We start from the raw sequence: 72,089 nt of genomic DNA, 5'->3' as shown, positions 1-72,089 counted from the left end.
CTGGTCTAGGGGCAGGGGCTGGTCTATGGGCAGGGGCTGGTCTATGGGCAGGGGCTGGTCTAGGGGCAGGGGCTGGTCTTTCTGGGGCTGGTCTATGGGCAGGGGCTGGTCTAGGGGCAGGGGCTGGGGCTGGTCTAGGGGCAGGGGCTGGTCTAGGGGCAGGGGCTGGTCTAGGGGCAGGGGCTGGTCTAGGGGCAGGGGCTGGTCTAGGAGCAGGGCCTGGTCTATGGGCAGGGGCTGGTCTTTCTGGGGCTGGTCTATGGGCAGGGGCTGGTCTAGGGGCAGGGGCACATCTGTTGTGAAGTTAGCAAAAATATAAATTCAGTACACATTGTCAAAGAAATCAACGACAAACACTAATGATCTATACATAAAACTTATCTTACCATTCAGTTTGATTACGAAGTCATATGCCCTCTTCATGCTGGTTAAGAAACGTGTGTTGTTTTGCGTTGGTGGCAGATGCGTGACTACATCTGCCATCAACTTGTGCCCTTGTGCCTCTGGCTGATAAATAATATGGGCATATAGCCCAAGGCAGAAAGTTTTTGGACCTGAAATGAGACAAAGAAATTAACACATTTCCAATATATTATATTGCTACATTACTACATATATGGCAGTCCATCTACTATTTAAAGACCTAATCTTGCAAAAAATATTTGTTAACGCTTTCAACAAGTATTAAGTATGTGATGATTAAAGACATATTGTAAAATTAATACATAGAAATATTCATTCATGAGTATTTCTTAAATTGCAACTGTCAGTGCTCGATTTTGTTTGAAAATAATTAATCAGATGTTATTACAGTAATGAAGATGGCGTCTACTCCACACTGACTTTGAATCAGAAACAGAGGGCAGTTTACTTGGTTTATAAACTAGGTAGTATTTGATTCATAGTTCATCCCTATCCCTAGTCCCTACCATCAGTTACACAGGTATTTTAAAGATAAGTGTAGTTTAGAATATTGCCTACTTATGTACATACACCAATGTATTTGCGAGATTTTTTTTCACAACAGAAGTACACCTGCATAAAATTTCATACTGACAAGATGTGCCAACTTCCAACATCCAGGCAGGAATGTGAATTCTGGTACACAGCACACAGCATGGCCACTCAATTAATGAAGCATAAGCATTTTTACTTACAGCTATTTTGGGCAGAGGCCACCACCCGAGATGCATTTTTGTTTTTGATGACCCTCTGGCCCCAGTCATCATTAATTTTTGCAGTTTTTAATAACCGCTTGCTTGGGAGTGTGGCAAAACAAGCACTGCAGGTTTTGCGGTTGGCCTGCTGACAGACCTGGCAGCTTGGGCAAGGCCTGAATTTTGGCTTTGTCATTCTGAAATGTACACACATACAAAAAATATAAATATTAAATATCATACAGGGATCCAAACACACACAAGTACAAGAAAGACAGAGCTAGTCAGTCTATTAGCATGTGTCATACAGCAGTAGGCTATGATTAACGTATAACTTTTCTAACATTATCAAAGATAATACTAGATCTGGATGTTTGCAAGCTGGCAAATTATTTAAGTGCAGAAAAGGTGTGAAAAAAAGTCGCCAAGCGATAAAAAACCATTTTTGAATACTGACATTCCTCACAAAACTTAAGTTTGATTTACTTAAACTTCATGCCAGCAGCAATCTTTATCTTATAGGTTGGCCTATATTGTGTTTCATTTGGTGCAATAACCAGGTATTATGCCAGTCTCTAATCATTAAATTGGTAAATTATGTATACTTAAAACAACACCAACAAATGAATGTATATTCTCTGATCCCGACCTTTACACTTTCAGTTGATTACAGTGAGTGAAGAAGAGGCAGCAACCCAGGTCCTCCGTCCCTCTAAAAAGCTACCACCACTCAGATGGTAGGGGAGAGAGAGAGAGAGAGAGAGAGAGAGAGAGAGAGAGAGAGAGAGAGAGAGAGAAAAGGCTCGGAGGGCTTTCTATGCTATAAAGTCACGATGTGGACACTTAAAATTACCCATTAAAACCTGGATAAAATTATATAATTCAATAATAAAACCAATAATTTTATATGGATGTGAAATTTGGGGACCAGTACTAAATTGTAAAAATTGGGATAAAACATCAGTAGAAAAATTACAATTGGAAATTGGCAAAAATATTCTCGGGGTTCACAGAAACACGTCCACTGCCGCCTGTAGGGCTGAGCTGGGCCTGTACCCGCTGAACATCCAGATCCAGAAGAGATGTGTTCAGTTCTGGCATCACCTCCATCAGTCTGATCCAGAGTCAGTGCAATATAAAGCCCTCCTCGCCAATGAAACCTCAGCAGAACCTCATCCTCTGAACACACTCGCTCTCCAACTCGTCCATCAGACTATACTCCCCATCAACCCCAAACCTATCATTAACCAAATCCACAAACATCTAAAAGACACTCATGATGAAACACTAAAAGCACATTTTGCCCTCCAAAATAAACTCCAATGTTACTCGACCCTCAATAGAACCACTAAATTGGCCAGTTATCTATTTATTAAACATTTTAAAGAAAGACAAATCCTCTCCAAATACAGATTAAGTGACCATGATCTAGAGATAGAGAGAGGAAGACGTAGACTAACATGGACAGAGAGAGAGCAGAGGATCTGTAGACACTGTGACCTACAGCACATCGAGGATGAGGAACACTTTCTGCTCTTCTGCTCCAGATACTCCAGTATAAGAGAAACCTTTCTGCCCAGATTTGAAATCTTGATTCCATCGTTCTCTGAACTGAGTGACGCTGAGAAAATGTTCTTCTTACTGGGAGAAGATGATAGTACAGCTGCACTAGCGGCTAAATATGTGTTAGCTATTCACAACGCCAGAGTCAGCTAATTCTCTAGAGAGACCCACTGTATTTATTCATTTATTAGGATAAATTGTGTTTATTTATCTGTTTATTTATATTTACTATATGACATGATCTATACATATATGTTTTGTTTGTTTGTTTTATTATTTATATATAATATGTTGATGCTTTGGCAACATTGTGTTACACAGTCATGCTAATAAAGCTCATTTGAATTGAATTGAATTGAGAGAGAGAGAGAGAGAGAGAGAGAGAGAGAGAGAGAGAGAATAAACAATACAAATAAGACAATAAACAAGACAAATATGGCTCTTAAAAGTGCCTTTTTTTCGATGTAATGAGGTGCTGTTTTTTTTTTAAAGGACAGGGATTAAGGAACCTGCAGAGAAAGAGAAGAACAAATAAAAAAAATCGAAATAGATCACCAAACTACATATTACAATATGAATAACTACTAGACTAAGAAGTTAAGTCAATGATGCTCTTGTTCATTCATGCAATCAAAATATCATAAAGTCATTGTGTGAGCTAAGGTTCATGATATTTTGAACACATCCTTGTTCTGCCTTAATTCTATATTATATATATCCCCAATAACCATTCCCCCAATAATCCCTCAATAAGCATTTACACGTCAAAAATAAAATTATGAGTTTATTTCCACACAAAAACACATGTTGTGTATATGTATAGCCTATGTATAGCATATATATATATATATGTATATATTAGGGCTGGGGGAATTAACGCGTTAATCTTTGCGATTAATTTGAAATGTTTAACGCGTTAAAAAAAAATAACGCAATTGACGCAGCAATTTTTTTTTTTTTTTTTTTGCCTCGTTTTAATGATTTCCTGTTGCGTCTGCTATTAAAAAGGCTGAAATATGCCGTCCCGCCCCTCCATGTTCGGCGATCAGGTTTCATTCTCGGGCAGCTTTCATGAGCGGGTCTTTTCCGCTCGGTATGTGCGTCGCGCTCTGTGCTCCGCGCGCACGCGCGCGCGTGTGTGTGTGTGTGTCTGTGTGTGTCGGCGCGCTCAGTATGAGGTGTGATTTGTGCATTTACTTTGCAAACTAAGCAATCATCGTGTCAATTGTCGCGTGCCTTGCCGTGACCAATGACGTATGATATCGTGCGTGAGAATGAACGTCTGGATAAACGTGTGGATGAACGCCTGGATAACGTACGTGTGGATAAACGTCTGGATTAATTCTTAGGCTATATTCTATTATCTTTACTATTGTACCTTTTTAATTTTGGATATGATCATAACACACACGTTTTCATGTTTTTGTGGGTTGGGCAACAGTGTAGACTATTAGTAATCAGTATAATAATAATTAGGCTAGTATAATTATATTTACCCAAGATTTAATATAGTAGGACTGCAACAAGTGTTAGCTATATTACTTAAGGCGGCCAGTTAGAAAAAGGTAAATCAATTAATTAAATCTTGCAGTTGGTATTTGACCGATTTTACTGCCTACAGCAATTTTATAAAACTAAACATTTAGTAAACATGTCTAAATGAAATGCCTAGGTTAAAAAAGGTGTTAAAAATGACCCAGAAACTAACCCAGTGATGTGTTAATATCACTGAACTATTGCTATGTTGTGTTAGTATAGTTTTGACCAATAAATTTAACACAAATATAAATCGTTGGATTATTTGGCTAAAATTTTGCATTAACCAGTATGTTATTGTTGTTGTTGTTGTTGTTGTTGTTATTATTATAGTCGTGTAAATACTTTTTCAAGTTCAGTGCACTGACAATATTTACATTCAGTTAGAAGTAGCAAACCATTTTTTTTTTTTTTTTAAATGTATTGGTTGCAATTGTACAAACCAAGCAATGAAGACACAAAAAGAAACACGCTGAATTCAAGTAAATGTAATTACAAACTCTCATAAGCTGACAGTGTGTTGAGGATACACCTCCAGGAACAAACAAACACAGGATGAACGCCCAAAATGTAACAAGGCAAAAGAACAGGTAGCAGTCTTTAATTGGGCTTGTTAGTACGGTGACGCATTGCTGCCACATATATAATTTGTTTTCCTCTCAATTATGTCGTAATAACGAGATCTAATGTCGTTTTATCTTTTCTCGTAATAACGAGATGCTATGTCGTTAAAACGACATATTTTCTTGGCCTTATAAGGACATGTGTAGTCATGTACAAAATATGCCTTTATCCACATAAAATTTATAGCCAATCATTTTTTATCACTTCAACGTTCAAAAATCTGAAGCAATAGCAGCCCCCAATGGACATTCATGTTAAAATATCAAATTCTGCACACACCTTATTAATAAACCATACTATCCTACAGAAAACCAGATGAGCCCAGAATATGAACGCAACGCATTTAATTACACGTTAAGCGTTTTCCTCCCATAGAAACCCTTTATTATAAAGAAAATAAAGGTGTCTCTTAACGTGTCTTTCGAAGCCGGTGCACAGCAAATCCTTTAAATGGTATTCAATGTAAAAGAAAAATGAAAAACATAAGTAGGCAATAAAATAAACAAATTATTGTGGCATTTATTAGCCCTTAAACAATATTTATTTTAAAGCCTAAACGAATTTGTTTAAAGAAAAGGCTAAGTGTTTCAGCCACCCTTTTCAAACTGGCGCAAGAAAATGCAACATAATTTGATTTGTTAAACATGAAGAGGATTATCCGTCTGGCATGGCTGCTCGCTCTAACGTTAACCTAGATAAATGTTCGCTATTATTAAGCGCATATCCAGTGTTTGTGCGGAGTGTGGAGCGCGCGCTGAATGACAGAGGCGCCGGTGCCATCACTCGCATTTTCCTATCAACAGTGGAAACAACTTAAAATACTCCATCATTTCTGGTCATACAGAAAATAATAATACATCAGTCGCAACTACTTTTATTTGTGTAAACTCACAACAAGAAGAAAACGTTGTGCTTTTGTAAAATAAAATAAAACGAACAGGGCGCGCTTTCATGATCTCCGTGAATTGGAGCGCGTCTCAAAAATAAACTGAAAAACAGTGTATAGACAAGCCTCACAGACATGAGAAATATAGCTATCTATATAAAGCTTATAAAAAATGTCCACCAACGAAAAACATACGGTAGGCTACCATCTGATTATGTAATGCTGTCCGTATGAAAGGCGCATCTAGGCTACATTACAGCGGAGATGTATGGAGATATGTTTGCTGGCAGCCTACACTGATTTAGAAAAGGCTAGTTTATTAATAAACAGTTAAAATGCTTCGTTATTTTTTTCAGACACATTTATTATCATTAGCCTACTTTTGCGGCAAGTTTTATGCATGCGCTTGAACGCATATATATATATAATAAAAAAAATAAAAAAATTACAAAACATTTTCAACCCTAAAACTTCAAGAAAATCAATGTTAAATATCTGGACAAGTTCTGGGCCAGATTTTAGGTTGATGTCTCAACAAATGAGCTTTAGGAAAGATTGTATTGTGCGCACTCGCAGTACCAAAATTTTCCACTAGATGACATCCAGACTCCACCGATGAGATCTTCGACTTCCATGTATGGTTTTTAGTGATCTGGGGTCTCATTTATAAAGCGTGCGTACGCACAAAAAGGGGCTGGAAACGTACGTACGCCAGTTCCCACGCAAAGGTTGTGATCTATAAAAAACAAACTTGACGGGAGAATGTGCGCACCTTTAAGCAAACTTTGAGCCGTGCGTACGCACAGTCTGGAGACAAAGGGAATTGGCGACACTGATGGTGAGCTGGAGTTAAGTGTCTTTTTGGTCACTTTTAGACAGAAAATCTAAAGAAATTAAACATATACAGAAAGATAATACAAATATAATTTCACTCACCAAGCCTGTCACTTGAAGCAAATATCCATCCCTTCTTAAATGTCCGCGCCAGCGAGCGCGTTGGGCCGTTTGGTGAAACTGACGCAAATAACAGTTTAAATAAATCAAATAATGATTTAAACTATGTTTTACTTATGATATAAACATTTAGATTAAATATGCCATTCAAAATAATGGAGTTAAGCACTTAAACATGAAATCATTACTGAGAAGTTACAACATTTTTATATTCAAATTAAGTCAATAGAAATATTTGTTGTGGATGCGATGTTTTTGAACACTTTTCCTCTGGCATGCTGTGTTTTAATGTTTTAACCACAGAGATAATTGCTTATCATGATAATACCAGATTGTCTGAGAAAATAGTTTCGTGCAAATAATGCCCAAGGCCTATCTGTTTCCATTAAAAATATAAATCAATTAAAAATACAATTCGGCCAGTGGAAAAGATTGAGAAAAACTTTCTCTGGAATGTATTTTACACTATTTGATTTATGTATTCAAAAACAAGGCAAGGATAGGCAACTACTTGATTTTTATCAATGTAGCCAAATGTGTCTTGTACCGTTAAACGTTATCACGTGGATGAATAATCATATGCAAATGATGATCTGCATAGTAAAACTAGGCGTTGTAAGCTCCATATATGGTTAATTCGGGGAGGAGACGCATGTGCGCACAATCTTCCGCTGACTGGGACTTATAAAGTGAATTCTGCGCAGGTTCTGGCGTACGCACGCTTTTATAAATCTGAATATTTTTTTGCGTACGCCATTTTTGGCTTTCGGGCGCACGTACACTTTTAGTAAGGTTCCTACGCACAGTTTTATAAATGAGACCCCTGAACCTTATATTTTCATACTATTCCAAATATGTATGAAGTAGACATCCTATTCAGAAATAGTTAGGGCAGTAATGTTAATATTTGATTTGAATTCAATCTCTAAAACACATAAAAATGTACGGAAAGAATCAAAGCCCGAGTTATAGTTTGCCTCCACATCACAAATGAAGAATCTATTGGTATTTATCTACTGCTGTCATTTCTTTTGATAATTACTTGTTTGGGGTGCTCCATTTTTAATTTAATTTAATTTTAATTCTGTAATGGTACAGTATGTCATATTACACCTCTTTAGATGCTATCTTCAGTCTAAAAATATATTTAATCAAGTAAGAATATTAAAATATACAGAAATACAATCCAGATATACATCAAAATAACTTGAAGGTTGCAAAAAGGAATGCAAGAATGATTTAATGTAATTTCATAACCGTTCTGAGATAGTATTTTTCATGTCGTGTATGTTGACATTTAGTAGGCTACACTATGATTGCCCAAAGAATTCACATTTAACTTTTTAATGTTAACAAATGTATAGGTAATGCAGAGGAGTACTGTGTGCTTTGCAGCATGCTGCAGACGAACCCAACGAATTGAAATGGTATACAACTTACAATACACACACCCAAAAATCATTAGTTTAACTTTATGTGCCATGTTTTTAGGGCCCAAGCCCTGAAAGGGCGAAGGCCCTATTGTTTTCCTTAGGATTATTTATTATTATTATTATTATTATTTTTCTTACGACTATTCAGGCACTTTTGGGGCCCTTAACATGCTCGAAAACTCTTGAAACTTTGCACACGGGTCAGAACCCGCGGCCATCAGGGCCGGGCTGAAGCTGGTACCCGGGCGTGGCAGGGGGGCTCGACAGCGGCCCCTGGAACGGGGTCCGAAAATTTGGTCCATAAATCAAACATGCTTGCATGTAATCATCAGTTTGAACGGGTCACAAATGAGACAAATGAGCTAATTTTCTGTAAAAAACAAGACATAATAACAGAGCCAGTGTTACTTAATGGTCAAGTTGAAACAGTGGGAACTTTTAAGTACTTAGGTACGGTTCTTGATAATCACCTGAGTTTTATAGAAAATACAGATTTTATTTACAAGAAAAGCACACAACGTCTAAGTCTGCTCAGAAAATTGAACTGTTTGGGTGTCAGTACTAAGATTATTGAGCTTGTGTATATCACACACATTGAAAGTGTTTTAACTTTTCATCTTTCTGCTTGGTTTGGCCATTTAAACTGTAAGCTTAAGAAAAAGCTTAACAGGATAGTGTTAATGGCTAGTAAGATAGTAGGAAAACCACAAAAACAATTGACTCAAATATACATTGACAGAATGAGTAAAAAAGCAAGAAAGATCACAATAGATCGTACTCACCCCCTCTCTAGTGAGTTTGAACTACTGAAGTCCGGGAGGCGCTTCAGAGTGCATCTGGCTAAAAGTACTTTTAAAAAATCCTTTATTCCGAATGCCATTAGTATCCTTAATCAAATTAAGTGACAACAACAAAGGAGTTAACTTTATGTATTTAAGTATATTTATCTTCATCATGATTTTTTATATTGTATCTTTTATTTTTTAGAAATATTCTCTCTTGTACGAGTTGTTGTTTGCATGTCTCTTGTATTTGTCTTTTCAGTCTGGTGAGCCAAAGAAAAATTTCCACTTCAGTGGACAATAAAGATTTATTCTATTCTATTCTATTCTATTCTATCATATGAAACTCGGTACACATACAGATCTCATCGGGCCGAACAACTTACAACTTAACAACCTATGTTATTAGCTCCGCCCAACAGGAAGTCGGCTATTTAGGGTTGTTTGGAAAACACATACAGTGGAATGTGAAAGACTCAAGACATTGAGGATGAATTATTGACAGCGGATTTTTGATATCTTGAACGGGTTGGCCGTGGCGAGGAAACAAATTTATTGCGAATAATGGGACACAGGAAGTGTGTTATAACTTCTGCACACATTAACTTATCTTGATGAAACTTCACCTTCACCAAAGGCACCAGGGTGGCTGTGCCCCCGGCTTGGGCCCGCAATCGCTGCCTGCAGCTATATTTAATATATATATATAAAAAATATACACAAAATATACACAATCTATATACAAAAATATATACACAAAAATATAGCTGCAAGCAGCGATTGCGGGCCCAAGCCGGGGGCACAGCCACCCTGGTGCCTTTAGTTACACTAAAGGCACCAGGCTGGCGGTGCCACCGGCTTGGGCCCGCAATCGCTGCTTGCAGCTATATTTTGCAGCTATATAAACTGGTGATAATTTAGAGTCAATGATTAAATACATTCAATGACTGCATGAATTAACATTATATTCTTTTGTAACGTTAAAGGAATTTGTCCTGTAGGTAAAGTGAGTGGTCTCTGTGATCCAACGACCATATTTCCCCTCTGGTTAATACATTCGAGGTGTCTATTTGGACCACTGCAAATAGCCTACTTGTTGGCAGAACTAACTACACTAGGCCAGTCTACCCTATATGTGGAAAAAGTCACCTCTTTAGTCAGCGGTTTCTGTGGCGTAACGTGTAAAGGGAGACCGGGGTTCTATTCCCACTGACAGCGCTTTTTTTTTTTATAACTTTGCAGTTATTAAATGCATTTGTTTTCAATAAAAATGATTTGACTTAAAATTCATTTTAATTTGTTTTATAAATCTAATGATCTACTGTCAGTTATATTGCAGGATGTTTAATGCACAACAATACTGATGAGCAAATAGTAACGTTATCTGTCACTATTTATAAGTAAATAGCATCTAAATGTCTACTGAATCCACAACTGTTGCTATTTACACTTGGACTTGGACTGGCTGCCCCACAGTTTACGTGGTCCGCCTGCTGTAGTGATTCTGTAATGTTTATGTGTCGTATGATTGTGTCTGTGTTTAAATGTTGAATAAAGATTTGTAAATTGTCATAGGCTACTGGTGCTTTGTTTTCTGCTTTTGTATTTGCCTTATTGTTATAATATAATTGTTAAATTTGTGATTGTTACAATATATTGTTGTTATTAAATTATTTTTATCTGACATATGTACACATATGTGTATTAATTATTTCCAGTCAAACTGACATCCCGACTTCAAGGAGCATTCCAGAGTCTCTCATACCAGATTGATGCTGGCCCACTCGGAGATTACTCCAGTCATTTTGAAAAAAAAAAACAAAAAAAAACAATAGCCACAGTATTTAGTATTTAGCCTTTGCTAACTTTATTATTCATTGTATTTATTAAAGTTGAATGATGTATGGCATTTATTGGCACTATTATGTATAATTATTGACACCCCACCGTGGACCTCACTAATTATTAAACCCTGGCTATGGCCGTATCCAGTGTTGTATGTACATATGTTAACATATGCTATACATGTGTATATAGCCTGTTATAAGAGGATGCCAACTGAACGCAGTCTGTAAAAGTTCTTTGAAAGTTTAATAAAAAAATTCTAAGAGCCATCGTAGAGAGCAATCCACTTTTCCACGTTACCGGAGACAAAAAAACCTGCATGAGTAAACGGGATGAGATGACACAGCATGACACATCACTGACATCACAACCAACGTATAAATGCATCATTGACTCTAAAGTTTTACGCTTACCTATGTACATGCCAACGTAAAATTACGATCTCATTCACGAACGTTACGTGTGACGTTTGCATAGGTATTTGCTTACCTAACAGCACATCATCCCTCACGGAAAGAAATGTCGTCTGATGTTTATATATGTATACAGCAACGTGCCATCGCATCACAAATGCAAATGAAATCCTAAATAGAGCAACGCTATTGGCTGTTGTGCGGTCTGACGCGACACCCGAACATATACTTCGTATTTACGCGTACAAACTGTGCGTGTTAATGCGTCCAAATTTCACGCGTTGCATATAATAAGTATTGTCCCCAACAATTGGAAACGAAGAATGATTTCTGAAGGATCATAAGACACCAAAGACTGGAGTACTTGCTGATGAAAATTCAGCTTTGCATCACAAAAATAAATTACATTTTAAAATATATTAAAAAAGAGAACCATTATTTAAAATTGTAATAATATTTCATAATATTACTGTTTTTTTTTTTTTTTTTTTTTTTTTAACTGCAGGCTTGATGAGCATAAGAGACTTCTTTCAAAAACATTAAAAATAGTAATGTTTCCAAACTTTTGACTGGTACTGTATATATATATATATATATATATATATATATATATATATATATATATATATATATATAAAATGATTATAAAATGTATCACTATTGCGAGCAGGGTGCCATCAAGATCCTTGGACCAAATTACAGAAACATCCGATAGTTCACTCAAAATTCAAAACATTCTGTCTACATTTATTCACCCTCACGTTATTTCAAACATGCACAAGTCATCCTAATTTTTAAGATTTAACATATGCTTTTTATTTCTTTTCTTAAATGTGAGCAATGGTAACAGAACTAATTTACATCCTGGGATCAATCAATTATATTTTTTATCCAATTTATTTTCTACAAATGTGATGCATCTTACCAGGTTTCAAATATAAATAAATACTGTAGGCTTATGTTATGAAGTCTTCACCTCAATTAGGACCAAATAAAACCAGTCAACCCATTAACATGGATAATCCATCTCTACATCTCCAGATAGATGGATAGTCATCTACATCTAGATCGATAGATAGGTTCCCTAGGAGGAGTCTTTCATATTCCACGGTATGTGTTTTCCAAACAACCCTAAATAGCTGACTTCCTGTTGGGCGGAGCTAATAAGAGTGCGTAAGTTGTTCGGCCTGATGAGATCTGTATGTGTACTGAGTTTCATATGATTACATGCAAGCATGTTTGATTTATGGACCAAGTTTTCGGACCCCGTTCCAGGGGGCGCTGTCGAGCCCCCCTGCCACGCCCAGGTACCAGCATCAGCTCCACCCTGATGGCCGCGGGTTCTGACCTGTGTGCAAAGTTTCAAGAGTTTTTGAGCATGTTAAGGGCCCCAAAAGTGCCTGAATAGTCGTAAGAAAAATAATAATAATAATAATAATAAATAATCCTAAGGAAAACAATAGGGCCTTCGCCCTTTCAGGGCTTGGGCCCTAAAAACATGGCACATAAAGTTAAACTAATGATTTTTGGGTGTGTGTATTGTAAGTTGTATACCATTTCAATTCGTTGGGTTCGTCTGCAGCATGCTGCAAAGCACACAGTACTCCTCTGCATTACCTATACATTTGTTAACATTAAAAAGTTAAATGTGAATTCTTTGGGCAATCATAGTGTAGCCTACTAAATGTCAACATACACGACATGAAAAATACTATCTCAGAACGGTTCTGAAATTACATTAAATCATTATTGCATTCCTTTTTGCAACCTTCAAGTTATTTTGATGTATATCTGGATTGTATTTCTGTATATTTGAATATTCTTACTTGATTAAATACATTTTTAGACTGAAGATAGCATCTAAAGAGGTGTAATATGACATACTGAACATTAAAATACTGTACATACATTACCATTACAGAATTAAAATTAAATTAAATTAAAAATGGAGCACCCCAAACAAGTAATTATCAAAAGAAATGACAGCAGTAGATAAATACCAATAGATTCTTCATTTGTGATGTGGAGGCAAACTATAACTCGGGCTTTGATTCTTTCCGTACATTTTTATATGTGTTTTAGAGATTGAATTCAAATCAAATATTAAGATTACTGCCCTAACTATTTCTGAATAGGATGTCTACTTCATACATATTTAGAATAGTATGGAAATATAAGATTCAGATCACTAAAAACCATACATGGAAGTCGAAGATCTCATCGGTGGAGTCTGGATGTCATCTAGTGGAAAATTTTGGTACTGCGCACAATACAATCTTTCCTAAAGCTCATTTATTGAGACATCAACCTAAAATCTGGCCCAGAACTTGTCCAGATATTTAACATTGATTTTCTTGAAGTTTTAGGGTTGAAAATGTTTTGTAAAAAAAAAAAAAAAAAAAAAAAAATTATATATATATATATATACAACATTATGTATTGTATACATTTAAAATGTTCATAAACTTAAACTACTTTAACAACTTTGTTTTACTTTACTAATCTGAGAAGTGTACCCTTTTAGTACCCTGTTAGTTCGCAGTGCATTAAGTAATGTTAACAACAACTTTTGATTTTAATAAATATTAGTAAAGGTTGAAATTAATTTTTTTTAAATTAATTTAATGTTAATTTTTAAATTAACATGTAGAAGTGCAGTTCATAATTAATTCATGTGAACTAATGTACTTATATAATGTCTGAAACCTTTTTGTAAAATGTTACCAAAATTACAATTGGAAAAAAAAAAACTGTGTTTTTTCTCTCTTTCTTTTTTTAACTTAAATGATAACTATTGGATTATAATAACTCACCAATTATAATCCCCTCCTATGTAAAATTTGCCATCGATAATTCCATGCTGTTTTGCTTGGGTTTAATGATAATACAAGAGACCTAAACCACATAGGGACAAAGGCATGAGCGAAGAAAAACAAGGCAATTTTATTTGTATCTAAATTTTGATAAAACTGCCATTTAAAAATATTATTTCTATAAGTTCTACAAAAAAGGACAAAATAGATAGGCTGAATAACCTGATCTATGGCATGTTAAATGGTGGTAGCCCAGTCTATGAACAGTAGCTAAACCCCCCTAAGCCCACAGAAATGGTTAGACCCAAGCCTTCAGCAGCCAATGACACTCACCCGTTCAAACTGATTTTAACTCGTATTTCACGCGTCCTTTTCGCCTGGTTGGAAACTTCACACACGTTTGTACTGCCTGTTTGGGTTAACTGTTTACACGGCAAAAGCGTGCGTTTTGTCCTAGTCAAAACACACGTTTTCAACGCCCATTTTTGTTATTATAAACGCGCGTCAAAAACGCGCGTTTTCGGTTACCCCAAAGCGCACGTTGCAAACGTGCGTTTTAAATAGCAGATCACGCGTCGAGGACGCGCGTTTTGATGCAAAAACCGCGCGTTTGTGACGCGCGTTTTCAGTGACCACAAAGCGCACGTTAAGAACGCGCGCTTTTATGGCAAATCGCGCGTCAGGGACGCGCGTTTGTCTGTCAAAACGCACGCTTTTGACGTGTCAGTGTGCAATCAGACGCCTGACCAGGCGTTTATGAATACTTTGGCTTGCCATACTTGCCATAGTGCTCCGCGCGCGCGCGTGCGTGTGTGTGTGTGTGTGTGTGTGTCGGTTCGCTCTGTCGTTAACGGCCCAGCAGCGGCGCGCTCTCCGTTCCGTGTGTGTGTGTGTGTGTGTGTGTGTGTGTCGGCGGCTCTGTCGTTAACGGCCCAAAGGCTTCAATCATGTACTAAGCACTGGAAAAGTAAAGTCCACTCAAGTAACGTGAAATTTCTCTGTTGACTTCTGTTTGCTGAGCTGGTATAGTCATGCTGGGCAACAATGGTAAAATGACCTGCTCTGATCACATGCTCTGGTAATAATAGCTTTGTAGGACTATATTTTGTTTTAATAATTAATAAAATAATAATAATAATAATAATCTGTTAAATTGATTATGTTGATTGATTATTGAAAAATAATAATATATTGATATATTGATGTTTAATATTTTAATATAGGGCTATTTTCTGTTCCTTTTTTTCCCCTGTGTTGTTTAATTAGGTGATTCTAAGTTTAAATATTGATGATTACAAGATTGGGGGAAGCGCAATTAATTGCAATTAATTACAGAAATTGTGCAATTAATTAGTTAATTTTTTTTTAATCGATTCCCAGCCCTAGTATATATATGAAGAGTTCAGATGCAAAAGCCTCTAAGTGCCATCTGAAAATTTCTCCTAGAATGATAATTTTTTTAAAGCTTGTATATTTAAGTTCAGTAATTTCACTTAAATGGCAATTAATAGGTAATGTGCATTGCATTTAAGTGAAATTCTTAAACTTAAATATACGAACTTGATAAAAATGACCATTCTAGAAAAAAAATTCAGATGGCACTTAGAGGCTTTTGCATCTGAACTCATATTATATGTAATATTAATAAAATTATGAGTTTATAAAAAAAAACATGTTGTAGGCCTATATATATATATATATATATAGGCCTACAACATGTTTTTTTTAATAAACTCGCAATTTTATTAATTTTGGACGTGTAAATGCTTATTTATTTCTCTTGCTTATGAGACTTGTGTTGTAAGCGACTTACCGTGGTGGAATCGCGCTGGGCAATGGTTTCTGCGATGGTCATTGGTCGCACACAGCGACGTGTTGCACAAAATTGCGCCAAAATATCAATCATAATTAAAAAGTACAGTCTTAATTTTTTTTTATAATATTTTTTAATATAATTTTAAAGGGGTCAGCATAAATGTCTAAGTGAAGGAAACACATATATGTAGCCATTAAACACACCACTTCCCAGAATGCATCCATCTCTTTGCCAAAGGATATGTCCATATTAAGCAATATAAACATTTCTGCAGTAGGCTATTAATTTATTACAATTTCATAATCAGCGTTGAGATGAAAGTTCTATAGGCTTTTTTTTTTTTTGTCGCAAAAAAATCAAAGTTGTAGGCTCACTATAAGCAATTGCAAATTGAAATACCATCGACAAAATATCCCACCTAATTTAAGGCATGTTTTAAGCCTACAGCAAATATGCAGCCCTGCTATTATGTCGTTTTAATGAAGCTCAAAATTATATAAAAATCAAAAAAAGAGAGAGAAAAAAGTCGTGATACCGATTTAGACAATTAAGGGTTTCTGCCCCACGAAAATGTATGGTCACCGCGCCAATGATTGTAACAGTATACGCGCCGCACGATACTGTAAAATACACATTTGCAGCATAATTAATCGCCTGAAACCATACTTTCCAGCTGGATGGATAACCCCCATTTCGTCAAAATCCAAAGATGAGGGATTTGCATTTAAATATCAGACGACCCTCTCCGTTGTCAAGCGACGAATAGGGGCTACCCTCAACGTCGGCTTATGGACGTGAGGGGAAAATGATCAAACTATGTGATCGAAAATGATAAAATATCCCACCTAAATTAAGGCATATTTTAAGCATACAGCAAATATAAAGTCCTGTAAGTATGTAATTTTAATGTAGCTCAAAATTAAATAAAAAAGAGAAAGGAAAAAGTCGTGATACCGATTCAGACAAGGGTTTCTGCCCCACAAAAATGTATGCTCACCGCACCAATGAATGATTGTAACAGTATATGTGCCGCGTGCTACTGCAAAATACACATTTGCAGCATAAAATCAATCGCCTAAAACCATACTTTCCAGCGCAGGCAAACCGCTGGATGGATAACCCCTTTTCGTCAAAATTCAAAGATGAGGGATTTGCACTCAAATCTATCGGACGACCCTCTCCGTTATCAAGCGACGAATAGCGGGTACCCTCAACGTCGGCCTTTGGACATGAGGGGGAAATAATAATAATAATAATAATTTGTTACATTTATATAGCGCTTTTTCTGAGACCTCAAAGCGCTTTACATAGATGAGGGAATCTCCTCAACCACCACCAATGTGCAGCATCCACTTGGATGATGCGACGGCAGCCATATTGCGCCAGAACACCCACCACACACCAGCTTACTGGTGAAGAGGAGACAGTGATGAAGCCAATCAGTATATGGGGATGATTAGGAGGCCATGATGGACAGAGGCCAAGGGGCAAATTTGGCCAGGATGCCGGGGTTACACCCCTACTCTTTTTCGAAGGACATCCTGGGATTTTTAATGACCACAGAGAGTCAGGACCTCGGTTTAACGTCTCATCCGAAGGACGGTGCTCTTTTGGCAGTATAGTGTCCCCGTCACTATACTGGGGCATTAGGACCCACACAGACAACAGGGTGAGCACCCCCTGCTGGCCTCACTAACACCTCTACCAGCAGCAACCTGGTTTTTCTCAGGAGGTCTCCCATCCAGGTACTAACCAGGCTCAGCCCTGCTTAGCTTCAGTGGGCAACCAGTCTTGGACTACAGGGTGATATGGCTGCTGGATATGACCAAACGGCAGTATGTGACGAATAGGGGTGAGACCGTGTTGCTTTGTTATATGCTGATGACACTGTTATTTTTCTGTCTAGTCAAAACATTGACACAATTAATTACAAACGTAATGCAAATCTGCAGCATTTACATAATTGGCTGCAAGATAACCATTTAACACTTAATATCAAGAAAACAGAATGTATGTATTTTTACTCATCTAGGAGACAGCTATCCATATCCAATCCCATCACCTTTTCTAATCAAAAGCTCTCAATTGTATCCACGTATAAGTATTTGGGAGTCTCTCTTGACTCACATCTTACTTATCGTGAGCATGTCCAAACCCTAACCAGGAAGTTAAACCAAAAGTTATTTGTTTATAGTAAAATTAGACCATATTTGTTGCTTTCTGTTTCTAAAACATATCTTCATGCCATCATGTCCACTTTGTCGTATTGTTTACCTGTTTGGTCACTTACAACAAATGAGATCCTTGAACCAGTAACAAGACTCTATAATAGAGCCTATAAGATCCACAATAGGCTCCCAGGTTGGACTCACCACTGTATTGTACTATCTTTGTGTAATGCCTTGACATTTCAGAACTATAAAATAAGTCATGGGATAAACTTGTATTATCAAATCTTAAATGGACACACTTCAGCAGCACTGACTGCATTGGTTCCAAAACTCAGCTCAAGGTCCGAGCGCACTACGAGATCTGTTACAAATGGACTTCTGCCTTTGCCGGCTTTTAGGAACTGCTATGGACAGAGATCTTTTTTTTTTTTTTTTATGTGATCACTAAAGCCTGGAATGAGATTCCACAGCACATCAGATCTATAACATCAATAAGACTATTTAAAATTACATTTGCTTGCCATCTAATGGACAGGTATGTCTGTGACCATTGAGATGGCTTCATGGCCTCCCCCTGGTGCTCATTCTCTTGGTTTGTGTGTTTGTTGCTGTCTTGTCTAGGAGTTTTGTTGTGTATGTGGTATTTATGTTCTGCAGAACAGGAACCTGCTGAAAATCAGTTCCCTTTCGTAGTCACTCCGAGTTACGTCGGATGACGACGAATGGGGTTTCGCTTAGAAAGCCTATCATCTTCGAGTATATAAAACGAGCCAATGGCAATGAAATGCCATGGGTCTGCGGAATTTGCATAGCGTAACTCCGCCCTACCCTGGGGGTATATAAGGAAGTGCGCTAGCAACATGCAGATATGTCTTCGCTGAGGAGCCGAGACTGAACTCAGGCGTTCCAGCGGTACAGCGGAAGTGGCAGGGAGACGTAACGTCTCCGTTCCCTACTCAGGGAACGAGGGTTACATACGTAACCGAGACGTTCCCTTTCGTGGTCACTCCGAGTTACGTCGGATGACGACGAATGGGGTTCCCAGTGTAATCACGCCACTTCTCGACTGTCTTCCAGTGCCCTGCGTAAGTCTGAGCTCCCTGTCGTGAGTTTAGCACGGACGAAGGACTCCTACTTATCACAGGAATACCAAGGTACACTGGGAAGCATATATCAGTGGAAATATGCAATCATGCCCTGCCCGAAGGGGGGGACTTAAGAATACACATATGACCCGAAGGAACTGCATATGGAGAAACACTGGGGTGTCCAGCCGCAGGTGGAATATTTCAACCCCAGGGGTGGCAAGGTTGCTTGCCGAGGGAAAGACACATGCTCAGAGAGGCTTACAGTGGAAATACACATGTGGGGGTCGCCCGGAGGGGGAACCATGCACATGGAGGCACCTAGCCAAGCGCGAAAGCTGCCGGTGGCATAACTCTGGCGTTGGCGTCAGCAGTGCTGGAGGAGACTCAGGGCTTATTAGGCTCACCTGAGGAAATATCGCACGTATCCCGTCCGTGGAGAGGAATGGCGAGCAAGCGAAGACACCTGAGCAGAATCTAGTACCGGCTGGTTGAAGCGAGTACATGGGTAGAAACTGGCTCCACTCTGAGGTTATAGAACCTGGCGAATGTGTTAAGTGTCGCCCAGCCTGCAGCTCTGCAGATGTCTGTTAGCGAGGCGCCATGCGCTAGAGCCCAAGAGGATGCCACACTCCGAGTGGAGTGGGCCGTCACACCAAGGGGGCACGGTCGGTAAGCCAAAGCAATGGCGTCCACTATCCAGTGGGACAACCTTTGCTTTGAGAGAGCCTCCAAAACTCACTCAGACCAACAAAACACTTCATATATGTCTAAAAATAAGCTCGTTCCACCAAAACACTGGCAATATACATAACACACTGATCTAGAAAAACACAACAGGCAGAAATGCATAAATGATTAACTTATTGTAGCAGTATGAGTTAACTCATAACAAGCTGGCGTTCTTTTGGCCAATCACTGCCACAGGCTCCCCCCATAAATACAGGTAGTAGTCCTTCTGACTGCCCTCTTGCTCGCTGGTGACGGAAGTGCGTCATACTTCCGGGTCACTCACTCCGTGCGTTGCTCTGCTGTGCTACAGGTAAAGTAGCGGCTTTGTTGTCTTTGCCCTTATTCCATTGGTATCGGCTTCCGTTATGTTTACTATGCATTGAACACTTATAGATCTCCGGTTGGCGGGCCAGTCCTTTACTCCGTCGTTCAAAGCATTTAAAAGCGGATGTTACTGAAAGCTGCCTGTACTGTTTGTACCCTTTGAGCTGCCTCCTCCTGGGTGATACAAAACGCTGCTTGATCGGTATGTAGGATACATGGTGTAGTATTTATTTGTTTGATTTGGGGTTAATTCACTTTTTTTTTATAAATAACAGGAACCGGGCTGGTTCAACTGGAGATTGACGTCAGCCACAGAGCATTTATTCACTAGCTGCTGTTTTGCCTGGATTGCTGTTTGTTTAACGCACATTTTGAATATTGTACAATCAACCTTAACGTCATCTGATTTCTGCACGTCCGTCCTGGAGTGTTGCTTGCTTAACGTGTATATTTTGAACATTGTATCATCAACTCTACTCGATCGCTGCATGCCTGCCCTGGACAGCTGTTAATGTGTACGCTTTGAACATTCATACCAGCACTTTTACTCGATCGCGCTACCTGCTCGTCCTGGACAGCTGTTTCCTTGTGTGTTTTGAACATTACGTACCAGCAACTCTAACGTCACTCGATCACTGTACAGCTGTTTTTTTAATGCAGATTTTGAACATTGCATCATCAACTCTACTCGATCGCTGCCCGCCCGTTCTGCCTTCACGGCCACTGGGCAATCACGGCCACTGGACACTCACGGCCGTACGTTTGACTGTGCGAGCCTCTAGTTTGACGTGGGCCAGTGTTTTAACTGTTTGGATGCAGTTGAAGGGGTTGGCTCTTTACAGTTATAATTTGAGTTAAGTGTTTATATTTCTTTTCTATTACTTTGTTTTCAATTTAGTTAATTTGTGCTTCTAGTTTGTTTCTTTATCAGTGATTTTGTTTCTTTATCAGTGATTCTAGTTGATCTCGTTAGATAAACTAATCCAGTTAATAGATTTATTTATATTTTGTTTTCTTCTGTCTTATTACTGAATTCGTTTTCCTTGGCCAAGGTTTCATTGTACTTTAATCCATGTTTATTTTGTCTTTCTTTGTTTGAGAAGTGTCTTAGAATTGATATCCTATTTTTTTTTGTGGACTGCCTTCTGGAACCATTGTTGGTTCTGGCAGTTTGGCTATTTTGTGATTAAGATTATTTCATTTTGTTTTTTTTATTTAAATATTATATTGACTTTTCTTTTTTTCTGTTGAGTGAATCCCCCTTGATCGTGTGTGTCTGTTTCAGTTGCTGAGAGCCGAAGGTGGTGGTGTTGGTGTCTGGGTGGTGGTATCCCCCTCCTGCGTGCTGTGTTGTCTACCCCATTTTCTTTGCTATGTTCACTGTTTTTCAGTGTTTGTGTGTGTTCACGTGGTGACCTTTCCTGGGATTCCTTCATGCCTTGTGACTCCTTTCTCCTCCACTGGTAAGCCTCAGCAGCAAGTATGAATGTGTTCTGAATTGTTTTAAATTATTGAATAAAATTTGTTATCTCTTTTAAAAATTGAACCTCGTCTCTGGCTGAATTGTTTACTTACCTGTGTGTCCTTAAGTGAATCAATAGTATTGTAATTAGGAAATAAAGAATCATTCTCTGGGTGAAATTCCCAGGGTGGCGTAGTCGGTGCTTTTGGGGCAGGTTCCACTTAGACTATAACCTCCTCAGTACTGTTTGGCTCTCTGTATCGCCACATTATCTTTCAAGTTTGAATGGTTTCTCACATGAATCAGTATTTATTTTGTTATGTCCATGTCAGAATGCAGCTGTGTTGGTTCTGTTGTTGTTTCTGCAGTCTCCTCTTCCTCCTTTAGGATTGGTCCTGGACGTAATGCAAGGCTGTTGGTTGTTGGACTAGAGAAGAGACCCGGACTGTAAATTCCTCTGGATGAAGCTCTCTGTCTCTTTCATTGCTCTTGACTGACTGTTGCTGTGCTGTGTGATAGATGGTGATTTCTGTGCTCTTCTTTGTGTTTAACTGAGTGCTGTTGCACACTTTTGACACAGTTTGCCCATTATGTGAAAACATCAGTGTCCCGTTGATCATATCTGTGTTCCTTCTTAATTATTTGAGAAGCCGAGTGGGGAGAAGCTTTTGTAGGCCTTAAGTCCATCACTTTGTCTCCTGTTTATTGGTTAAATAAGGAGATATGTCATTGTATGTTGTTTCTTTTATTTGGTTTGTAGGGAAGTTAGTTTTTTGTGTGTGAAAGTTAGTTTCTGTTTGTTTATTGTTTTGGCATTAGCTCACCCCTGAAAATTTTGCTGCCAAATATTTTTTTGTTGTCGTTTCTTTTCTTTTTTTCCTTTTTTTTTTGTTAAAATTGAAAGAATATTGCTATGAAAATAAACCAAAGAACACGAAAAGAAAAATAGGTAACTATTGTTTTGTCATTTATGTTACAGCCTGACCTAGACCAGGGACCGCGACACATTTTAGGATAATAAAAAATTAGATCTTTCATTTTACTGACTGTATTACAGCATAAAGAAAGATTTTTTTTTTCCAATATCTTTACAAATAGGAATTTGTGTGTCAAAAATAAAAAGACAACCATTCCTGAAGAAATAATAATTACAACAAAAAAGCATCAGCAAAATTTACATTTATGCATTTGGCAGACGCTTTTATCCAAAGTGACTTACATTGCATTCAAGGTACACATTTTTACATTTTGTCAATTCTTGCTTTCCCTGGGAATCGAACCCATGACCTTGGCGTTGCTAGCGCCAATGCTCTACTGTTTGAGCTACAAGAAAGCACAAGATCCAATGAGCCAAATGTCAGGAGTGTTTCTGTGTAGAGTTTGTATGTTTTCTCCGTGTTGACGCTGGTTTCCTCTGGGTTTACCTCACAATCTAGAGACATACAGGACAGGTGAATTGGAGATTTTAGGTGTGAGCGTGTCATCCCTGTGTTGGACCGGCCATTTGTCCAGGGTCTTTTACTGCCTTTGACCCGAGACGCTGGTGTAAGACTGTAACCCTAACTCTCTCTTGCAAAATGAGCATCCCCACCCAAAACGCAATAACACTGAGTCAATCACCTCAGTATCGTTTTAATATACATCTCCTTCCCTTCACCTCCTCTTCCCCCATCTCTTCTCTCTCTCATTCGGAGATCACCTGAAATTTACCCAAAACTCTTGATGTCAACAATTATCATTCAACACTATACATGTTTAGTATAATTCAAAATGGTTCTTGCTGAAGCTCAAATATGCTGTGTAACACACAAGAATGAGCCTTAATGGTCCTGGAGAAAGCTCAGACGTTCCGCGTAACACAAGAATCAGGGCTGGACTAGGACAAAAAAAATCTAAACTGGCCCACAACATATAATCGTAAACACCACCCATCTTTGCACGCCCTTGAATATGTATACCAGATGGCCAGTCTGCCCCTGAAAAGAAATGAAGTTCATTGGTTCTTGAGAAAGCTCAGACTTGCTGCGTAACACGAGAGTGAACCTCATTGGTTCTTGAGAAAGCTCAGAATTGCTGAGTAACAAGAGAATGAACATCATTGGTTCTTGAGAAAGCTCAGACTTGATGCGTAACACGAGAATGAACATCATTGGTTCTTGAGAAAGCTCGGACTTGTTGCGTAACACGAGAATGAACATCATTGGTTCTTGAGAAAGCTCAGACTTGTTGCGTAACACGAGAATGAACATCATTGGTTCTTGAGAAAGCTCGGACTTGTTGTGTAACATGAGAATGAACATCATTGGTTCTTGAGAAAGCTCGGACTTGATGCGTAACACGAGAATGAACCTCATTGGTTCTTGAGAAAGCTCAGACTTGATGCGTAACACGAGAATGAACATCATTGGTTCTTGAGAAAGCTCAGACTTGATGCGTAACACGAGAATGAACATCATTGGTTCTTGAGAAAGCTCAGACTTGTTGCGTAACACGAGAATGAACATCATTGGTTCTTGAGAAAGCTCGGACTTGATGCGTAACACGAGAATGAACATCATTGGTTCTTGAGAAAGCTCAGACTTGTTGCGTAACACGAGAATGAACATCATTGGTTCTTGAGAAAGCTCGGACTTGATGCGTAACACGAGAATGAACCTCATTGGTTCTTGAGAAAGCTCGGACTTGATGCGTAACACGAGAATGAACATCATTGGTTCTTGAGAAAGCTCAGACTTGATGCGTAACACGAGAATGAACATCATTGGTTCTTGAGAAAGCTCAGACTTGATGCGTAACACACAAGAATGAACCTCATTGGTTCTTGAGAAAGCTCGGACTTGTTGCGTAACACGAGAATGAACCTCATTGGTTCTTGAGAAAGCTCGGACTTGATGCGTAACACGAGAATGAACCTCATTGGTTCTTGAGAAAGCTCGGACTTGATGCGTAACACGAGAATGAACCTCATTGGTTCTTGAGAAAGCTCAGACTTGATGCGTAACACGAGAATGAACCTCATTGGTTCTTGAGAAAGCTCAGACTTGATGCGTAACACGAGAATGAACATCATTGGTTCTTGAGAAAGCTCGGACTTGTTGCGTAACACGAGAATGAACATCATTGGTTCTTGAGAAAGCTCGGACTTGTTGCGTAACACGAGAATGAACATCATTGGTTCTTGAGAAAGCTCGGACTTGTTGCGTAACACGAGAATGAACCTCATTGGTTCTTGAGAAAGCTCAGACTTGATGCGTAACACGAGAATGAACATCATTGGTTCTTGAGAAAGCTCAGACGTTCCGCGTAACACAAGAATCAGGGCTGGACTAGGACAAAAAAAATCTAAACTGGCCCACAACATATAATCGTAAACACCACCCATCTTTGCACGCCCTTGAATATGTATACCAGATGGCCAGTCTGCCCCTGAAAAGAAATGAAGTTCATTGGTTCTTGAGAAAGCTCAGACTTGCTGCGTAACACGAGAGTGAACCTCATTGGTTCTTGAGAAAGCTCAGAATTGCTGAGTAACAAGAGAATGAACATCATTGGTTCTTGAGAAAGCTCAGACTTGATGCGTAACACGAGAATGAACATCATTGGTTCTTGAGAAAGCTCAGACTTGTTGCGTAACACGAGAATGAACATCATTGGTTCTTGAGAAAGTTCAGACTTGTTGCGTAACATGAGAATGAACATCATTGGTTCTTGAGAAAGCTCAGACTTGATGCGTAACACGAGAATGAACATCATTGGTTCTTGAGAAAGCTCGGACTTGTTGCGTAACACGAGAATGAACATCATTGGTTCTTGAGAAAGCTCAGACTTGTTGCGTAACACGAGAATGAACATCATTGGTTCTTGAGAAAGCTCAGACTTGATGCGTAACACACAAGAATGAACCTCATTGGTTCTTGAGAAAGCTCAGACTTATTGCGTAACACGAGAATGAACCTCATTGGTTCTTGAGAAAGCTCGGACTTGATGCGTAACACGAGAATGAACCTCATTGGTTCTTGCGAAAGCTCGGACTTGTTGCGTAACATGAGAATGAACATCATTGGTTCTTGAGAAAGCTCAGACTTGATGCGTAACACGAGAAGGAACCTCATTGGTTCTTGAGAAAGCTCGGACTTGATGCGTAACACGAGAATGAACATCATTGGTTCTTGAGAAAGCTCAGACTTGATGCGTAACACGAGAATGAACATCATTGGTTCTTGAGAAAGCTCAGACTTGATGCGTAACACACAAGAATGAACCTCATTGGTTCTTGAGAAAGCTCGGACTTGTTGCGTAACACGAGAATGAACCTCATTGGTTCTTGAGAAAGCTCGGACTTGATGCGTAACACGAGAATGAACCTCATTGGTTCTTGAGAAAGCTCGGACTTGATGCGTAACACGAGAATGAACCTCATTGGTTCTTGAGAAAGCTCAGACTTGATGCGTAACACGAGAATGAACATCATTGGTTCTTGAGAAAGCTCAGACTTGATGCGTAACACGAGAATGAACCTCATTGGTTCTTGAGAAAGCTCAGACTTGATGCGTAACACGAGAATGAACATCATTGGTTCTTGAGAAAGCTCGGACTTGTTGCGTAACACGAGAATGAACATCACTGGTTCTTGAGAAAGCTCGGACTTGTTGCGTAACACGAGAATGAACATCATTGGTTCTTGAGAAAGCTCAGACTTGATGCGTAACACGAGAATGAACATCATTGGTTCTTGAGAAAGCTCGGACTTGTTGCGTAACACGAGAATGAACATCATTGGTTCTTGAGAAAGCTCGGACTTGTTGCGTAACACGAGAATGAACCTCATTGGTTCTTGAGAAAGCTCAGACTTGATGCGTAACACGAGAATGAACATCATTGGTTCTTGAGAAAGCTCAGACTTGATGCGTAACACGAGAATGAACATCATTGGTTCTTGAGAAAGCTCGGACTTGATGCGTAACACGAGAATGAACATCATTGGTTCTTGAGAAAGCTCGGACTTGTTGCGTAACACGAGAATGAACATCATTGGTTCTTGAGAAAGCTCGGACTTGTTGCGTAACACGAGAATGAACATCATTGGTTCTTGAGAAAGCTCGGACTTGTTGCGTAACACGAGAATGAACATCATTGGTTCTTGAGAAAGCTCGGACTTGTTGCGTAACACGAAAATGAACATCATTGGTTCTTGAGAAAGCTCGGACTTGTTGCGTAACACGAGAATGAACATCATTGGTTCTTGAGAAAGCTCGGACTTGTTGCGTAACACGAGAATGAACATCATTGGTTCTTGAGAAAGCTGAACTCCGCTCAAGTAGCAGTGCTTCGCCTTCTGAGAATATAGTTCCCAGTATGTATACAGTTTGAAGATGGTTGTGTCTCATGTGACATTTTTATTTGTACACGCTGTGACTATACAAATCACAACATGTAAATAGGAAAATGTTGGCGTTATTTTGTCACTTATTGGGAGCCGTATGCTAGCTGGAGCCATTTACCTCCAGTCTTTGTGCTAGGCTAGCGGTGGGTGCGTCAGACAGAGTTACGGCACGCATGGAGATGAAAAGGGTGTGTGTGGACGTATCTAACTCTGGGGGATACGGTGAATAAGCTAACGTCCCAAAAAGTTGGATTGTATCTTTAATGTCATTATCAAATACAAATCTGGTTTGCCTGATCTCTCTTGTCAACAGTAGCGCTACACTCTTAAAAATAAAGGTTATATATTGACATTGATGGAAACCTTCTATTCCTAAACAGGCATAGTGGAAAACATTTTATACTGGAAAAAAAAATTCTTTAGAATTTTAAAATGTTCTTCAACCTGAGAAAAAGGCTCCTTTAAGAACTGTTGACTGAAAGGGTAGAATAAATAATTCATCAAAAAATTAAACAAACAACACAGTATTATCAGTGTGAATCATGGACGGTAACGCACGCAGCATTCATAGAGATAAAATAAAAACATTATGTTATATGTATTTGTAATAATACACACAACAGATATGATTATTTTGTAGTAATTTCCAGACCATTCTGAAACCTTTGATTCCCACTCTTATAAGCTCTTATGTCCTTATGTGGCCTCGCCACTGGTTGACACACAACTAATCAAACATGTATACCATATATGGCATAGTAAGAAATATAGTAACAAGTAAGAGAGTCAGATATGCTTGAGTATAAGTGTGTCCAAGGCCTTGTTCTTGTTTTGTCTAGGTGTGTCTATGATGTGCAGATAACATAACGGAAAGAAGTTACACAATTGCAGTCTTACACAAGAACAGTCAAAAGTTTGAGAAACAAGAAAATAATAAGACACCCTGTGTGAGTGGACGGCTACTTGTCAATGGCTAACGTCAACTGTTCGATTACAGACGTTCTTCAAAATATATTCTTTTGTGTTCGGCAAAAGAAAGAAACTTGGTATAACTTTATTTTAAGGTGACATAGTTACGTGTTTACATTTATATTTACTACTTTCCTGTAGCTCAAACAGTAGAGTGTTGGCCTAAAAAAGTGTCATGGGTTCGATTCCCAGGGAAAGCAAGAACTGACAAAATGTAAAAAAATGTGTTCCTTGAATGCAATGTAAGTTGCTTTGGATAAAAGCGTCTGCCAAATCCATAAATGTACTACAATAATAACAGTAAATTATACATAATTACAAGTAACTAACCCCAAAAGCAAACCCTACCTGTAACTCTATAGTAATAAGTACAGGTTAATTAATTAAAACCTTTTAAATATGGAAATGAGATATGTGACAGCAGAGGGAGAGAATAGTACGGAGCGTATTGAATTTGGAGGCAAGGAGCCACAGGATATTTAACCCCTGTCAGACGGGCATAAGTACCAGTTACATTTGGCAATCGCGAATAGGATTAATTTTTGCCTGTTATGTAAGTAATTGGGGACTAAGTACTTTGAAAAATGGAAGATTTACAGAAAGAAGTGGATTTACTTAACAAAAAATGGCAAGAACAAGGTGAAGCTTTGCTACTAGCCAGAGAAGGTCAACGTGAGGCCTTGGCATTAGCAAAAGCTGCCACAGAAAAGTAACCCCAGCCATTTATATCCCTCGAGAGAAAGCTTTCTGATTTCAGTTGTATATCAGGGGAACAAGATGTGGAGAAATGGATTGATCAAGTGAGATCCACCTTCCTATTGTCCCGCATACCCGAGGATGATCAAGTTGAACTTCTTAAACAGCACCTTAAAGGGGAAGCTAACTGTAAAGTTGATACTGGGTGAAACGGAAAATGATCCAGAAATCATATTTGAGGTGCTCCTTGGCACGTATGGCGACAGAACACCAGTTGGTACTCTACTGAGGGAGTTTTACGAAACCACTCAGAGACCAGGAGAGACTGTTAAGGCATATACTTATGCTCTTCTGGAAAAGTTGGAGAGGGTTTTGAGAAGGGACCGCAATTGTGTACCTCAACCAGAAGTTGTTCTGGAGGAACTGGTTTTTAGTTTGTTTGAAAAGGACCATTAAGGAACAGAGGGGTATATCTTTCAAGGATGTGACTGAAGCGGTGATTACCTGGTCAGAGGAAGGTGAAAAGAATGTGCCAGCCTTAGCTTCAAGTAGTGGGGCTATTCAAAAACTAGCGGCCCATCAAGAAGAGTTGTTTAACCCTCTCGGCTCTAAGGGTATTTTGGGGCCCTGAATATGTTTTGACATACCCTGACATTTGTGCTTTTTCAGTTGCTTAAAAACATATTAATGGCTAAAGTCTGATTAGACTGCACAAACAGGGCTACAGTAATATATGAGCAACATATACATCAAAATTTGTGGTTTTGAGAAAATAATGTTTATGCATGGTTTAAAAAAAAAAGTAAGTCACTGAAATTAGGCCATATAACACATAGTAGCCTAAACATTTGTTCACAAGGCTTTTCAAAACTGGATCTTGTTGCCTAGAGTTTTTTCTTCAAAACAATGTGAAAACCATCCTGACACCGTGTCCTAACCAGACGCGATGCGATAAGATTCCAGCGACAAATAATTTGTCTGTCCACACTAGATGCGAGGCGACTGCAAGATGCGTAAAAATCAATCAAAACCCAGTTTTAAAACATTATTAAAAATACATATGCTACTGAGTTACTAAAACAATCTGTCAAATAATACACTTGTTTGTTCACAGTTTGAAGAACGTTCTTGTTTCCAATTTCAAGATCTGAGGTGAATTATCCATTGTTGCTTTTACAGCTTCAAAGTTGGAGCACTAAATGATATTCAAAGTCACACTGTATGCTTTTAACATTAAATAAAGCACATAAAGAGTACCTGAGATTATCATTGCCACACTTTGTGTTTGTAGTTCCAGCGCGGCATCGCAGAAAAAAGAAATCGTTTCTAAAATAGAATCGTTGCGTGTCGCATGTCGCCGTTGCGGCTGGTTAGGATGAAAACTCTGATTAACATGGAAAAGTTACCGTTTATCGCGTGTCGCGCCATCGCGTTGCGTGTAGTTAGGAAACGCTGTGAGCACTCCTTCATACAAAGCAATATAGTCATTTAACTTTTGTAAGACACTTATTGTCAAAATGGCTGTATGCGGGGAGGGCGTGAATCATCATGAATAATGCTGTGATTCACACCTGAAGAGACAAAGACCCTCCCCTGGGAATATCATGAGGAATGTGACAGGGAACTATACAGAATGACTGTGAGGAAACTTAATGATTGAATGTATTGTTTTCACAAAATCAAGTTTAAGTTAAATGTCTGACTATGTATTTTCTTCACACAAAGACTTTATTTAAAAACTTTATACATACACTACCATTCAAAAGTTCAAAAGAAGTCTCTTCTGCTCACCAATGCTGAATTTATTTGATCCAAAATACAGCAAAAACAGTAATGTTGTGAAATAGAAAACATTTATCTTAAATGTAATATTTAAATACATTTTAAAATGCAATTTATTCCTGTGATCAAAGCTGAATTTGGAGCATCATTACTCCAGTCTTCAGTGTCACATGATCCTTCAGAAATAATTCTAATATGATTTGCTGCTCAAGAAAAATGTCTGATTATTATCAATGTTATTATCAGTATTATCAATATTATCAGTTGTACAAATTTCTTTCAGGATTCTTTGATGATCTGAAAGTTCAAAAGAACAACATTTATCTGAAATAGAAAGATTTTGTAACATTATAAATGTCTTCTTTATTGTCACTTATGATCAATATAAGGCATCCTTGTTGAATAAAAGTATTCATTTCTTTAAAAACAAAAACAAGAAAACAACAGCATTAAAAAACGTCTCAGGTTACGACTATATCCTATGTTCCCTGAGAACAGGGAGCGAGACACTGCGTCAGAACGCTATGGGGAACGCTTCTGCGTGAACCGGTGTCTGAAACGCTTTAGTCTTTTTTTTATTTCATTTTTGTGAACTATACTTTAAATCACACTTAAAAATGCCTGAATGTCACTTTTTCATTTTCATTTGTCCTACTTTAGCAAAGGTGCTCAACTTCAGGGTGATAATTCATGATCATAATCACTAAAGAACATCAAACACTGTTGGTGATTTTAGGAAATAATGAAATAGTGAGTTGAACTTGAGAACTTCCTGCACTGTTTCAACTGCATCTCTTCTTATGCAAAATATTATTTATAAAACTGCCAATGTCTAAATATGATTTTAGCAATCGTTATGTGAAGAATTCTAATATAAATATAAATTAATAAAGTCAGGCAAGATGCAAAAGTGCTATCCAAGTCCAAGGCAAACATTTATTTTCACACTGTCATGACAATGTTGTGATGAAATCCCTCAGTAACGATTGTACGGGTATCAGTATTCTCACATGTCCAACAGGGCTAAAAACTGCAAACCTCAATGAACAGAAAATACAAACAACTCATATAATACTGGAGTCCCTGAGGTTTATGATGATAAAGTTAAAATTTAGATACTTTTAGGCCCTATTTTGTATATTTTATTAGTGCCTCATACAAATGTTGCAGATATTTATGCATCATATTTAAAAATAAATAAATAAATAAATATTTGATAATAAGTGTAACATTTGCACAGAACATTTTCTTTGAAGAAGCTCTGAAGAAAGTAGTTCCCCAGTTAAGCAGTTCAAACTAAAGGTGTTGAGTAAACCTCTGTGTGTGTGTGTGTGTGTGTGTGTGTGTGTGTGTGTGTGTGTGTGTGTGTGTGTGTGTGTGTGTGTGTGTGATGAATCGGTGGGATGGACATATACAGTATTGATATAAATAGGGAAATCATTTTATCACTGATCATATCGTCAGTGAGTTGACTCTCAGGTTGTGAATAATGTTTGCACGAGGAATCATCGTCCTTCTCTGCGTCCTAGGTGAGTAATATAATGATTTAATTTACAAAACAACTGATGTTAGGATGTTGATAATTTGCCACATGAGGACCTGCGATGCACACTAGTACAGTCTAATTTAGCTCATAATGAACAGTTTGATTGTTTAGTTTGCACATTCTTTAGAGTCTTAATTCACCATTGCTAAAGTAAGACAAATGACAGACATTTTTAAGTGTGATTTAAGTATAGTTCACATAAACAAAAGACCAAAGTTCTGTTTTTGTAAAAAAAAAAAAAAAAAACTTAGACCATATTGACTTTCATTGTATGGGACAAAAAAGAAGTTAGCATGTCTGTTATTTGATTTCCTCTTGCCATATCATGATAAACTTTAATCCTTGTTTTTCCTTCTTCACACAAACAGTGGCCATATCTGATGGAGAAAGAGAGGTGAGTAAATAAAGCCTGTAGAATTGCTTTCCTACAGGTGCAAATAACTCAATTTTTTTTTCTTTTTATGTGACAAGCCTGATTGCAAGGACGATTCTGACGAATGCACAAAGGAGTATTCACCCGTGTGTGGATCCGATGACATAACATACGGCAATGAATGCATGCTGTGTGCTGCCGTCAAGTGAGTTTAAAAATGCATGTATTTTAAAATAAAGTACTGTAGGTTTAAAACAGTTTAGAGTTGGTCACTTTCAAACTTTAATCTTCAATTTAATCTCTCTCTTTTTTAGGGAAACAGACACTGAAATCTTAGTCCAGAAGGAAGGCCCATGTGAGCCAGAGAATGAAGATCCGGAGGAGGAGTAACACAGGATGGCACCATGATTCAGCTTGATAGACCTTTAGTCAGCTACTCATGTCTCATTCATTATGACCTGAATGTGTAATGGTTTAATCCATAAATAAATGTTGCATATTAAAGCTGTTCTGTTTTCTCCCTAAAATCTTGGAAAGACACAATAAAATAGGTGAATATTGTAAGGAGGTACCCAAACCATATCAAGAGCAGAATATCATAAATGGTCTGGGTTTTTTTTTTTTTTTTTTTACTCCTGTTAGATTATTTGTCAGGTAGACTATCTGCATCCTCAAAGCTTTCAGTTAGAAACCGAGACTGTGTAATACCATAACAATCAATTTTATTAAAGAAGGGTCATATTTATACACAAGATAAAGCAGATTCATCCACGATGGCCAGGCCATCCAATCATATACTCAAGATCAACCTCTGCCTTGTAGGGCATATTAAGAAATATAACAAGAGTTATCAAGATGTTCAAATGTATGTGCGTTGAGTGTATAAGTGTGTCCAAGGACTAGTTCTTGTTTTGTTTGAGTCTATGATGTGCAGATAACTTAACGGAAAAAAGTTAATATTCCATTCCATTCCATTTCAAGTGCGTTCCATTCGACCATAAGTGCCCTGTGAAGTGTAGAAATGATAGTATTAAAGGGTTAGTTCACCCAAAAATGAAAATTCTGTCAGTAATTACTCACTCTCATGTTGTTCCAACCCCGTAAGACCTTCGTTCATCTTTGGAACACAAATTAAGATATTTTTTATTAAATCTGAGAGCTGGATCACTCCTCCATAGGCTTCTAAGTGATTGAAACTTGCTGGCCCAGAAAAGTTATTAAAGAGATCGTTAATATAGTCCAAGTGACTACAGTGGCTCAATCTTAAGTTTATCAAGTGACGAGAATACTTTTTGTGCGCAAAAAACAACAAAAATAACGACTTTATTCCACTATTCATTTCCTTCTCTCTGGGCCTCTAGTTGGTTCACGTAGTGTTTTTGCGTAGCGCTTCTGTGTTGTACTACACGCATCACACACATGACCAGCGTCGGCCAATAGTGAGCCTACATGGTGACGTGCAACACAGACGCGCTGCGCTAAAACACTACGTGAACTCACTCGAGGCCCAGAGAGAAGGAAATGAATAGTGGAATAAAGTCGTTATTTTTGTTTGTTTTTTTGCGCACAAAAAGTATTCTCGTCGCTTGATAAACTTAAGATTGAGCCACTGTAGTCACTTGGACTATATTAACGATCTCTTTAATAACTTTTCTGGGCCAGCAAGTTTCAATCACTTAGAAGCCTATGGAGGAGAGATCCAGCTCTCAGATTTAATCAAAAATATCTTAATTTGTGTTCCAAAGATGAACGAAGGTCTTACGGGGTTGGAACAACATGAGGGTGAGTAATTACTGACAGAATTTTCATTTTTGGGTGAACTAACCCTTTAATATATTATTTAATGAAAATACAAATTACAAAATACTCCAAAGTAATTAAATGCGTATTTCAAATACATGTAATTAATATACTGGCCATAACCATCTAAAGTGATGTTTCAATCTGAAGGGAGTGAACAAGACCCGTGTGAAGGCCCTGCAAACAGCTCAGGGAATACGGGAACATCCATACATCACTTCACAGGAACTGGAGAGGAAAACTTACCCACCAATCATTGCACATCTCTCCAATACTTATAAGTTTTAACATAATAAAGGTGGTGAAAATGACGAGGCTTAGATGTTATTATTGATTTTTATTAGTTTATTTAAAAAGCATTTTTCAATACTGAAGCCACTTTTTAAAAACTCTTCATACAGTCTGCATTAGCAACATGAATCTTGGCCAAACAGTTCATCTCACCTCCAAAACTCACTCAGACCAACAAAACACTTCATATAAACTCACCTAAAGGATTATTAGGAACACCTGTTCCAATTTCTCATTAATGCAATTATCTAATCAACCAATCACATGGCAGTTGCTTCAATGCATTTAGTGGTGTGGTCCTGATCAAGACAATCTCCTAAACTCCAAACTGAATGTCAGAATGGGAAAGAAAGGTGATTTAAGCAATTTTGAGCGTGGCATGGTTGTTGGTGCCAGACGGGCCGGTCTGAGTATTTCACAATCTGCTCAGTTACTGGGATTTTCACGCACAACCATTTCTAGGGTTTACAAAGAATGGTGTGAAAAGGGAAAAACATCCAGTATGCGGCAGTCCTGTGGGTGAAAATGGCTTGTTGATGCTAGAGGTCAGAGGTGAATGGGCCGACTGATTCAAGCTGATAGAAGAGCAACTTTGACTGAAATAACCACTCGTTACAACTGAGGTATGCAGCAAAGCATTTGTGAAGCCACAACACGCACAACCTTGAGGCGGATGGGCTACAACAGCAGAAGACCCCACTGGGTACCACTCATCTCCACTACAAATAGGAAAAAGAGGCTACAATTTGCACAAGCTCACCAAAATTGGACAGTTGAAGACTGGAAAAATGTTGCCTGGTCTGATGAGTCTCGATTTCTGTTGAGACGTTCAGATGGTGAGTCAGAATTTGGCATAAACAGAATGAGAACATGGATCCATCATACCTTGTTACCACTGTGCAGGCTGGTGGTGGTGGTGTAATGGTGTGGGGGATGTTTTCTTGGCACACTTTAGGCCCCTTAGTGCCAATTGGGCATCGTTTAAATGCCACGGCCTACCTGAGCATTGTTTCTGACCATGTCCATCCCTTTATGACCACCATGTACCCATCCTCTGATGGCTACTTCCAGCAGGATAATGCACCATGTCACAAAGCTTGAATCATTTCAAATTGGTTTCTTGAACATGACAATGAGTTCACTGTACTAAAATGGCCCCCACAGTCACCAGATCTCAACCCAATAGAGCATCTTTGGGATGTGGTGGAACGGGAGCTTCGTGCCCTGGATGTGCATCCCACAAATCTCCATCAACTGCAAGATGCCATCCTAACAATATGGGCCAACATTTCTAAAGAATGCTTTCAGCACCTTGTTGAATCAATGCCACGTAGAATTAAGGCAGTTCTGGAGGCGAAAGGGGGTCCAACACAGTCTTAGTATGGTGTTCCTAATCATCCTTTAGGTGAGTGTATGTCTCAAAATTACGGTGACGCATTGCTGCCACATAAATATTATTTTTTCCCCTCAATTATGTCGTAATAACGAGATCTTATGTCGTTTTAACGACATCTTTTCTCGTAATAACGAGATCTTATGTCGTTAAAACGACATCTTTTTCTCGTAATAACGAGATCTTATGTTGTTAAAACTACATCTTTTTCTCGTAATAACGAGATCTTATGTCGTTAAAACGACATCTTTTTCTCGTAATAACGAGATGTTATGTCGTTAAAACGACATTTTTTTTGCCCTTATAAGGACATGTGTAGTCATGTACAAAATATGCATTTATCCACATAAAATTGACGCCTTTATCACACGTTCAAAAAGCTTAAGCAAATAGTAGCAGCCCCCAATCATGCAAAATTAATCAATAAGGCCCTTTTTTGAAAATATATTTTAAATAGGCCTATAAGTTTTTTTTATATATATAATATATTATATATAAGATTTATTTTTGTTAACATGCTATATCTTCATTCATTACCTAGAGATATAATTAACCAAAAAGTAGTCAAAACACATCTAACAGAAAATTTTACAACATTGTGTTCTTATTTTGTTTAATTAATGAAATGTCAATCTTCGTCTTTATAACAGAAGATACAATACAATACAAAAATCTTCTAGATACAGCCTACAATCTTCACGGATTGTCACCTTATAAACAGTCCTTTGTGTAGTGGAATAAGCAATGAAATATATAAATATATGATTAGTATCTTAATTTAAATTGTATTTTATTATTTTATTAGTTCATTAATTATGCTAACTCAACTAATTAAATGTGAAGAGCTGGATAATTACTAATGAAATAATGTCAGATATTAAATGTAGGCTATTGATTAGAGTTGCCATAGACTAAAGGATTTTTCTAGACTAGTAGTCATTCATTTAAGCAATTAGGACTAATCGCACGTTTATATTTAATGCTGGTTTGCATGTACGCTATATTCCGCGCTCAAGCGCATGCATAAAACTTGCCGCAAAGCGCCGGCAAAAGTATGCTAATGATATGATAAATGTATCTGAAAAAAATAAAAAAAATAACGAAGCATTTTAATTGTTTATTAATGAACTAGTCTTTTCTAAATCAGTGTAGGCTGCCTGCATACATATCTCCATACATCTCCGCTGTAATGTATGAGCCTTTCATACGGACAGGATTAATCAGATGGTATACCGTATATGCTTTCGATTGGATTTTTTTTTCGTTGGTGGACATTTTTTTGTATAAACTTTATAGTTATATTTCTCATGTCTGTGACATGAGACATGAGACAAAGATGTCTATTGTTTTCCAGTTCATTTTTGAGGCGCGCTCCAATTCACAGAGATCATGAAAGCGCGCCCTGTTCGTTTTCTTTTATTTTACAAAAGCACACCGTTTTCTTGTTGTTGTGAGTTTACACAAATAAAAGTAGTTGCGACTGATGTATTATTATTTTCTGTATGACCAGAAATGGAGTATTTTAAGTTGTTTCCACTGTTGATGGGAAAATGCGAGTGATGGCACTGGCGCCTCCATCCATGTCATAGTGCGCGCTCCACACTCCGCACAAACACTATTATGCGCTTCATAATAGCAAACATTTATCTAGGTTAATGTTAGAGCGAGCGGCCATGCCAGACGGATATTGCGCCAGTTTGAAAAGGGCGGCTGAAACACTTAGCCTATAGTACAGATAAACGCCCAACGCTGGTGTTTTTCTTTAAACAAATTCGTTTAGGCTTTAAAAAAAATATTGTTTATGGGCTAATTAATGCCACAATAATTTGTTCATTTTATTGGCTACATGTATTTTTCATTTTTGCTTTGCATTGAATGGGCCTACCATTGAATATTTGCATTGAATGCATTGAATATTTGCTGTGCACCGCAATGCCATCCTCCCATAGAAAGACACGTTAAGAGCCACCTATTTTCTTTATAATAAAGGGTTTCTATGGAAGGACAACATATTCTTTATCACTGAAGCTTTTTCTTTATTATAGGCCTAAGGGTGTATTATTCCATTAAAAAAGGACTGTTTATAAGGTGACAATCCGTTATACATCTTGAAGATTTTTGTATTGTAGCCTATTGTATCTTCTGTTATAAAGACGAAGATTGACATTTCGTTAATTAAACAAAATAAGAACACTGTTGTAAAAAAATAAACAACTTAGGCTATGTTCTGTTAGATGTGTTTTGACTACTTTTTGTTTAATTATATCTCTATGTAATGAAGATGAAGATACAAATACATCTTATTAGGCCTATATAATATATCATATTAAAAAAAAAACATATAAAATATAAAAAAGCCTATATAAAATATATTTTCAAAAAAGGGCCTCATTGATTTAGCATGATTGGGGGCTGCAACTATGCTTAAGCTTTTTGAACGTGTGATAAAGGCGTCAATTTTATGTGGATAAAGGCATATTTTGTACATGACTACACATGTCCTTATAAGGGCAAAAAAAGATGTCGTTTTAACGACATAACATCTCGTTATTACGAGAAAAAGATGTCGTTTTAACGACATAAGATCTCGTTATTACGAGAAAAAGATGTCGTTTTAACGACATAAGATCTCGTTATTACGAGAAAAGATGTCGTTTTAACGACATAAGATCTCGTTATTACGAGAAAAGATGTTAAAACGACATAAGATCTCGTTATTACGACATAACTGGGGGGAAAAAATAATATGTATGTGGCAGCAATGCGTCACCGTACAAAATAAGCTTGTTCCACCATAACACTGACAATACATAACACTAAAAAACACTAACAACAGGCAGAAATGCATAAATGATGAACTTATCTTTAAAGTTTGAATGGTTTCTCACATAAATCAGTATTTATTTTGTTATGTCCGTGTCAGAATGCAGCTGTGTTGGTTCTGTTGTTGTTTCTGCGGTCTCGTCTTCCTCCTTTAGGATTGGTCCTGGACGTAATGCAAGGCTGTTGGTTGTTGGACTAGAGAAGAGACCCGGACTGTAAATTCCTCTGGATGAAGCTCTCTGTCTCTTTCATTGCTCTTGACTGACTGTTGCTGTGCTGTGTGATAGATGGTGATTTCTGTGCTCTTCTTTGTGTTTAACTGAGTGCTGTTACACACTTTTGACACAGTTTGCCCATTATGTGAAAACATCAGTGTCCCGTTGATCATATCTGTATTCCTTCTTAATTATTTGAGAATCCGAGGGGGGAGAAGCTTTTGTAGGCCTAAAGTCCATAACTTTTTCTCCTGTTTATTGGTTAAATAAGGAGATATGTCATTGTATGTTGTTTCTTTTATTTGGTTTGTAGGGAAGTTAGTTTTTTGTGTGTGAAAGTTAGTTTCTGTTTGTTTATTGTTTTGGCATTAGCTCACCCCTGAAAATTTTGCTGCCAAATATTTTTTTGTTGTCGTTTCTTTTCTTTTTTCCTTTTTTTTTTTTTTTTTTGTTAAAATTGAAAGAATATTGCTATGAAAATAAACCAAAGAACACAAAAAGAAAAATGGGTAACTATTGTTTTGTCATTTATGTTACAGCCTGATCTAGACCAGGGACCGCAACACATTTTAGGATGATAAAAAATTAGATCTTTCATTTTACTGACTGTGTATTACAGCATAAAGAAAGATATTATTTTTTTCCAATATCTTTACAAATAGGAATTTATTTGTCAAAAATAAAAAGACAACGATTCCTGAAGAAATAATAATTACAACAAAAAAGCATCAGCAACATGTATAGAATAATCAGGTATGTGCAGGACTGGAGTCCCAGCTGTGTCAGATTTTGAAACACCTTAAGGTGCAGCTTGGACACATCTTCAGTGAAGGACCCAGGGTCATAGGGTGTTTCGGGTCTTTGATCTTCAGACACCCTCACCTGGGCGACCCAACCGGGGTTGATCAGGCCCCAGTTTGTGTCCACCCTTACGAAAAAGAAGCTTATTCAAGTGTGATATTAGTATACTTCTTTTAAACTAAAAAATAAGAAAGTATACTTTCAGTCTACTTTTTATATACTTCTCAGAAATATACTTCATGTACTTCTCAGAAATATACTTAAAATTCCTCTTAAGTATACTTGACTTATACTGACAGAAAAGTCTAAGTCTATTTGGCCAATACTTGTTGATCGAGATATACTTAAAAGTATAATTAAGTATTCTAAGTATTCTTGGCTTGTACTTGTGTTTACTATTTTGATTGAGTAGCTTATTAAATACTTTTTTAAAAAACATAATATTACACATCGTCTTATAAACTAACATGTTCAGCTCTATATAGTAACAAACTTTCGGGTGGAATAGCTTATAGAGTAAATAAAATAAGCATGGAAAATAAGTTTATTCAAGTGTTCTATTAGTATACTTCTTTTCAACTAAAAAGAAGAAAGCATACTTTCAGTCTACATTTTATATACTTCTCAAAAATATACTTAATTAAACTTAAGTGTACTTGACTTTAACTGAGAGAAAAGTCCAAGTATATTTGGCCTATGCTTGTACTCAATCTTTTGATCGAGTAAATCAAACTTAAAATTTAAAAGTACACTTGGCTTGTAGTTGTGTTAACTCTTTTGATCGAGTAGCCTATTTAATATACTATTTTAACATTGTTTTTCATATACAGTCTTATGAAACTTTGTTTGAAAATATTGATTAAAATATTGATATAAAACAAATGTTTCTAATTCTGCGTATCTGAATTTTTGTGTAGGCTAGTCCACTGGAGTACATAGGAATTTACTTTAATTCAACTTTTCCCCCCCATTGACTGAATTTTCCAGCTATCCATGTTTTCACTGGTATACGGTAGGATGCGCTATGACACATCTTCTAGTACAGAATCTCCGGATCAAAACACAGGAGAAGAAGCTGAAACAAGTGATAGAAGATTGCTCACTCAAATGTAAAATAACGTGGTCATCAAACATTAAACAGCTTGTAAATCAAAACTGCTTAATGTTTCCAAATGTAACGAAGTATATGCCTAACCCATGAAGAGAAAACGACTGAAGCTTTGGGGTGACTCGATTTACTCCATCTGTGTTTGATCATCGTTCTGAATCTGATCAAGGCATAGTCTTTGACAAAAATGAGATTTTCTCAACTATTTTGTTTAAAATGTTGCCTTTCTTTATGAAACTTACCAACATTCAAGTGTTGATACAAAGGATGTATGAAGCTAATAAAATGTTTTTAAAATTAAAGTAGAGTTAAAGGTATTTTTCAAGTATAAAAAATAACATTTGAACATAGTAGTATAGGGGCCTACTGCAACTGCAAAAATTGTATATAAATAGTAAACTATAAGTATGATGTTAAGTTCACTTAAAGGACAAGTTCGGTATTTTACACTTAAAGCCCTGTTTACAGATCGTTTCTGATGAAATAGAACGGTTGAGATAAAAATGTGGACACATGCTGCTGTCCCGAGAATTTTAGGTTTATTTCGCTTCTCCCCCCCACCTACACAATGGCAGCCTATGGGCACTGGAACAATCCTTCCTAAAACGCATTAAACTTTCGATTACAAAGACGTGAAACTCACCGAGTGGTCAGGGGTGTTCACTGATATGCTCACACAAAAATCGCTGCAAAAGATGCTTTCCAACAGGTTTTATCGTAGTTTTTGTCTCCTCCATTGACTTGAATTGGACGAGCTGTGTGCGGTACGGTATTACTCCGCCGCTTCTTCTTCTGCTTCTTCTGTGTATTCAATGAAATGCCAGTGGTTTGCTTGTAATTGGCAAAGGTGCATTATCGCCACCAACTGGGCTGGAGTGTTTATTATTCAAGCTCTCAACGGAAGAATCTACGGGTGTGAGACGTTTGGAAAAATAGGTCCACCGTTTTACAACGAATGGTAAAACACCTGTTGGAAAGCATCTTTTTCAGCGATTTTTTTGTGAGCATATCAGTGAACACCCCTGACCACTCGGTGAGTTTCACGTCTTTGTAAACGAAAGTTTAATGCGTTTTATGAAGGATTGTTCCAGTGCCCATAGGCTGCCATTGTGTAGGTGGGGGGGAAAGCGAAATAAACCTAAAATTCTCGGGACAGCAGCATCTGTCCACATTTTTATCTCAACCGTTCTATTTCATCAGAAACGATCTGTAAACAGGGCTTTAAGTGTAAAATACCGAACTTGTCCTTTAAAGAAAACTTGTAGTATAAAACTACTAAACTAGTAGTTTACTGAGAGTACACTAAAAGAGCAAAAATAATATATAAATGGTAAACTATAAGTATGATGTTAAGTTCACTTAAAGAAAACTAGTAGTTTACTGAGAGTACATTAAAAGAAAACTTGTAGTATAAAACTACTAAACTAGTAGTTTACTGAGAGTACACTTCAAAGTTGCTACAAGTATTAAAATAGTAAACTACTAGTATACTCATAAGTTCACTTGCAGTACTAATGAGAAACATAATTATGAACTAATTGTGCACTTAAAGTTTACTACTGTTACACTTATAGAACACTTAAACATATACTTTTATATACTTCAAGTGGGCCAATTTGGTCCCAAGCGGTATTAAAATAGTAGCCTACACTTAGAAGTTTACTACTAGTACATGTTGACATTAGTATACTTACTACATAAAGTATACTTAAAAATATACTTGAAAATTACTCAAGTATAATTCATGACATGAACTTGAAGTGGTAGTGGAGCTTACTGTCCCCTGGGAGGACAGGATGGAGGAGGCTTACGAAAGGAAGAAGGCCAAATATCTTGAGCTGGTTGAGGCATGCAGAGGGAGGGGATGGAGGACCCGCTGTGAGCCAATAGAAGTCGGCTGCAGGGGCTTTCTAAGTCAATCTGCATCGGGCATTCAGGCTCCTTGGCATCAGAGGGTTGCGTGAAAGAAGAGCCACTAAAAACATCAGTGAGGCCGCCGAAAAAGCCTCAAGGTGGTTGTGGATCAAAAGGGGAGAAGTATGGAGTAGCACGCTGCTTGCCCTTACGAAAAAAAAGTACACTTCAAGTTCATTTTATGAAATATACTTGAGTAATGTTCAAGTATATTTTTAAGTATACTTTATGTAGTAAGTATACTAATGTCAATATGTACTAGTAGTAAACTTGTAAGTGTACTATTTTAATACCGCTTGGGACTAAATTGGCCCACTTGAAGTATATAAAAGTATATGTTTAAGTGTACTATAACTGTAACAGTAGTAAACTTTAAGTGCACAACTAGTTCATAATTATGTTTCTCATTTGTACTGCAAGTGAACTTATGAGTATACTAGTAGTTTAATATTTTAATACTTGTAGCAACTTTGAAGTATACTCTCAGAAAACTACTGGTTTAGTAGTTTTATACTACAAGTTTTCTTTTAATGTACTCTCAGTAAACTACTAGTTTTCTTTAAGTGAACTTAACATCATACTTATAGTTTACTATTTATATACATTTTTTGCAGTTGCAGTAGGCCCCTATACTACTATTTTCAAATGTTATTTTTTATACTTGAAAAATACCTTTAACTCTACTTTAATTTTATAAACATTTTATTAGCTTCATGCACCCTTTTTTATAAACACTTGAATGTTGGTAAGTTTCATAAAGAAAGGCAACATTTTAAAGGGGGGGGGGGTGAAATGCTCATTTTCACTCAATCTCCTGTTAATCTTGAGTACCTATAGAGTAGTATTGCATCCTTCATATCTCCAAAACGTCTTTAGTTTTATTATATTTATAAGTTAAAGATTGGCTGTACCGAGTCTTTCCGGAAAAAACCGAGCGGCTGGGGGCGGGCCGTGTGGGCGGTGTGCTATAGCTGTGCTAACTGATCTAACAACAACACAGAGAGACATTTGAAGTAGTTTACTCACCGTGACTGCTCGATCCTTAAGCATTAGACGATCTGCAAATAAGTCGATCTGGGCTTTGTTTATAAAACAATCATCGTCGAAATGCAGGGAACAAAGAGTCGTGCACAACCTCCGTTGATGCTTCGAAAAAACAAACTCCATCCACGGGTCCCTTAACGCTGGGTTCTTTGGGAATCTGTGCAGGGTTGTCTTGCCCTGCCAACCAAAAACCCACTTCTTTGGTGACATTGACTTCCCTAAAGCCGAGCAGAGCGCTTTGAGGTAACGTACTGCTTTCGCTCTCTTCTCTCTCTGGTCTGCGAGTGCGCGCGCGGCCGCGGAGAAGTGCCCTTAGGACCCATATAAGGAAATTCCGCTCTATCTTACGTAAGACAGAGCCATACTCGAAAAAAACTTTCCGAAACTTGTGACAAACCGGAAGGAGTATTTTTGGAACAAAAATACTCCTTCAAACGTACAACTTAACTTTTGAAACTTTGTCCATGTTTAGCATGGGAATCCAACTCTTTAACAGTGTAAAAAACTCAGTATGCATGAAACAGCAATTCACCCCCCCCTTTAAACAAAATAGTTGAGGAAATCACATTTTTGTCAAAGACTATGCCTTGATCAGATTCAGAACGATGATCAAACAGAGATGGAGTAGATCGAGTCCAACACCCCTAAAGCTTCAGTCGTTTTCTCTTCATGGGTTAGGCATATACTTCATTACATTTGGAAACATTAAGCAGTTTTGATTTACAAGCTGTTTAATGTTTGATGATCACGTTATTTTACATTTGAGTGAGCAATCTTCTATAACTTGTTTCAGCTTCTTCTTCTCTTGTGTTTTGATCCGGAGATTCTGTACTAGAAGATGTGTTATAGCGCATCCTACCGTATACCAGTGAAAACATGGATAGCTGGAAAATTCAGTCAATGGGGGGGGAAAGTTGAAATAAAGTAAATTCCTATGTACTCCAGTGGACTAGCCTACACAAAAATTCAGATACGCAGAATTAGAAACATATTTGTTTTATATCAATATTTTAATCAATATTTTCAAACAAAGTTTCATAAGACTGTGTATGAAAAATGATGTAAAAAAAAAGTATATTTAATAGGCTACTCGATCAAAAGAGTTAACACAACTACAAGCCAAGTATACTTTGAATAATTAAACTTTTAAGTTTGATTTACTCGATCAAAAGATTGAGTACAAGCATAGGCCAAATATACTTGGACTTTTCTCTCAGTAAAAGTCAAGTACACTTAAGTGTAATTAAGTATATTTTTGGGAAGTATATAAAATGTAGACTGAAAGTATGCTTTCTTCTTTTTAGTTGAAAAGAAGTATACTAATAGAACACTTGAATAAACTTATTTTCCATGCTTGTTTTATTTACTCTATAAGCTATTCCACCTGAAAGTTTGTTACTATATAGAGCTGAACATGTTAGTTTATAAGACGATGTGTAATATTATGTTTTAAAAAACACATTTAATAAGCTACTCATTCAAAATAGTAAACACAAGTACAAGCCAAGAATACTTAGAATACTTAATTATACTTTTAAGTATATCTCGATCAACAAGTATTGGCCAAATAGACTTTCCTGTCAGTATAAGTCAAGTATACTTAAGTGCAATTTGAAGTATTTTTCTGAGAAGTACATGAAGTATATTTCTGAGAAGTATATAAAAAGTAGACTGAAAGTATACTTTCTAATTTTAAGTTTAAAAGAAGTATACTAATAGCACACTTGAATAAACTTCTTTTTCGTAAGGGTATACAAATCACAACATTTAAATAGGAAAATGTTGGCGTTATTTTGTCACTTATTGGGAGCCGTATGCTAGCTGGAGCCGTTTACCTCCCGTCTTTGTGCTAAGCTAGGCTAGGCTAGCGGTGGGTGCGTCAGACAGAGTTACGGCACGCACGGAGATGAAAAGGGTGTGTGTGGACTTATCTAACTCTGGTGGAGACTGTGAATAAGCTAACATCCCAAAAAGTAGGATTGTTCCTTTAATGTCATTATCAAATACAAATCTGGTTTGCCTGATCTCTCTTGTCAACAGTAGCGCTACACTCTTAAAAAAAAAGGTTATTTATTGACATTGATGGAAACCTTCTATTCCAAAACAGGCATAGTGGAAAACATTTTATAGTGGAAAAAAAAAATTCTTTAGAATTTAAAAATTTTCAACCTGAGAAAAAGGCTCCTTTAAGAACTGTTGACTAAAAAGGGTAGAATAAATAATTAATCAAAAAATTAAACAAACAACACAGTATTATCAGTGTGAATCATGGACCATGACACACGCAGCATTCATAGAGATAAAATAAAAACATTATGTTATATGTATTTGTAATAAAACACGTTAAAAAAATTATACACACAACAGATATGATTATTTTGCAGTAATTTCCAGACCATTCTGAAACCTTTGATTCATCTTCATTTATATAGCGCTTTTAACAATGTAGATTGTTTCAAAGCAGCTTTACAGAGATAAGCGTATAATTTAAGTTAACAGAGATTCTTTCGGCTTTACAGCAGAGTTAAGTTATTTCCATCTAAAGTTAGTTTTGATTGATTTGCTTCCGTCGCAATGATCATTTGTTATTAAATTAGGGGCCGCTAAGACGACACCATTCCCTCTACACAGACTTTAAACGCGAACCTGTGAGAAACGCTGATGGCGTTCACATGAGCATTTAGAGTGAGTTCTATAGTTATGTGCGTTTGAATATATGCAGGTTTGGAATTCCCTACAAGCCAAGCCTAAACAAAGTACTTGTCTTTCCCTATAAATTTTGATAAAGAATTGTATTTTATTTTGTTGCTTTGGGGTAGGAACGCGAAACGGATTTTCCCGACAACGCCTTATCTGTAGAGTGGTAGTGGGATCCTCCATAGGGAGAGACTAGTTGGCACTTCAGCACTGCGTTGTCATCGGTCCAGGCGAAGGTCTTTCGTCAGATCTGGATACGGCCTGGATCCGGCAGGCTGCAGGAAAACCTCGGGATAAACACAGACACTAAAATTAGCGTAGATGCCATTCTTCTCATGATGTAACGAGTACCTCAGGATTTTTGGGAAGTGTTCCCGGTTCCGGCTGACCTAATCTATGCAGCCTAACATTAAATTATAGAAGTCTATAATGTATTATGTGAAAGCTAGGTCAAAGAGATGTGTCTTTAATCTGGCTTTGAACTGACAGAGTGTGTCTGCTTCCCGGACAATGGTAGGAAGACTGTTCCAGAGTTTTGGTGCTAAATAGGAAAAGGATCTACCGCCAGCAGTCGATTTTGATATTCTAGGTATTATCAACTGGCCGGAATTTTGAGATCGCAATAGACGTGACGGACTATAATGCGTTAAGAGCTCGCTCAAGTACTGCGGAGCTAAACCATTTAGTGCTTTGTAAGTGATCAGCAATATTTTAAAATTGATGCGATGTTTAATAGGGAGCCAATGCAGTTTTGACAGAACCGGGCTAATATGGTCATACTTCCTGGTTCTGGTAAGAACTCGAGCTGCTGCGTTTTGAACCAGCTGTAGTTTGTTTATTAAGCGTGCAGGACAACCACCCAGTAGAGCATTACAATAATCTAGCCTTGAGGTCATGAACGCATGAACTAATTGTTCCGCATTTGTCAATGAGAGCATATGGCGTAATTTAGATATATTTTTAAGATGGAAAAATGCAGTTTTACAGATACTAGACACGTGACTTTCAAATGAAAGATTGGTATCAAAGAGCACACCCAGGTTCCTAACCGACGACGAAGACTTAACAGAGCAGCCATCGAGTGTTAGACAGTATTCTAGATTATTACGTGAGGAAGTTTTTTGTCCAATAATTAGAAACTCTGTTTTTTCAGAATTTAGAAGTAGGAAATTACAAGTCATCCAATTTTTTATATCCGCTATGCATTCCGTTAATTTTGTAAATTGATAAGTTTCGTTAGGTTTTGAAGAAATATAGAGCTGAGTATCATCGGCATAACAGTGAAAGCTAATGCCATGTTTCCTAATGATATCTCCTAAGGGTAGCATGTACAGAGTGAACAGCAACGGTCCTAGTACTGAGCCTTGTGGTACGCCATACTGAACTTGTGATCGATGAGACATCTCATCATTTACTGCTACAAACTGATAACGGTCAGATAAGTATGATTTAAACCATGCTAGTGCAATTCCCGTAATGCCAACATAATGTTCTAATCTATTTAAAAGAACGTTGTGGTCAATGGTGTCAAATGCAGCACTAAGATCGAGTAACACTAATAGAGAGATACAACCACGATCGGATGATAAGAGCAAATCATTTGTGACTCTAACGAGAGCTGTCTCGGTACTATGGTACGGTCTAAATCCTGACTGGAAATCCTCGCAGATATCATTTCTTTCAAGAAAGGAACACAGTTGTGAGGATACTGCCTTTTCTAATATCTTTGACAGAAAAGGTAGATTCGAGATCGGCCTGTAATTGACTAATTCTGTAGGATCAAGTTGCGTTTTTTTAACAAGCGGTTTAATCATAGCCAGCTTAAAGTTTTTTGGTACGTATCCTAGAGACAAAGACGAATTAATGATATTAAGAAGAGGATCTATGACCTCTGGAAGTATTTCTTTCAGTAGCTTAGTCGGTATAGGGTCTAACATACATGTTGTAGATTTAGATGATTTAATGAGTTTAGTAAATTCTTCCTCTCCTATAGCAACGAATGAATCAAATTTTTCCTCAGGGAGACTACAATGCACTGCCTGATGCGATACTGTAGTAGACGGTTGCATAGTTATAATTTTGTCCCTGATATTATCAATCTTATAATTGAAGAAGTTCATAAAGTCATTACTGCTGTGTTGCTTGGAAACTTCTGGGCTTGAAGCTTTATTTTTCGTTAGTTTAGCCACCGTTTCAAATAAATACCTAGGATTATGTTTATTTTCTTCTAATAGGGTTGAAAAATAAGCAGATCTAGCAGCTTTTAAAGCCTCTCTGTAAGCAATAGAGCTCTCCTTCCATGAAATGCGAAATACCTCTAGTTTTGTTTTCTTCCAGTTGCGCTCCATTTTTCTAGCTGCTCTCTTAAGGGCCTGAGTGTGCTCATTGTACCACGGCGTTGGACTATTTTCTTTAATCTTCTTTAAGCGCAACGGAGCAACTGTGTCTAAAGTGCTGGAAAAGAGAGAGTTAAACGTTTCTGTTGTAATATCTAGTTCTTCTAAGCTATCTGAGATGCTGAGATGATGAAACTGATTAGGAAGATTATTAATAAAGCAATCTTTAGTAGCAGAAGTGATAGGTCTCACATATTTGAAACACGGAGTCGGCTTTGCAGCCTTGGCTAAATGCAAATTACACGAGACTAGGTAATGATCTGAGATGTCATCGCTCTGCTGCAGAATTTCAACGGCATCAACATCTATTCCGTGTGATAATATTAGATCTAGAGTATGATTACGACGATGAGTAGGTCCTGACACGTGTTGTCTAACTCCAATTGAATTTACAATGTCTTTAAATGCCAATCCCAATGCATCTTTTTCATTATCGATGTGTATATTAAAATCACCAACAATTAGTACTTTATCTGCAGTCAATATTAATTCTGATAGAAAGTCCGCAAATTCTTTGATAAAGTCTGTATGGTGCCCTGGTGGCCTGTATACAGTAGCCAGCACAAATCTCAAACGTGATTTATCGTTTACACTATATATTTTTACATTAAGCACCAATGCTTCAAAAGAATTATATTTAAAACTTGATTTCTTAGTGGTTTTGAAACTATTACTATAAATTACAGCAACACCACCCCCTTTGCGTTTCGGACGAGGCTCATGTTTATAACAGTAATCTTGCGGGGTTGATTCATTTAAAGTAATGTAATCGTTTGGTTTTAGCCAGGTTTCTGTCAAACACAGCACATCTAGGTTATTATCTGAAATCATATCGTTAACAACGAGTGCTTTTGAAGTAAGCGATCGAATATTCAGCAACCCAAGCTTTAGCATTTGCTCATCTGTAATATAGCTGTTTTTTATTTGTTGAACATCAATTAAATTTTTAACCTTAGATGGGTTTAAACGTTTTTTGGATTTCCAAATTCGGGGAACAGACACAGTCTCTATATGATGATAGCTAGGTGAAAGAGGCTCTATGTGATAGGATTTATCTGACCTTGGTGACGCGAGGCCGCTAGCAGACGGTCGGTTTAGCCAGTCTGTCTGCTTCCTGACCTGAGCCCCAGATTGTCATGTTTGAGCTCTAAGACTATGAGCCATATTACTAGAGAGAAGAGCAGCACCATCCCAGGAGGGATGAATACCATCTCTTTTCAACAGGTCAGGTTTGCCCCAAAAACTTTTCCAATTGTCTATGAATTCTATATTATTAAGCGGACACCACCTAGACAGCCAACCGTTAAGCGAACACAATCTACTAACTATCTCATCACTCCTGCGAACAGGAAGGGGGCCAGAGCAAATTACAGTCCTTGACATCGTACTTGCAAGTTCACACACCTCTTTAATATTAATTTTGGTGATCTCCGACTGGCGGAGTCGAACATCATTAGTGCCGACATGAATAATGATCTTAGAGAATTTACGATTAGCATTAGCCAGCACTTTTAAATTTGCTTTGATGTCAGGCGCTCTGGCTCCCGGCAAACATGTGACTATGGTGGTTGGTGTCTCTATTTTCACGTTCCGTGTGATAGAATCGCCAATAACTAGGGCACAATCATTCTCAGTGGGTGTTTCACTGAGCGGGGCAAATCGATTTGTTATGGTAATCGGAACGGAAGAGTGGTTTTTAGATCCGCGACTAGAGCGATCCCTCACTGTCACCCATTTGCCCGGCTGCACGGGCTCTACTTCAGCCGGAACCACGCCATGTAAAGTGTTCACTATTCTATGCGCATCCAAAACATCTAAAGCACTAGCACTCTTACTATCCTCAATTAAAGTTTGGATGCGTGTTTCTAATTCTGAAATCTTCTCTGTCAACCTAACTGTCTCCTTACATTTATCACATATAAATCCTATATTGTCGACAGAGAAGGCTATACTAAACATGTGACATGAAGTGCAAGTGACAATAACAGGACAAGACATTACTCACCGTGTTTGTTGACTGATTCTTACTCACCTGAGCTTTTTATGAACTCAAAGGCGCGGACGCGCGAGAGAAAAATAAATAAATAAAAATAGCTGAGCGCACGGGTGGCGCGTTAACAGGCTAGCGAATTACTAGCGTTTTGTGCTAGTAGTACTAATAACAAAAGCTAGCGATGTCAGGTTAATCTGAGATGTTGGGTAAAATGTAGTAGTATAAACAACTAGAAATGGTAGTAAAATAATGGTTCAAAACAAAGAAATATAAGGCTAAGACGGAGCTAACAGCACCGAAGCACACAAACACACTCACAGCAGGCAGCGAGGCAGACAGGAGCAATCCTGTCTTTTTTGCCATAATTCCACAGAGATTGCCACTCTGGCCCTTATCTGGCCTCGCCACTGGTTGACACACAACTAATCCAACATGTATACCATATATGGCATAGTAAGAAATATAATAACAAGTAAGAGAGTCAGATATGAGTGAGTATAAGTGTGTCCAAGGCCTTGTTCTTGTTTTGTCTAGGTGTGTCTATGATGTGCAGATAACATAACGGAAAGAAGTTACACAATTGCAGTCTTACACAAATCTGATAAATAAGAAAATATTAACACACCCTGTGCAGGAAACACACAGTAAGCACCACTAAAAACCAGAGTGGACGGCTACTAGTCAATGGCTAACGTCAACTGTTTGATTACAGACGTTCTTCAAAATATCTTCTTTTGTGTTCTGCAGAAGAAAGAAACTTGGTATAACTTTATTTTAAGGTGACATAGTTATGTGTTTACATTTACATTTACTACAATACAAACAGTAAATTATACATAATTACAAGTAACTAACCCCAAAAGCAAACCCTACCTGTAGCTCTATAGTAATAAGAAAAGGTTAATTAATTAAAACCTTTTAAATATGGAAATGAGATATATGACAGCAGAGGGAGAGAATAGTACGGAGCGTATTGAATTTGGAGGCAAGGAGCCACAGGATATTTAACCCCTATCAGACGGGCATAAGTACCCGTTACATTTGGTGATCGCGAATAGGATACATTTTTGCCTGTTATGTAAGTAAGTGGGGACTAAGTACTTTGAAAAATGGAAGATTTACAGAAAGAAGTGGATTTACTTAACAAAAAAATGGCAAGAACAAGGTGAAGCTTTGCTACTAGCCAGAGAAGGTCAACGTGAGGCCTTGGCATTAGCAAAAGCTGCCACAGAAAAGTAACCCCAGCCATTTATATCCCTCGAGAGAGAAAGCTTTCTGATTTCAGTTGTATATCAGGGGAACAAGATGTGGAGGAATGCATTGATCAAGTGAGATCCACCTTCCTGTTGTCCCGCATACCCGAGGATGATCAAGTTGAACTTCTTAAACAGCACCTTAAAGGGGAAGCTAACTGTAAAGTTGATACTGGGTGAAACGGAAAATGATCCAGAAATCATATTTGAGGTGCTCCTTGGCACGTATGGCGACAGAACACCAGTTGGTACTCTACTGAGGGAGTTTTACGAAACCACTCAGAGACCAGGAGAGACTGTTAAGGCATATACTTATGCTCTTCTGGAAAAGTTGGAGAGGGTTTTGAGAAGGGACAGCAATTGTGTACCTCAACCAGAAGTTGTTAGAACCTATAGAACCAATTCTTAATGCGCATGTGAACGCCATCAGCGTTTCTCACAGGTTCGCGTTTAAAGTCTATGTAGAGAGAATTGTGTCGTCTTAGCGGCCCCTAATTTAATAACAAATTGTCACAGTGACAACTAGGAACCATAATTAACTGAACGAGTTCCCTTGGGGAAACAGTTCCGGCGGGACATCAGGCCGGTTCCGGTGGCCTGTCATGGCTGCCCGTGTTGATGAGCGACAGCTGCAGTGAATTATGAAGTGGCTATTTCAACGTTCGGCGTGCAGCGTTCAAGAAACAGATCTCCAAAGTGGTGTGACAATATATAACGACTCTGTGACAAACACTGACCATACAGGGTATATATACACAGAACTAACAATGATAATGGGGAACAGCTGAGTGCAATGATGATGGGGAACAGCTGAGTGCAATGATACAGTGATGGGTACAGACAAGGATTGTGGGGGATGCAGTTTATAATGAGATGACACCGTGGAAAAGAGGACCTCTAGTGAACACCCAGGGAACACGAACCAGACACTGTGACATAACCCCCCCCCCCCTCTACGGAGCGGCAACCAGACGCTCCAAGACAACAACAAAACCAAACAAAAGTCCAGGAGGGAGGTGGAACAGTGGAGGTCAGGGGGAAGGATGGGGGGAGGGATGGGGGGCCAGGTCCATGGAAGGGAACGGAAACAGGGGGTGACGGTTTAGCCGGCAGCCAGGGCGAAGCAGATAGTCTGTCGGGTGGCCAGGGCGAAACAGACGACCCCTCGGGCGGCCAGGGCGGAGCAGACAGTTCATCAGGTGGCCAGGGTGGATCAGATAGTCCATCAGGCGGCCAGGGCGGAGACGACCCCTCGGGCGGCCACGGCGGAGACGACCCATCGGGCGGCCACGGCGGAGACGACCCATCGGGCGGCCACGGAGGAGACGACCCCTCGGGCGTCTATTTTCTCTTCATGGGTTAGGCATATACTTCGTTACATTTGGAAACATTAAGCAGTTTTGATTTACAAGCTGTTTAATGTTTGATGATCACGTTATTTTATATTTGAGTGAGCAATCTTCTATCACTTGTTTCAGCTTCTTCTTCTTCTCCTGTGTTTTGATCCGGAGATTCTGTACTAGAAGATGTGTCATAGCGCATCCTACCGTATACCAGTGAAAACATGGATAGCTGGAAAATTCAGTCAATGGGGGGGAAAAGTTGAATTAAAGTAAATTCCTATGTACTCCAGTGGACTAGCCTACACAAAAATTCAGATACGCAGAATTAGAAACATATTTGTTTTATATCAATATTTTAATCAATATTTTTAAACAAAGTTTCATAAGACTGCATATGAAAAACGATGTAAAAAAAGTATATTTAATAGGCTACTCAATCAAAAGAGTTAACACAACTCCAAGCCAAGTATACTTTGAATAATTAAACTTTTAAGTTTAATTTACTCGATCAAAAGATTGAGTACAAGCATAGGCCAAATTGGACTTTTCTCTCAGTAAAAGTCAAGTACACTTAAGTGTAATTAAGTATATTTTTGAGAAGTATATAAAATGTAGACTGAAAGTATGCTTTCTTCTTTTTAGTTGAAAAAAAGTATACTAATAGAACACTTGAATAAACTTATTTTCCATGCTTGTTTTATTTACTCTATAAGCTATTCCACCCGAAAGTTTGTTACTATATAGAGCTGAACATGTTAGTTTATAAGACGATGTGTAATATTATGTTTTTAAAAAAAGTATTTAATAAGCTACTCATTCAAAATAGTAAACACAAGTACAAGCCAAGAATACTTAGAATACTTAATTATACTTTTAAGTATATCTCGATCAACAAGTATTGGCCAAATAGACTTAGACTTTCCTGTCAGTATAAGTCAAGTATACTTAAGTGGAATTTGAAGTATTTTTCTGAGAAGTACATGAAGTATATTTCTGAGAAGTATATAAAAAGTAGACTGAAAGTATACTTTCTAATTTTAAGTTTAAAAGAAGTATACTAATAGCACACTTGAATAAACTTCTTTTTCGTAAGGGTATACAAATCACAACATGTAAATAGGAAAATGTTGGCGTTATTTTGTCACTTATTGGGAGCCGTATGCTAGCTGGAGCCGTTTACCTCCAGTCTTTGTGCTAAGCTAGGCTAGCGGTGGGTGCGTCAGACAGAGTTACGGCACGCACGGAGATGAAAAGGGTGTGTGTGGACTTATCTAACTCTGGTGGATACTGTGAATAAACTAACATCCCAAAAAGTAGGATTGTTCCTTTAATGTCATTATCAAATACAAATCTGGTTTGCCTGATCTCTCTTGTCAACAGTAGCGCTACACTCTTAAAAAAAAAGGTTATTTATTGACATTGATGGAAACCTTCTATTCCAAAACAGGCATAGTGGAAAACATTTTATAGTGGGAAAAAAAAATCTTTAGAATTTTAAAATTTTCAACCTGAGAAAAAGGCTCCTTTAAGAACTGTTGACTGAAAGGGTAGAATAAATAATTAATCAAAAAATTAAACAAACAACACAGTATTATCAGTGTGAATCATGGACAGTGACACACACAGCATTCATAGAGATAAAATACAAACATTATGTTATATGTATTTGTAATAAAACACGTTAAAAAAATTATACACACAACAGATATGATTATTTTGCAGTAATTTCCAGACCATTCTGAAACCTTTGATTGCCACTCTGGCCCTTATGTGGCCTCGCCACTGGTTGACACACAACTAATCAAACATGTATACCATATATGGCATAGTAAGAAATATAATAACAAGTAAGAGAGTCAGATATGAGTGAGTATAAGTGTGTCCAAGGCCTTGTTCTTGTTTTGTCTAGGTGTGTCTATGATGTGCAGATAACATAACGGAAAGAAGTTACACAATTGCAGTCTTACACAAGAACAGTCAACAACAGTTTGAGAAATAAGAAAATATTAACACACCCTGTGCAGGAAACACACAGTAAGCACCACTAAAAACCAGAGTGGACGGCTACTAGTCAATGGCTAACGTCAACTGTTTGATTACAGACGTTCTTCAAAATATCTTCTTTTGTGTTTTGCAGAAGAAAGAAACTTGGTATAACTTTATTTTAAGGTGACATAGTTACGTGTTTACATTTACATTTACTACAATACAAACAGTAAATTATACATAATTACAAGTAACTAACCCCAAAAGCAAACCCTACCTGTATCTCTATAGTAATAAGTAAAGGTTAATTAATTAAAACCTTTTAAATATGGAAATGAGATATATGACAGCAGAGGGAGAGAATTGTACGGAGCGTATTGAATTTGGAGGCAAGGAGCCACAGGATATTTAACCCCTATCAGACGGGCATAAGTACCCGTTACATTTGGCAAACGCGAATAGGATACATTTTTGCCTGTTATGTAAGTAAGTGGGAACTAAGTACTTTGAAAAATGGAAGATTTACAGAAAGAAGTGGATTTACTTAACAAAAAAATGGCAAGAACAAGGTGAAGCTTTGCTACTAGCCAGGAGGAATGCATTGATCAAGTGAGATCCACCTTCCTGTTGTCCCACATACCCGAGGATGATCAAGTTGAACTTCTTAAACAGCACCTTAAAGGGGAAGCTAACTGTAAAGTTTATACTGGATGAAACGGAAAATGATCCAGAAATCATATTTGAGGTGCTCCTTGGCACGTATGGCGACAGAACACCAGTTGGTACTCTACTGAGGGAGTTTTACGAAACCACTCAGAGACCACGAGAGACTGTTAAGGCATATACTTATGCTCTTCTGGAAAAGTTGGAGAGGGTTTTGAGAAGGGATAGCAATTGTGTACCTCAACCAGAAGTTGTTAGAACCTATAGAACCAATTCTTAATGCGCATGTGAACGCCATCAGCGTTTCTCACAGGTTCGCGTTTAAAGTCTATGTAGAGAGAATTGTGTCGTCTTAGCGGCCCCTAATTTAATAACAAATGATTGTTGCGACGGAAGCGAATCAATCATAACAAACCTTAGCTTGAAAATAACTTTACTAAAGAACCGCTATAAAGCCAAAACAATCTCTGTTACCTTAAATTATACGTTTATCTATGTAAAGCTGCTTTGAAACAATCTACATTGTTAAAAGCGCTATATAAATGAAGATGACTTGACTTTAACCCTCTTGGCCCTAAGGGTATTTTGGGGCCCTGAATATGTTTTGATTACCCTGTGTCACGATCCACACACAGGAAACGAGATATAGATCCAAGAGCAGTATTTATTAGAGAAATCCGTAAATCGTAAACAGTCCAGGCAGGGGTCAAAATCCATAAAAGCAGTCCATAAACAATAAACAAAACACGAACAGGCAAGAAACAGATCTCCAAAGTGGTGTGACAATATATAACGACTCTGTGACAAACACTGACCATACAGGGTATATATACACAGAACTAACAATGATAATGGGGAACAGCTGAGTGCAATGATGATGGGGAACAGCTGAGTGCAATGATACAGTGATGGGTACAGACAAGGATTGTGGGGAATGCAGTTCATAATGAGATGACACCGTGGAAAAGAGGACCTCTAGTGGACACCCAGGGAACACGAACCAGACACTGTGACATAACCCCCCCCCCCCCCCCTCTACGGAGCGGCAACCAGACGCTCCAAGACAACAACAAAACCAAACAAAAGTCCAGGAGGGAGGTGGAACAGTGGAGGTCAGGGGGAGGGATGGGGGAGGGATGGGGGGCCAGGTCCATGGAAGGGTACGGAAACAGGGGGTGACGGTTTAGCCGGCAGCCAGGGCGAAGCAGATAGTCTGTCGGGTGGCCAGGGCGAAACAGACGACCCCTCGGGCGGCCAGGGCGGAGCAGACAGTTCATCAGGCGGCCAGGGTGGATCAGATAGTCCATCAGGCGGCCAGGGCGGAGACGACCCCTCGGGCGGCCACGGCGGAGACGACCCCTCGGGCGGCCAGGGCGGAGACGACCCCTCGGGCGGCCACGGCGGAGACGACCCCTCGGGCGGCCACGGCGGAGACGACCCTTCGGGCGACTACGGAACAGGAACAGGCACCCGCTCAGGAACAGACCCCGGCTCAGGAATAGGAACTGACACCGGCTCAGGAACAGACATCGGCTCAGGAACAGACCCCGGCTCAGGAATAGGAATTGACACCGGCTCAGGAACAGACACCGGCTCAGGAACAGAAACCGGCTCAGGAACAGAAACCGGCTCAGGAACCGGAACAGACACCGGATCAAGAACAAGACCCGGCTCAGGAACAGACTCCAGCTCAGGAACAGACACCGGCTCAGGAACAGACACTGGAACAGACATCGGATCAGGAACAGGACCCGTTCAGTAACAGACCCCGGCTCAGGAATAGGAACTGACACCGGCTCAGGAACAGACTCCGGCTCAGGAACAGACACCGGCTCAGGAACAGGAACAGACATAGACACCGGCTCAGGAACCGGAACAGACACCGGATCAGGAACAGGACCTGGCTCAGGAACAGACATTGGTTCAGGAATAGGAAGAGACACCGGCTCAGGAACGGACACCGGCTCCGGAACAGGAACAGACACCAGCTCGGCAGTGTCCATTTTGTCCGGAAACACAGGCTCGGTGACTGCCATCTTGTCCGGAGACACAGGCTCGGCGGTGGCGGCCATCTTGCCCGGAGACACAGTCTCGGCGGCGGCCATCTTGTCCGGAGACCCTGGATCGACAGACGTAACGTGAACACGTGAACAGTCTCTGGATCGAAAGACGTGATGTGAACAGTCTCTGGATCGACAGACGTGACGTGAACAGTCTCTGGATCGACAGACGTGACCTGAACAGTCTCTGGATCGGCAGACGTGACGTGAACCGTCTCTGGATCGGCAGACGTGACGTGAACCGTCTCTGGATCAGCAGACGTGACGTGAACCGTCTCTGGATCGGCTGACGTGACGTGAACCGTTTCTGGATCGGCAGACGTGACCTGAACCGTCTCTGGAACGGCAGACGTGACCTGAACAGCCTCTGGAACGGCAGACGTGACCTGAACAGTCTCTGGATCGGCAGACGTGACCTGAACAGTCTCTGGATCGGCAGACGTGACCTGAACAGTCTCTGGAACGGCAGACGTGATCTGAACAGTCTCTGGATCGGCAGAAGTCCTGTGTCTCCTCCACGCATGCAGTACCGCTACTGCATAAAAGAGGAAGACAGTCATCTTGGCCGTGGCAGGACTGATGGTAGGCAGCTCCGAGACGATCTCAGGGATGACAGCGGCCTGCGCGGGGACGACCTCCTGGACGACAGCGGGCTGCTCCAGGACGACCTCCTGGACGACAGCGGGCTGCTCCGGGACGGCCTCTGGGACGACAGCGGGATGTTCGGGGACGACCTCCGGGTCTTTTGGGGGGCTGGAGATCTTCCTCCTCCTCCGCCGTTTCTGATGGCGAGGTGCAAGCTCTGGGCTGGACAGGACCCGCAGCTCTGGGTGCTCTGGGCTGAGCATCACCGGCCCATGGTCGAAGAAAGACCGGAGTGGAGAGTGGGTCCGGGGCTCACCTCTAGCACCTCCTCCCCTGCGGCCTCCATGAGCCCCCGAAAACCTGGCCAGACGGGTTCCCCTAAAAAGATTCACTTCCCCTGGTGGAAGAGTGCTCAGGGGAATTGACCGCCATGGCCTCCTCAGTCTGGTGGGCCCATATCGCCAGGCACTGAAAAATGTTCATACGAGGGGGAACCTCTTCAACTTTCAAATTCCCCCTCTGTCTTCGTGGTTGGGGAAGACCCACGAAAATCCATACCGCTGGATCTATTAGTTGATGGAGTTGTTCTGTCACGATCCACACACAGGAAATGAGATATAGATCCAAGAGCAGTATTTATTAGAGAAATCCATAAATCGTAAACAGTCCAGGCAGGGGTCAAAATCCATAAAATCAGTCCATAAACAATAAACAAAACACGAACAGGCAAGAAACAGATCTCCAAAGTGGTGTAACAATATACAACGACTCTGTGACAAACACTGACCAGACAGGGTATATATACACAGAACTAACAATGATAATGGGGAACAGCTGAGTGCAATGTTGATGGGGAACAGCTGAGTGCAATGATACAGTGATGGGTACAGACAAGGATTGTGGGGAATGCAGTTCATAATGTGGATGACACCGTGGGGAAGAGGACCTCTAGTGGACACCCACGGAACACGTACCAGACACTGTGACACCCTGACATTTGTGCTTTTTTCAGTTGCTTAAAAACATATTAATGGCTAAAGTCTGATTAGACTGCACAAATAGAGCTACAGTAATACATGAGCAACATATACATCAAAATTTGTGGTTTTAAAAAAAAAAAGTTTATGCATGGTTTAAAAAAAAATGTAAGTCACTGAAATTAGGCCATATAACACATAGTAGCCTAAACATTTGCTCACAAGGCTGTTCAAAACTGGATCTTGTTGCCTAGAGTTTTTTCTTCAAAACAGTGTGAAAACCATCCTGACACCGTGTCCTAACCAGACACGATATGATAAGATTCCAGCGACAAATAATTTGTCTGTCCACACCAGACGCGATGCAACTGCGAGATGCGTAAAAATCAATCAAAACCCACAGTTTTAAAACATTATTAAAAATACATATGCTACTGAGTTACTAAAACAATCTTTGTCAAATAATACACTTGTTTGTTAACAGTTTGAAGAACGTTCTTGTTTCCATTTGTTTAATTTCAAGATCTGAGGTGAATTATCCATTGTTGCTTTTACAGCTACAAAGTTGGAGCACTAAATGATATTAAAAATCACACTGCATGCTTTTAACATTAAATAAAGCACGTAAAGAGTACCTGAGATTATCATTGCCACACTTTGTGTTTGTAGTTCCAGCGCGACATCGCAGAAAAAAGAAATCGTTTCTAAAATAAAATTTTGCGTGTCGTATGTCGCCGTTGCGGCTGGATAGGACAAAAACTCTGATTAACATGGAAAAGATACCGTTTATCGCGTGTCGTGCCATCGCGTTGCGTGTAGTTAGGACACGCTGTGAGCACTCCTTCATATAAAGCAATATAGTCATTTAACTTTTGTAAGACACTTCTGTCAGAATGGCTGAATCATCATGAATAATGCTGTGATTCACACCTGAAGAGACAAAGACCCTCCCCTGGGAATATCATGAGGAATGTGACAGGGAACTATAGAGAATGACTGTGAGGAAACTTAATGATTGAACGTATTGTTTTCACAAAATTATTTTTTATAAACAAAGTTCAAGAGGAGCACGTTCAAATAATCAATCAATCAACTCGTCATCAAACAATTTACCATGTCTACCCTATCAGCATGAGAGGAAGCATATATATTCACTCTGTCAACTCACCTAACATTCCTTGACAGTTTTCAGCAGCATTTGGCTCCGCCCTACCTTCCTAACATTTCCGAAATGAGCTATCCCGTCCAATGAAGAATCTTTCGTCCTTCAGGAATCTTTGCCGCAATCCTCTGGTGTTATCTCACGGGCATTAGGCTCAGACAAACGGATCCTCGCCACCACGGGCGAAACATCCGCGACCTTCTTCCGCGCATATTCTCTAAATCAAACCATTCAATAATTCCTGCAATAGAGAAATGGACAATAAGGCCCGCCGTGCGTGCACCACGCTCGCGTCCCGGCAATGCCGCACGCTTCACACGAAGAAACGGGCCTTCTTCCAGGACCAGGCCGCCGCAGCAGGCCCTCAGTAAGCCGCGCCACAGATTCAGTTCCGGCCGGCCAGCTCACACTCTAGACCCGCTGGCTCGACTCCGTGAGTGCTCAGCTAAAAACCTTCTCGTTTTAATGTCCCTGGATAAATTTCGCATCGCTTCAGTCGTTGAGTCACAAGCACAGTTATGCCATCTGGATATTCATTTTGATCGGGGGAATACGTTTTAAATGGTTTCTGTTCAAATTATTTGCCGTCATTAACGCGCTGCTTTACTCACACGGCTTAAACTCACACGTAAACAGTAGCTCACACATAATATTACGTGCAGATTGCACGCACACAGAATCAAGAACCTATATCATTAACTCTGTCTTGCAATTTATTTACAAAAATCGCTTAGAAGCTTAGTTATAGCACAGATGTATTTTTATTTTTAAAGTAATTTAAAACCAGTTAGTAGTCCTTAGTGATTTTCAAACACAATTGGATAAATTCAAGGCGCGAAATTCGATGAAAGCTCTTTGTCTTTCACCATAAGTGAGTTTCTTTTGAACTTCACTAAATAAATGAACCAGCAACAGATAAAGGAACAAACGATCATCTAAATCAGATTGTGCTTTGCTGTTTGATGATCAAACAACGACTACAGTATCAAATCGATGCGTCAGAGGTGAATATACGCAGGTTATAAACCGTTTAGGCTTCTCATGTATTCATTCAAAATAAAATAAAAATAATTTAGCAATCGATCTTTCAGCCCCACACGGTTTCCGGTGAGCTTTGGATTCCTGTCACCCAGGATAAACCATGGGTCTAGCCACATCCATTGAATTCTGGGCATTAACTTGGATACAGTTAATTTCCAGGCCGCACTGCACGAGGAGAAATCAAAGGATAGTTCTGGTCTCACCCACCTTCCCAGACATTTTAAACTGTCCTAAATGCGAACTGTTATCTTTGCTCGGCCACTTAAACTTCAGATGCGCATAATCCTGCAAGGCTGCCCTCTAAACTCTAAACCTACAAGCTCACCATATCCACCTTTCCCAACCGTTCCTGCACGATCCCACTTGCTTCTCACATTGCCACAGCAGTGTCATCTCCTCTGCTCCCACAGGTGCTCCGTCTCTGGTGTTCCTCTGGTTAACCTTCTTCACTGTCACAGCAGTCTATTCTGCTCCCACTGGAGTCCAGTTTTTCTGGCTAACCTTGCCTTCACTGCCGCAGCAGTGATGTCCCCTCACGCTCCTGCAGGATCTCAGTTTCTCTAGCTAATGTTCTCCACTGCCGCAGCAGTGATGTGACCATCGGCTCCTGCAGGAGCTCAGTTTCTGTCTAACCTTCCTTAAACAATGGAACGGCCTGTCCTTTTTTAGAATAATCTGATTTCTCTTCCTGTGGATATCCAATTAATGTCATGTATTTATTATTTCTGAATTGGCTTTTGATAAGTTACTTGTTTAATTGGCATAATACATTTTTACCTGACAAATAAATGTTAAACCTTGATTTATTCTGCATTCTTCTGAAATCATTATTTATAGTACATTAATTTGCAGTCTGGTGTTTCCGCAAATCTCTGTCCATGATAGATCACACTTGAGGCACTAATAAATGGAGCATGGGGCACTTTCTTAGACCTTCTAATTTCTGACTATCTATGACTTAGCATGGTGTATGCTGTAACTATTATAAAAAATTACGCCTACGAGTTAGCAGTGAGCAGCCGCTTAGGGTAAAATGGTTACACTGCTCCCTCTGACTATTTCATAAACTGGCGAGTTGTGATCGTGAGCGCACATTCGCGACGTGACGTCTCAAAGCGACTCTGAGTCCGTAATGAACGAATATTTGAAATTATGAAATGCTCGGAATAATCAAAGATCTAAATTTATTCATAATCAATATTTATGATTATTTTCTAATCAAAAACATGATCTAAATTTGATTATCATTCGAAATTGGAGTCAGATTACGCATAGAACTAAAGTAATATTGAAAACTAAATTCCAATAAATTAAGTGAACTTCACTGGAGCGCTGAAAAGACATACATGCATATACCTTTAGCCACCTTTGGATTCCGTTGTTGGGCCAATGGATGGTCCCTACACTATTCAGAGCTGATATTCACACAAACCACCCATTGAAACCACTTCTTGACGCCTCTCTTAATTCCATTCTTCAAGCCGTTTCACCCAGCACCCTCCAATCCTACTTAACCGCATGGAAGCATTTTAAGTCTTTCCACTTCACATACAACCTGCCTTGTCCCAATTTTTCTCTGCTCGCCATCACTTCATTCATATCCTATCTCAAAAGCATCAAGAACTGCAATGCTCTTCTGACTGGACTTCCATCATGTGCAACTAAACCTCTACAAATGATTCAGAATGCTGCAGCTCGTCTTGTCTTCAACTAGCCCAAAAGGGCCCACGTCACTCCTCTGTTCATCTCTCTGCACTGGCTACCTATCGCTGCTCGCATCAAGTTCAAGGCATTGACACTTGCTTACAGATCTATCACTGGCTCAGCTCCCTCCTACTTTCACTCACTTCTACGAGTCTACATCCCTACCAGAACCCTACGATCGGTCAACGAGCGACGTCTCGTGGTTCCATCACAGAGAGCCACAAAATCATTTTCCAGAACATTCTCATTCACAGTTCCATGCTGGTGGAATGCTCTCCCCACCCTCATCTGGAATGCAGAATCCCTGGCAACATTCAGAAGACAACTGAAAACCAGTCTCTTCCGTGAGCATTTAACCTCATAACCCAACCTACTCGCCCAGATGCCAATAACGTTAGACATACACTGGACACGGTGTCTTTTTTCGGTTTCCTCAGATGCTCAGAACTCACCATCACTTCCAGCTTTAACCCAAAAGTCCACCCCACAATCACAGATCTATCAGTGCTAGACAACGAAACCATCTCCTACTTCAGAAAGCAAAGTAAGACAGATCAAACCAGGAAAGGCCATTTCATATACCTTTTCAATGTCTCATCACCAATCCAACCATACCAAACTCTACTTGCTTTTCAGAAATTCACAGACTAAATCCCCTTCCGACCCACTTTTCGCAGATGACACCAACCACCCCGTCAGACGTTTCTGGTTTCAAAAACACCTTAAGTCTGTTTTGCTCCATTCAGGCATCCCAGCAGACCACTTTTACAGCCATTCATTTCGCATTGGCGCAGCAACCACAGCTGCCCAAAAAAGGCCCCTCTCAGCAGCAGATCCAAGCACTTGGCCGCTGGTCATCGGAGGCCTTCGAGAGTTACATCCGCTCAAATCGCTTCCATATCAAAGAAGCCCAACGAACCCTCATCAGCTAATTCTTTTGCCAACTCCTCATACACTCAACCCTACAGGCCACCACTTCTGCAGGAGCCACGTTCCCCATCCTACCTCACTTTTCTGCCACAGCAATGCTATTTCAGTTCCAGCCGGAGCTCAGATCTCCGTCCCACTCACCTTTCAAATCACAGTTTGAAAGCAAGTTTTTTCCAACACCCCAGCAGCATCACCTCTTCCTCCAACAGGAGGCCTTTCTCCACCCAACTGGCTCTCCAGTCAGTTAAAAGCAAGTCAACCAAGTTCTTCTACTACAGCTAATCTACTCCGCTCCCACAGGAGCTCCGTTACTCTGTCCAAACTTGTCCACTGCCGCAGCAGTGTCATCTACTCTTCTCCCGCAGGAGCTTGGTTCTATGTCCAAAATAGTTTTGGATATTTAAAAGCAAATTTAAAAGCAAGTTTGGTCCACTGCCGCAGCAGTGTCATCTCCTCACTCCCGCAGGAGCTCTGTTCCCCACAGCAGTGTTTACTCTTCCATTCCCACAAGTACTCTATTATCCATCCTTTGCCATCAGATAGTTGAAAAGCAAGCCAAAGCAAGTTTGATCCAATGCAGCAGGGTTAGGGTTAGGGTTAGGGTCAACTCGTCATCAAACAATTACCATGTCTACCCTACAGCATGAGAGGAAGCATATATACAGTATATATTCACTTTGTCAACTCACCTAACATTCCTTGACAGTTTTCAGCATCCCTCCACCACCCCGACTCCTCACTCTTGGCTTGTTCTTTCACAGCCAGGAATATGGGGGGGTGGAGTACTCTGGGTTTGGGCCGAATACCGAGCCCGGAGCCCGCTCCTCGGACAGCACGCCAAATGCGCATTTATTCTATCTGACTTATTTGTAAGTGTGAACTCGTGAAATCAAGTTTAAGTTAAAAGTCTGACTATATATTTTCTTTACACAAAGACTTTATTTAAAAACTAAAAACTACACTACCATTCAAAAGTTCAAAAGAAGTCTCTTCTGCTCACCAATGCTGAATTTATTTGATCCAAAATACAGCAAAAACAGTGATTTTGTGAAATAGAAAACATTTATCTTAAATTTTATATTTAAATACATTTTAAAATGCAATTTATTCCTGTGATCTAACCTGAATTTTCAGCATCATTACTCAAGTCTACAGTGTCACATGATCCTTCAGGAATCATTCTAATATGATTTGCTGCTCAAGAAAAATGTCTGATTATTATCAATGTTGTTATTATCAATATTATTAGTTGTGTACAAATTTCTTTCAGGATTCTTTGATGATCTGAAAGTTCAAAAGAACGACATTTATCTGAAATAGAAAGATATTGTAACATTATAAATGTCTTCTTTATTGTCACTTATGATCAATATAAGGCATCCTTGTTGAATAAAAGTATTCATTTCTTTAAAAACAAAAACAAGAAAACAACAGCATTAAAAAACGTCTCAGGTTACGACTATATCCTATGTTCCCTGAGAACAGGGAACGAGACACTGCGTCAGAACGCTATGGGAACGCTTCTGCGTGAACCGGTGTCTGAAACGCTTTAGTCTTTTTTTTATTTCATTTTTGTAAACTATACTTTAAATCACACTTAAAAATGCCTGAATGTCACTTTTTCATTTTCATTTGTCCTACTTTAGCAAAGGTGCTCAACTTCAGGGTGCTAATTCATGATCATAATCACTAAAGAACATCAAACACTGCTGTTGATTTTAGGAAATAATGAAATAGTGAGTTGAACTTGAGGACTTCCTGCACTGTTTCATCTCTTTTCTTATGCAAAATATTATTTATAAAACTGCCAATGTCTAAATATGATTTTAGCAATCGTTATGTGAAGAATTCTAATATAAATATAAATTAATAAAGTCAGGCAAGATGCAAAACTGCTATCCAAGTCCAAGTCTAACATTTATTTTCACATTGTCATGACAAAGTTGTGATGAAATCCCTCAGTAACGATTGTACGGGTTTCAGTATTCTCACATGTCCAACAGGGCTAAAAACTGCAAACCTCAATGAACAGAAAATACAAACAACTCATATAATACTGGAGTCCCTGAGGTTTATGATGATAAAGTTAAACTTTAGATACTTTTAGGCACTATTTTGTATATTTTATTAGTGCCTCAAACAAATGTTGCAGATATTTATGCATCATATTTAAAAAAATAAATTATAAAATTTGATAATAAGTGTAACATTTGCACAGAACATTTTCTTTGAAGAAGCCCCAGTTAAGCAGTTCAAACTAAAGGTGTTGAGTAAACCTACCTCTGTGTGTGTGTGTGTGTGTGTGTGTGTGTGTGTGTGTGTGTGTGTGTGTGTGTGAGATGAATCAGTGGGATGGACATATACAGTATTGATATAAATAGCTGGATCATTTTATCACTGATCATATCGTCAGTGAGTTGACTCTCAGGTTGTGAACAATGTTTGCACGAGGAATCATCGTCCTTCTCTGCGTCCTAGGTGAGCAATATATTGATTTCATTTACAAAACAACTGATGTTAGGATGTTGGTAATTTGCCACATGAGGACCTGCGATACACACTGATACAGTCTAATTTAGCTCATAATGAACAGTTTGATTGTTTAGTTTGCACATTCTTTAGTCTTAATTCACCATTGCTAAAGACAAATGAAAAAAGTGACATTCAGACATTTTTAGGTGTGATTTAAGTATAGTTCACAAAAACAAAGGACCACAGTTCTGCTTTTGTAAAAAAAAGAAAAAAAAAAAAAACTTAGACCATATTGACTTTCATTGTATGGGCCAAAGAAGAAGTTAGCATGTATGTTATTTGATTTCCTCTTGTCCTATCATGATAAACTTTAATCCTTGTTTTTTCTTCTTGACACAAACAGTGGCCATTTCTGATGGAGAAAGAGAGGTGAGTAAATTTACATTTACTCATCTAGCTGACGCTTTTATCCAAAGCGACTTACAATTGCTATATATGTCAGAGGTCGCACGCCTCTGGAGCAACTAGGGGTTAAGTGTCTTGCTCAGGGACACATTGGTGTTTCACAGTGGATTCAAACCCGGGTCTCTCACACCAAAGGCATGTGTCTTATCCATTGTGCCACCACCACCCCTTATAAATAAAGGCGGTACTATACGGTTATCCGGACCACACCTGACCACACGTGACCACAACCGCTCTTGGTTGGTCGTAACCCCAGTGACGGGTAGGTTTAGGGGCGGGGTTGGTAGGTCATCACATGTGGTCCGGATAACCGAATAGTACCATAAAGGCTGTAGAATTGCTTTCCTCCAGTGCAAGGCGTCACTTTCAACCATGCTTCAATATCTGACGCTCAAAGCACCCTTTAGCGTCCATATGAGACGCATAACCCTACCACAGACCTAAACCTACCCAACCGAAGCGTCACATATGGACGCTAAAGGGTGCTTTGAGCGTCAGATATTGAAGCATGGTTGAAAGTGACAAAAAGTGACGCCTTGGGTATGAGAATGTGTTGAAATAACTCAAGGTTTTTTCTTTTTATGTGACAAGCCTGATTGCAAGGACGATTTTGACGCATGCACAAAGGAGTATTCACCCGTGTGTGGATCCGATGGAATAACATACGGCAATGAATGCACACTGTGTGCTGCCGTCAAGTGAGTTTAAAAATGCATGTATTTTAAAATAAAGTACTGTAGGTGTAAAAACAGTTTAGAGTCAGTCACTTTCAAACTTTAATCTTCAATTTAATCACTCTCTTTTTTAGGGAATCAGACACTGAAATCTTAATCCAGAATGAAGGCCCATGTGAGCCAGAGAAGATGATGTGGAAGAGGAGTGACGGAGCTTAAGCTTGACAGACCTTTAGTCAGCTACTCATGTCTCATTCAGTATGACCTGAATTTGTAATGGTTTAATCCATAAATAAATGTTGCATATTAAAGCTGTTCTGTTTTCTCCCTCAAATCTTGGAAAGACACAATAAAATAGGTGAATATTGTAAGGAGGTACCCAAACCATATCTAGAGCAGAATATCATAAATGGTCTGGTTTATTTTTATTTTTTATTCCTGTTAGATTATTTGTCAGGTAGACTATCTGCATCCTCAAAGCTTTCAGTTAGAAACCGAGACTGTGTAATACCATAACAATCAATTTTATTAAAGAAGGGTCATATTTATACACAAGATAAAGCAGATTCATCCACGATGGCCAGGCCATCCAGTCAAATACTCAAGATCAACCTCTGCCTTATAGGGCAGATTAAGAAATATAACAAGAGTTGTCAGATGTTCAAATGTGTGTGCGTTGAGTGTATAAGTGTGTCCAAGGACTAGTTCTTGTTTTGTTTGAGTCTATGATGTGCAGATAACATAACGGAAAAAAGTGACTATTAACACACCCTGTGCAAAAAACTCCACTGAAATCCTCAAGTGCGTTCCATTTGACCATAAGTGCCCTGTGAAGTGTACAAATGATAGTATTAATATATTATTTAATGAAAATACAAATTACAAAATACTCCAAAGTAATTAAATGCGTATTTCAAATACATGTAATTAATATACTGCCCATACCATCTAAAGTGATGTTTCAATCTGAAGGGAGTGAACAAGACCCGTGTGAAGGCCCTGCAAACAGCTCAGGGAATACGGGAACATCCATACATCACTTCACAAAATATTTTTATTTTTTATGTTAAATATTCCTTTCCCTCCTTTCACGTAAAAATACCACGTATCAACTGTAATCCATTAGCTTAACCATGTTGTTTAGTGACACAGATGATGTTTTAAAGTTAGTCCGGCTTTACAAGACCGTGATGCATCGCTACGGTGTGACAAATATGTTGATGTGTAAAAAATACACCCAAAGAATTAAGCACAACTATTTACACACATACGAAGTAGGAGAATATCTAACTGTATATTGTAGATTGTGAACACTCCATTACCCGTTTATTTGGGGTCAGAGAACATCCTTAGCTCATACGTTTCTTTAATTTGTGCAGGATGTTGAAGTGTTAGTTAAAAAAGGTATTAGTTAATAACAAACAAACAAACAAACAAACAAACAAACATTAAAACAACATGGAACCATGATATTAATATATAAAATATGATATAATTACATGTTGAAGCATAGCCTACTCACAGTTTGAAAATGAATTCCATAATATTTTCTTTTAGTAAAGCTATGTCTGGATTATCCCAACGCATAGTAGATCGAATTCTGCTTTTGCAACACACTAATGTATAAATGTTTAAGTTGTTTGTGTCTTTGGTAATTTACTTCCAATCCATACTTTGAAGCATCATGATTTTAGGTCTGTAAAAATAGAGAATAAAAAAAAGAAATAACTATATGCCTAACTGAGAAAAAAACTGAAAAAAATATACAATTTTGTGTCTTGTTTTAGTGTAATACCAGTTTTGTAAAGCAAGAGTTGTATTAATGTTTTTTAAAATAGTTTGAGACATATTGTAACTACTTTTGCATGATATGTTTAATGCATACACATTGTAACGGTCACTTGGAGGATTTACGGCAACTTGAGGTAGAATGACAACTGCTCATGTACGTAGAGGGTGTGTCTGTATGAGATGCGAGAGCTGTGCAGGAGAAGAGATAAAGATCTACCGACTTTTGTTGGCCTCTCAGCTTTGAGAGGGGTGTGTTAGGGGGCGGAGTCTGTTTGACCCACTGCCCCGTCTTTCAGTAGTCATTTCCAACTTGGACTCTGAAGTGACCAGTCGTGTTTTCTGTTTGGGAGGTGAAAAGGGGCTGTTGGGTTTTCCCACGGGACACCTGTTGTGGGAGGTGGTAGGGGTGGGGTTTGCATGGGTCTCTGTGCAGCCCTCACAGTGTTTCAGTCCTGACAAATCTCTGGAGTGAGTGGACATTCTTTTACACTGCTCCAGCACAAGGAAACACTTATATATCTTTTAAACTCCAAGTCTTTAACAATTGGGTATGTAAAAACGTAAGTTTTTTTAAACTAGTTTGTGTTTTATGTAAAAGTTTTACAAATACTGTATGGAAGTTAGATCTTTTTTTGTAAATGAAAAAACTCTCTTAAGTTGTTTTTACTCTTCTGTAAATGACTGAACGTTGTATTTTTAATGTTTTAACATCTTAAAATAACACTAACTCATTTTTTAATAACTCATTTTAGAGAAAATCCAATTTTAACTTATTTCACTGTTGTTTTAACGTTTAATATGTAATGAGTGTAATTGATGCACATATGTCTTCTTTAATAAATAAATGAAAACACTGTGATGTCACGTCACATCTGTGTCATCCGGAGGCCTCCAATGAGACATAAGTAAAAAGATCTAATACTGAATTAATAACTAAATTAAATAAAACGTACAACATTTAAAACATTGCTTTGATTAAGTATTTACCAACGTAGACTTGGGTTCATAGTTGGGTCAAAAGTTTATAGTGAATTGTAATGTTAAAAAGTTTTGCTTAAAAACTATTGGATGAACTGCCTCTGATTCCAACTGATTGCAATTACGCAGTCGGCCTCCCACTCGAATTACTTGCATTACTGTATCAAATTCTGGGGCTAATGTTACCAAACGACTTGATGATGACAGAGATTTTCCATTGCTAAGACTTTGAATCTCTTCAGGGAAACTGTCTCCTTGTGCAGATCTTAAAATCATTAATTCCGCCTGCTGATAATCCTCGGCAGAAGGACTTCGATTCTCTATTGAGGCCGCCCCATGAAGGGATTTTGCGGTAGCATAAACTAGATCCTTAAAGCTGTCAGCTTGTGAAGGTTCTGGAATTGAATAGCATGAGACTGCAGTTAGATTCAAACAAGTGATTGGTTTGCGCAGTTCTTCAGTGTCATCATTTATCAAAGCTGAAGGATTTCTTGGCCAGTATTCTGGCGACAAATACAAGAAAGGGGGACCTTTGAACCACCTACTGTCTTCCCTAAGATCCTGTAGGGTCCGTCCTCTTGTAACATCATCTGCTGTATTATTCAATGAATCTACATAATGCCAACCTTGGGAGTCAGTCAGTTCTTGAATTTCAGCAATTCGGGTTCCAACAAATACCTTGAAATGACATGAATCAGACTGAATCCAAGTCAACACAGTTGTAGAGTCTGTCCATAAATGAATTCCAGATATCTTGATGGTAAGCTCTTTCTTTAACAGGTGGCCAAGTTGGGCTCCGGTCAATGCTGCACATAATTCCAATCTTGGCATTGATAGCTGCTTTTTTGGTGCAACTCGTGAGCGTGCAGTTAAGAATGCTACCTCTACCTGTTTTAGTGGATCTTCTGTTCGCAAGTATCCCACACATCCATAGGCACGTTCTGAAGCGTCACAAAATATGTGAATTTCTTGCACACAATCAGTTTGGTCCATTTCAGCACTCACGTAACACCGAGGAAGTCGGATCTCATTCAAGTGTTGGAGCTCCCTTTCCCATATCTTCCAAGCCTCTAAGAGGTCACCAGGGAGTAGAGGGTCATCCCATTCTCGCTTTTTGTTCCACAACTGCTGCACAATTATTTTTGCCCTTGTAGAAAAAGGAGTGATGTATCCAAGAGGGTCATA

General features: G+C 38.8%; 1 protein-coding gene and 1 long non-coding RNA gene across 4 annotated transcripts; both read left to right on the top strand.

Moving 5' to 3' along the window:
- Positions 1-20,056: 20,056 nt before the first annotated feature.
- LOC307171740 lies at positions 20,057-20,523 on the top strand. The gene is made up of 3 exons (XR_013823593.1): positions 20,057-20,120; positions 20,204-20,336; positions 20,410-20,523. It is a non-coding gene; the product is annotated as an uncharacterized lncRNA (long non-coding RNA).
- An 11,353-nt stretch (positions 20,524-31,876) lies between these two features.
- LOC307171211 (serine protease inhibitor Kazal-type 1-like) lies at positions 31,877-68,449 on the top strand. Of its 3 annotated transcripts, none has more exons than XM_079892702.1 (4): positions 31,877-31,955; positions 32,341-32,366; positions 32,444-32,550; positions 68,270-68,369. In XM_079892702.1, the coding sequence occupies exons 1-4, from the start codon at positions 31,916-31,918 to the stop codon at positions 68,352-68,354; spliced, it is 258 nt and encodes an 85-aa protein (XP_079748828.1). In that variant the 5' UTR covers positions 31,877-31,915; the 3' UTR covers positions 68,355-68,369. The 3 variants fall into 3 exon arrangements, with proteins under 3 accessions (XP_079748828.1, XP_079748830.1, XP_079748829.1); XM_079892704.1 differs by lacking the exon at positions 68,270-68,369 and adding an exon at positions 32,660-32,849; XM_079892703.1 differs by lacking the exons at positions 31,877-31,955; positions 32,341-32,366; positions 32,444-32,550 and adding exons at positions 66,924-67,002; positions 67,400-67,425; positions 68,053-68,159 and having other exon boundaries at positions 68,270-68,449.
- Positions 68,450-72,089: the final 3,640 nt, after the last annotated feature.

Source organism: Squalius cephalus (genome assembly GCF_949319135.1).
Source record: "Squalius cephalus genome assembly, chromosome: 14".
NCBI classification, from domain to species: Eukaryota; Metazoa; Chordata; class Actinopteri; order Cypriniformes; family Leuciscidae; genus Squalius; species Squalius cephalus.
The sequence above is the reverse complement of the archived record's forward strand: the minus strand, read 5'-3'. Positions and strand labels throughout refer to the sequence as shown.

What these genes read in the sequence shown, in the direction of transcription:
- LOC307171211 (XM_079892703.1), top strand. Translation starts at nt 66,963, where the DNA reads ATGTTTGCACGAGGAATCATCGTCCTTCTCTGCGTCCTAG. An exon ending in CGTCCTTCTCTGCGTCCTAG is followed by an intron (nt 67,003 to 67,399) that starts GTGAGCAATATA and finishes TGACACAAACAG; the next exon opens with TGGCCATTTCTGATGGAGAA. An exon ending in ACACTGTGTGCTGCCGTCAA is followed by an intron (nt 68,160 to 68,269) that starts GTGAGTTTAAAA and finishes TCTCTTTTTTAG; the next exon opens with GGAATCAGACACTGAAATCT.